This window comes from Micromys minutus (assembly GCF_963924665.1).
Source record: "Micromys minutus genome assembly, chromosome: 12".
Taxonomy (NCBI): domain Eukaryota; kingdom Metazoa; phylum Chordata; class Mammalia; order Rodentia; family Muridae; genus Micromys; species Micromys minutus.
In genome coordinates, this window is record NC_137981.1 from 47,446,659 (window position 1) to 47,507,606 (window position 60,948).

Genomic DNA, 60,948 nt, shown 5'->3' on the forward strand with positions numbered 1-60,948 from the left:
AGCACCATGTCTGCCTGCATGCTGCCATACTTTCTGCCATAATGATAATGGGCTAAACCTCCAGCCCCAGTTAAATAATTTCCTTTATAAGAGTTGTCATGGTCATGGCTTCTTTTCACAGCAATAAAACCCTAAGACACAGGTGAAGCAAAAGTAATTGAAAGAACACCAAACCAAGGATGTAGTCAACCAAACCGATCATGTCGGGCTCCTCTCTCCAATAGCCACACAGCTTAGTGGGAAATCTTGTCTAGTTGAGTTTCTACTTCTCCCAAAGTGTTCTTGTAGTCAAGAGCAGCCTGACAGACAGGAACTTCACGTGCAAAGGAAATGTTTTAAAGTCTATCAGACATGAGGACTTCCCCTCCACAATTCTTTTGCTTTGTTTACTCCTTTGCTACTGATGTCACACGCAACTTCATTTTGATTACATTTCTTTTATAGTCTCTGCCACTGATTCCCACTGAGTCATCTTTGTATGTCCCAAATTACCAGGATGGACCTGTGCCAGTTGTTGATCTGATCTGGTCCCAAGGTGACAGAAAATGGTATATCATGGCTAGGCTGTGTTAGCCTCTTTTGGCTAATGTGTGGCTAACAGTAAGATGACAAAGAGGTTAAAATAGTCCTGGATAGCTGACCTGGAGTAACGCTATATACAAACTTCTGTGTAGTGGGCCAGTCAGCATTAGATACAGCTCTCAAAGAAAGCACTAAAAAACACAATAAAACATGCAAATTGTTGGGGTGGGTTATAGGAGGAGAAGTTGTTGTTGTTGTTGTTGTTATTGTTGTTGTTGTTGTTTGTAGTTTGATTTTTTAAGAAAGGTAAGTTGACACATATCCTTTGGACTTCCAAGCATTATCTGAAAACCCAAAGCTATTTCTAGACCATAGAAGCCAAAGTGACAAAAGCAAAGAAAAACAGCATGATGAGGTGGAGCATGCCATTGATCCCAGCATTCCGGAGGCAGAAGCAGGTGGATCTCTGAGTGCAAAGCCAGCCTGGTCTACAGAGTGAGTTCCAGGACAGCCAAGGCTACACACAGAGAAACAAAGGCTCAAAAAGGTAGATCAATAGATGGAGAGAGAGAGAGAGAGACAGAGAGAGACAGAGAGAGACAGAGGCAGACAGGCAGGCAAACAGACAGCAGGTAACCAGGCAGATTTCCAAGATTAAATACAGGAATCAGCTCCAATCTTGCATCCCTCTATCTTTACTGTCAATGTCCAATGTTCAGCCTCTGGAAAAGCCTGTGAATCGTTTTGTTCATTCATTCACAAATAAATCTTTTGCAAGACCTGCCTGAGCTTTTCCAAGGCCCTTTCATAGCTTTATCAAATTTTCTATGCTTTTCCAAACACTTAGTTTTGGTTATCTTCCTCCCAAGCCCCATAACACAACCTCACATTCTCTTAACTTCCCTTACAAAATACATTTCATTTTCTTCATAAGAAAGGGAACTCTCCCACAATGAATGAAGTCATCTGACTATGACTCCCTTGTGCTGTCAGGCAGTCTTCACATGAGCATTTTGTTGAGCAGAAAGCACAGCTCTGTTTATTAAACTGACAGTATTGGGTAAGTCTTACTTAAAAGCATTTGCAACTTCATTTAAAAGTCCTATTTATTCTAAGTCAATTGGGCACCACAAAGACATGAAGCAATATAGACAGATAAGTATATGTAAAAAAAAAAACATGGGCAAAACACAAATCATAGGGCTCTTAGATTCATTTGCTGCTTTTCAGATAAGCTTTCTTTTCTATTCTGTCAATATTCCAATTACTTCCTCTATCACTCTAAGCAATCTTTAACCACAAATGTATCTGAGTCCTAACCTAGCTCATTTCCTACTAAGATCACATAATTAAACCTAGCCTTCTTAGTTTGGGTTTTATTGCTGTGAGGAGACACCATGACCAAAGCAACTCTTACAAAAACAGCATTTAAACAGGGCTGGCTTACAGTTTCAGAGGTTCAGTTCATTATCATCATGGAAGGAAGCATGGCAGTATCCAAGCAGACATGATGTTGGAGAAGGAGGTGAGACTTCTGTCTCTTGCTCTGAAGGCAGCCAAAAGGAAACTTGCTCTTCTGCAGACCACCAGGAGGAGGGCCTCTTCCAAACCAGGCAGAGCTTCAAAGCCCACTAGCACAGTGATGCACACTTTCTCCACAAGGCCACACATCCTAATAGAGCTACTTCCTATGAGACAAGCATATTCAAACCACCACACCTTCCACAGGCATTTCCTATGCCCACTTGACTGAAGAGGGAGTATGTGGTAAAGCCTGTCTTAACACATCACAGTCTTCAGTCATTATAAAGCAAAGGTCTACTTGAAAGGGAGTCTAGTGTCTGTAGATCATAACAAAATCTAGTGTTCTGGCCATAGAGGTTGCTTGCTCTGGATTTCAACATATTTTCCCTCCTCAGTTTCTAAGCAATCTCTACTCAGAAGATGAGTTGGTATAGATGAAAGGTCAGAAAGGGGTAAAGGGTCTAGAAATCACCCTTGGAATCTTATGGGCTGGTGGAAGGGTGGTAAGAAAGCATCACTGTTTGAAGAGTTTCTGACCTCCAAAGATAAGCTAACATGGTAGCATTGAGAATGGAGAGGGTGGCTGTTAGTGTCCTCCACAATCATTGCATTTCAGGTCTTCCCACTAGTTAGCAAGGAGGCAATGAAAGGCCTGTGTTTGTTCAAAGCACTCTATGGGAGGCTTCCAGGTTGTTCTGATGAAGATACAGAGGTGATGGGAGCACAGGGAGACAGCCACAGCTTTCTATCTGGGTCACAAAATGTATCACTCCCTGACTGGTCACTGAAGCCAAGCCACAGCAGAGACACACAGGCCCTAAGCACTAGACCAGCTGGGGCTCAAGCTAGCTGCCAAGGAAATGGGGGTGGATGCTGGTGATTTTGAACAAGCCCTTATGTCTACTGACACTTTTATAAGAATTAGTCATTTATAACTCTGTGAAGACAGGAAACTATAGTTGCCAAGTCAAACAGGTCTCATGATAACTTTAAAAAAAAAAATAGAGAACATCGTTCCTACATTTTTCTTTTCCTGGTTTTAAATGGCTTTCAGAGTTAACAATTAGATGGTAACATTTTAGATATGAATTGTTAAAGTAAAAAAGTCTTCAAGTGAAAATCAACAGATTCCATATGGGCAGAGAGCTAAAAGGTCTCTTCCTGCTAATCCTGTAGCTGCAGTTTAGCAGTTTTCTGCTAGTTCTCACAAGAAACTTCTAAATCAAATATGTAAAGCATCCATTTACATATATAACTAACCAAAAGTGAATTTGGGGGGGAAAAATCCTGGGCTACAAAAGGCAGAGTGACTTAGGGTAACACTCCCTAGGACTTCCAAGGTCAGTTACCTTGGTAGATTTGGATTAAACCCTGTCCAGTGCTGTCTTCAGAATCCATTTCAGGATATTTCTTTCCTGGTTTCCAAGAACAATGGGGCTTACAAATAGCGGTAAGTCTATTGATATTTGACTCACCTTAACACCTGCTTCAGGAGGTAGACATTTTTGGCCAGAAGAATGCATGTTTGATACTTAGGCTACAGCCAAAACCAAATCTATGTATCTCAGGAACTGAACAAACCAAGAGAACTGTGAGCTGAGACTCCTGAGTGCTGGGGTTCAGCATGGCCCCAGAAGGGACAATGTGATACAGTTTCCATCCCTCGAGAACAGCCAGCAGGATGTGGGTCTCCTTGAATGTTGATGGGTATTATAGGTGTAAAGCTTGTTTGCATAATAATGTACATATATTACTCATATTCCTTCTTCTAGAAAATGTTCTCGATACCAAACTTATTGGGGAATGTTCTCCCTGACAAGGTTAATGACTCCATCATAATCAGAGACAGCACAGTTCTGGGAAGCAATAATGTGTCTGGTGATCTTCAGCAAGATGGCAACGCTGTGACCTTCAGCAGCATCTAAAGGAGCAAAGCCCTGGGGAAGGTCCCTTGGAAAGATGCTCAAGGCAGATGCTTAATTTATCCACAGGTAAAGTAGTTCTAGAACAGTAGTTCTCAACCTTCCCAATGCTTCAACCATTTAATGTAGTTCCTCCCCAACCCCACCATGAGCTGCCGACCATTAAATGTTTTTTGTTGCTAACTCATAACTGTAGTTTTGCTATTGTTATGAATTTTAATGTAAGTATATGATTTGCAGGATGGTCTTAGGCAACCTATGACAGGGTTTTTATACCACCAAAGGGGTCATGACCCAGAGGTTGAGAACATCTGGTCTAGTTGCTAGGTCAGCAAATCATCACTGAACCAAGGCTATTTGGGCCATTCTTCAGTGTTCCAAATGATAAAAATGAGGTGTCTTATAATAGAAGGCAGAAAATCCAAGTCTCAAATCCACTTCCTTGAGAAGGCTGAGGGAAGATTCTGGGAAGAGTGGAGGTAGTGATGGGTGTTTAGAGGGATCATTACCTCCATTGCAGTAGTGAATGTATTGTTCAAGGGAGTCTGTGCTACACAGACTGGCAAAATACAGCTTTGCATTAAGCCAACTCATGCCTTCCAAAATTTGTTTTCAAAGCAATACCCATAAGTTGTAGCCAGAGGCAGACAGGATGTGGCACACATTCCACAGCATGTGCCCTGGTGACATGCTTGCAGGGTGTGGAGACTTGAACTGAGGAATGTCAGCAGAAATGGAGAAAGCTGTGAAGGGAGCAAAAGACTTCTCACACCACAGAGGGTCTTCTGGTTCAAGAAAGAGCAGGAAAAAGTTTCTTCTTTCTCTTCATAAGAGGAAGAGCTGTTTTTAAAATCATTAATTTATGAAATCCTGAATAATCTCAAATGCACAACTTTAAAGGAAGAATGTATCACTCAGAATGAGCTGCTCCAGGGAACCCTTGTCAAGATGGTGTTTCCAGAAGACAAAGGCAATATTGTTTGGGTTGAACACAGTAGGCTGTGGATTTTTTTTAAGTATCATCTTAAGAAAAAGGGCCTAACACCTACAGACTACCTTTTGCTGGACGTCTTGACTTAGGACCCCAAGGGCTCACTGATTGCATCAGGATCTGCTGGAACCCTCCCTCTCTTCCTTTCATGCCTGACAGAAGATTCCATGTGTGTTACTAAGCCTCAGATCTTTTGTATCACTGTCTCGGTTTCTCTTTTCCCATAGGGTCTATCAGTGTTGCAATCCTCCTGCCTGAGCCTCCCAAGCTCACAGCCCCACACCGGGCTACAACACTCAGATGGAGAGTAGCAGCTTTCTGTGTGAACACTTACGAGCAACAACCTATGGGGAGCCAACATCTGATATGGAAAGATTGCTCTTCTGGAAATGAAAGGCTTATCTACAATCTAAAATGATTAGCCTACATTTTCCGGCGTTTTGAAAAGACTCGGGGCTTCTTTAAATTAAACCATTTTCATTTCCATCATGAAAAGCAGTGTGCTCATCTAAGAATCATAGAAACCATAGCTGGAGGGATTGGATATCTCAGTGGTTAAGAACACTGCCTGCCTAAGGACACTGTCAAGAAAACAAAATGACAGCCAGCAGATTGGGAAAGAAAGAAAGAAAGAAAACCTACATCTGATAGAGGCCTAATATCCAATATATACAAAGAACTCAAGAAGTTAAACTCCAGAGAATCAAACAATCCTATTTTTTAAAAAAATGGGGTACAGAGCTAAACAAAGAATTCTCAATTGAGGAATATCGAATGGCTGAGAAGCAGCTACGGAAATGATCAACATCCCTAGTCATCAGCGAAATGCAAATCAAAACAACCCTGAGATTCCACCTCACACCAGTCAGAATGGTTAAGATAAAAAACTCAGGTGACAGCACATGCTGGCAAGGATGTAGAAAAAGAGGAACACTCCTCCATTGTTGGTGGGGTTGTAAGCTGGTACAACCACTCTGGAAATCAGTCTGGCAGTTCCTCAGAAAATTGGACATAATCCTACCTGAAGACCCAGTTATTCCACTTCTGGGCATATACTCCAAAAATGCTCCAACATACAATAAGGACACATGCTCCACCATGTTCATAGCAGCCTTATTTATAATAGTCAGAAGCTGGAAAGAACCCAGATGTCCTTCAGTAGATGAATGGATACAAAAATTGTGGCACATTTACACAATGGAGTACTATTCAGCTATTAGGAACAATGACTTTATGAAATTCCTAGGCAAATGGATGGATCTAGAGAAAATCATCCTGAGTGAGGTAACCCAGTCACAGAAAAACAGATATAATATGCAGTCACTGATAATTAGATATTAGCCCCAGAAAGCTCTGAATACCCAAGAAATAACTCACAGACCATATGAAGCTCCAAAAAAAAAAAAAAAAAGCCAAAAAATGGAAGCTTCAGTCATTCTTAGAAAAATAAAATAAAATAACAATGTGTATAGCACCCTCTCAGAGTGGGAAACGCCTAGACCTTAAATCATTAATAACTCAAGAGCTAAGAAGATAGCCTTGTGGCAATTTTTGGTAGTTAAAAACCACTATGTTTAATCTTTACACACCAAGAAAACTTTGACTATTTCCATGTTATGTTTTGCTTTACATGTACTTTATGATCATTGTAAATAGTAAGATTCCAATGCATACTATCAAACCTTTAAAGAAAATCAAATACTGACAAAAATACATTCATATAGTTTTATGCTAAAATGCTTTTAATAATCTGTACATATGTTTCTGTTTTTTTAAATAAAGTTGTAAGGAATAAATAAATAACTAAATAAAACCATAGAACCACCCCCCCCACCCAAAAAAAGAACACTACCTGCTTTTTCAGGGCACCTGGGTTTAAATTCCATCGCTCACATGGTAGCTCACGGCAATCTATATTCCTAGAGAGTCCGATGCTCTTTTCTACCTTTGATGAGCACCATGCATGTAGTACACAAACACACAGACAAAACAGCCATACACATAACCAGAACCTTAGAAATCAGACTAACATACACACACACACACACACACACACACACACACACCTGTACCTCAGTCCTGTGAATGATCACCTACCAGTCCCTGCAGCCTTTCATTAGGTGACAGGAAATGACTCAGTAGCTCCTGAGCTTCTGGCCAGCACTTGCCTTATGTCTGTACCCGTTAGTACATACTTTGCTTATGAAGCAAATGGAACAAACCTGCCTGCCTTTTTAACAGCATGGCCCTTCACACATGACCATGGTCCTTATACCTGCTGTGCCTTCATTAGCAGAGGATAACTTTGGCCATACACCAAGAGATATCTTCTCCTAGCCCTCACAACACCTGTGCCTCTTCCTCCCTTCCAGAACCATCGCTCTTGCCATACCATGTTAGGAATGACCTGAATCCTGTGCAAACAATGGAGCACCTTCATCATTTAAGACCAAACCACACAAGCTGAGAATGGTGGCTTGAATAGGTTTGGCCCCAATAAATTCATGTATTTGAATGCTTGGCCATAGGGCGTGGCACTATTAGAAGGTATGGCCTTATTGGAGGAGATATGGCCTTGTTGGAAGAAGTATGTCACAATGGAGGTGGGCTTTGAGGTCTGCTATGCTCAGGCTTTGCCCAGTACACAAGAGACCCTTCTGGCTGCCTGTTAATGAAGATGTAGAAGTCTTGGCTCCTCCAGCACTATGCGTGCCTGCCCACTGCCATGCTTCCATGAAAATAGACTGAGCCTGTGAAACTGTAAGCCAGCCCCAATGAAATGTTTTCCTTTATAAGAGTTGCCTTGAATAGTGTCTTATCACAGCAATGGAAACCCTAACGAAGGCACTGCATATGGTGACATACTAGTAATCTTGGCAGCTGAGGTAACAGGCAAGAGGAGCAAGGCTGAGCTGCAAAAGATCCTGTCAGAGAGAAGGGGGATGTGGGGGAGGAGAGGAACATCCTATCTTTGGTTATTGCTTCAAAAACATCAGAAAATGGACTTTCTGTAACATAATATCTCACTCAAAATAACATATTATTTCTATTTTTTCTTGAAAGTTGGATGCCTTTATGTTTTGGCCAACACCAGCCTCAGAGGGGATTGATTATAAAGAGTTGATTGCTTCTGGTGGTCAGGAAATGATTCTTTTGTTGGCAACAAAGAGGTCACAAGAGGGCTTTTATGGGAGTAAACTAAAGAAAATGGCTTTTAAATTGGACATTTTCTTTGAGAAAGAGACTAAGAAATGTCGTTGGGGGTGGCAGCTTCCTATAGCGGAGAGAAAATAATGAGACAAGAAGAGGTAACATCACATAAAATCACATTTGTGTTAATTAGCGACAGTGGGCAGGGATCGAACAAGGGGAAAAAAGTGTTTTTCTCTTTTAACTGAAACAATAATTCTACGAGTTTGTAAGGTATGGTGTGAGAATTTGATCCATATCTGGAGCTATAACAATCAGAGAGACTAGTCTTTCCCCCTCTATCAACTAAAATAAATAAACCATGCCTGCTCTCCTCTGCTGACTTACAGGCCAGAGGCAGCCAATGAAATCCTAGTCAGAAAATTGCCTCAAAGAAAGTGGCTACATGGATGGATGCTTCTCTTTTATTCTAAACTTGAGTATATGGGGGCGGGAATGTGTGAGTGAACACGTGTGTGCACAAGGTCAAGGTGGGCAGTGTTCTTCTATTGCTCCCCTGCTTGTCTTTTGAAACAGGATGCCTTTCCTAAACTTGGGGCTCACCAGTTAGGTAAGAGCTATTCAGAAAGTTTCTGTCTCTGCCTCCCCAACGTTACAGATGTGCACTACCAGGCCCAGCTTTACAAAGATGTTGGGGATTCAAACTCAGATCCCAGTGCTTGTGTGGCAAGTGCTTTAACCACTGAGTTGTCCCCCCACCCAACTTGGAGTATATTGACTGTACAAAATGATGGGTTTCTTTGCAACATTGTAATTCACATATATAATATACAACCATATCACACACTTACACTGTAAAAGGATTGACTGAAATGTCCGTGAGAATATCTCTTCAATTTAAAACAAAATTTCAAAGTATTTTCATTCCTTTCCTTGTCTTTAACTACATCTCAGTTATAATTGAGGAAATTGCAGATGACTCACTGTGGGACTTTGGGCCAGGCTGGGTGCAGGAGGCCCCACACGGAAATCTCTGGTCAGGAACTGGAGTGGCTTCCGCCGCCTCAGCTTCCACCCCTGTCTTGAGACAGGGGCCGGGCTGCGCAGAGGCAGCGAAAGACGGCAGGGTGCAGGAAGCTTCAGGAGAGAAAAATCTCTTCCCAATCGGTGGTGTCACAGCTCTTATGACAGAAGCTCTCAGACGACGGAACGATTCTTGCACACCTTTACAGGTTCCACATATACAGTTTTTGGGATGGTTCAGAGTCTGACAACAGGTGCTACCTATTGGCTTGGCCTGAGGGCTTGGGACTACCTTGTCTACATATTTTGGGGCGGTCCTGCTTCTGTCCTGCGTGTAGTCCCATCCTCACCAGTAGAGGAGGGACCTGGGGTGTGACCTACGCCATTTTACATGGGGTGGGGTGTTGCATGAAGGGGCCTGATTTCTTGGAAGACTAGGAAGCACCTGCTGCGTCTCACTTTAAGTTCCCGGGGCTTCTCTTATCTCTATGGAAAACCAGGGTATCCTTTGTGGCCTAATTATCCCACAACTCATATTCATTGGTCAGGCATGTGGGTGTCCAGTGATGTTAACAGTGCTACAGAAAGTTCCAGAAGTGAACCCAGAGGCATGAATTCATGAATTCTCACCACACTCACATTGTTCAGAATTCTTGTATCATGAGAGCAACTTGTGGCTAGTATAATTTATGATGTATAGTGGATCCTGTTCTCATTTGGAAAATAACTTGCTCTCTGCTAACCTACATGCAAAAGTACATTATTAGCACAACAAATATTTGGAACTCAAGAAAGTCATGTGTGTACTGAATGATTTCAAGAAGTGGAGTGAAGCTACCTAGTTGGCAAACATCAGTCAGTGTGAAGATGGTACTCTGCCTCCTTGTGATAGAACAGAAAGACAGAGAAAACGGGCAGGAAGGGCAGCGAGCCCTCCCTCCCCCCGCCCCGCTGGCTGACCATTGAGAGAATCTCATCAACAGATTCGGAACCATGTTAGAGTGAGCACCCACACCTTTATCACCTTTTACATCTGTGCCAAGGATGCCTTTCATTAACTTGTGTTTGAAATCCTATCAGCCTGTTACTCTGCTAAGTATAGCCACCCCGTGAGCTTATTTACCTTTGAGAAGTTCCTTAAAAGAACACCAAAACATCTTACTCTGAATAGTGTAAGTTTCTAAGCTACCAATATACTGTAAATATATAGCTGACCCATAAATGTGCCCCTCCTCCTGCTTTACCTACAACTCGGGGGCATACACTACAGCCTTTTTTACCCTCTCCTACCCTGTGGTTTTTTTTTGTTTGTTTGTTTGTTTGTTTAGTTTTTTTTGTACTTTTTAATTATTTTTTTTAACTTATTCACTTTACATCCTGCTCACTGCCCCGTTCCCTGGCACCCCCTCTAACAATCCCCCCACCTCCTACTCCTCTAAGGGGTATCCTCCTCCTCCCCTGGGTATTCCCCCACCCCAGTACATCAAGTCTCAGTGAGGCTAGGCACTTTCTCTCCCACTAATGTCAGACAAGGCAGCCAAGGTAAAACAATCTATCCCACATACCAGCCATAGCTTTTTGGGGCAGCCTCCCAGCCTCGAGTTGTTCAAGACCCACATGAAGACCAAGCTGCACATCTGCTACACATGTGTGGCCTCCTCCCCTGTCTTAATACCTGTGGTTCAATCTCTACTAGACCCTTTCCTTAATGAACTCCAACTTTTCTTCCTATTGTCTCATCCTGGAATTCTTCCCTGGAGTCCAAGTCAAGAATCCACCAGGTCTCACCACCTGAGGTGGAAAAGGATTCCTTGGGCTCCTACCGGCAATGGTGTCCCTCACCCTCTCCTGCTACGGCTGGCAGTTTCGCTGTCATGATCACCCTCCCAACCATCATCACTTCTGATGGCCAGGCACGCCACCTCCACACACCACAGCCCACCACGTGAAATCCCTTGTATCTCTGCAGCTGCTGTAAGTAAAACAAAGATATTCCTGGTGGCAGATCTGACACTGGGATCTTTCAGCTCCACGGTATAATCACTTGGAGGACCACTGGAGATGCAAATGCCTGAGGCTCATGAACATCAAGAAAGAGTGGGTGGAAATATCATAAGAGCCAGAGTATGGGAGGGTTCCTACCAGCAGAGAAATGAACTGAGAAAAGCAAGAAGGAAACTCAGTTCAGCATGACTTAGCCAGGCTGGTTCAAACTTCTGGAATTTATTTTAGACATATTTAAGTACAATACCATTTTAGAAAAAGTTTCCTAACAATTATGTCCATTTCATGTGCAGAGAAAAGCTTTACGTGTGATTACATCAAAACTCTTTTGCAAAGTTCATGTGATCTCTACCATGAAGATGGGTTTTATGGCTTAAGGAGCTAGGATCTGGTGTGGTCTCTGACAAAGACAGTGTAAGGGTATCCAGACTATAAAGTAGATGCGCCATCTCCCCTAAGAATGGTTCTATTGCCTGAGAAACTAACCTAAAGCAAAAGATCTAGGGAGGGAGAGTCAGATATAAATATTCTAGGAATTTGGGTATGGCCAGGCCCTACAGAAAGCAGGTTATTAACTGCACCCACTTCCAGCCTTCTGGGTAGAAGGCAGGTATACACAACCCTTCTGTTGAAGAGACAAGCCTGTGGGCTTAATATTCATGGTCTTCCTAGTGCTTGTCTGTGAACACATGAACACAGTGCTCTCTAAACCACAGGACCAGGGGACTCTGGTGAGCAAATGTGTCTTCTAAATATGCTAGGGCAGCCACGCCTATGAAATCTCAACCAATATGACTGCCTAAGCAAGACCTGAGCATTACCGGTGCCAGTTGGGATGGGGAAATGTCATGGGGCCTCACTCTTAGACAAAGAACTACCAACAAAGAACAACTGCTGACAAGGAGAGAGTCAGCCCTCTCAGGATGGGCCCCTGACTGGTTCTCTAGTACCAAGTAGTCAGCCCTAAAACATCTGTACACATGAGCAACCCTGAATGGAGTCAGCAGGTCATACTAGATGTTTATTCATGTGTGTGTGTGTGTGTGTGTGTGTGTGTGTGTGTGTGTGTGTGTGTATGACAATGTAGTAATTAAAGGAGTTGGAGTACAGAGAAAATCTTTAGAAAACTGTAGAAGCCACTGCATCTCCCCACGAGAGTCGGATTTAATTCAGTCTTTCCTACAGTGAGAGTGTGGGCTAGGAACAGCTTCTCTGAGGTCCAAGTAACTTACAAAATGTGAGACACCTTTATCACCTGTATCACTGTGGCTATAGCACAGAGGAGACTGCAGTCTAGAGACCCAGAGTTTCCCAAACACCCTAGCCTCATACCCTCAGGGTTAACTACAATGAAGAATTAAATGATAAAGGTGATCCTGGGTAGAGGGCTTGCCTAGCATCCAGGAAGAGTCCCCAGTACCACACCGAACTGGCACACACCTATAGTGCCAGGACTAGAGAAGGAAAAGCTGGAGAATCGTAGGTTATCCTGGGTTACATAGCCAATTTGAACTCAGCCTGGGATACATGAAATCCTATCTTTAGATAGATAGATAGATAGATAGATAGATAGATAGATAGATAGATAGATAGATGATAAATAGATAGATAGGTAGGTAGATAGATGATAGATAGATAGATAGATAAATAGATAGATAGATAGATAGATAGATAGATAGATAGATAGATAGATAGATCAATAGATCAACCAGCAGGAGAGATGGCTTAGAGGTTAAGAATATTTACTGTTCTTCCAAAGGGCTTGTGTTTGACTACCAGCAACCACATGGTGGCTCATAAACATTGGTAACTCCAGTTCCTGGGCATCCAGCAACCTCCTGAGGCCTGTATAAGCTCCGGGCATACACTAGGTGCACAGACATATGTGCAGTTAAAATACCTATACAAATAAAATTTTAAATAAATAAAAATACACAAAATAAGTTCATTTTAAATAAATAAATAATAAATAAATACAATTTTAGATAGATAAAAAATACACAAAAATAAGTTTAAAAACATTAAAAGAGAAGCTCTGAGAACCAGTCCAAGCAAAGCACACTACAGAGTTGCTAGAACACTTAATAGACAACCAGATCACTACAGAAAAAGTAGAGTCCTAAAACAGAGCCATGGATACAGGAAGATGGCAATCCCATGATGCCAACTCAATGGGGCAAAGCTAGCATTTGTAATAAACAGTGCTGGGCCAACCAGTCTGAAAGAGGAGGAGGGAAAATGCAATCAATTTTTCACATAATAAAGCTCCTTTGAGCCTTGAGCCTTCCTGGCTGCCAAGAAGCTGAAGAAAGAATGAAGGACCATCGTCCCTCTACTTCCCTGACCCTAGTTCCAGCCTCCCTGCTTCATTCCTACGCCCTATGGCTACCATCTTCTGCACTTGGGATCTACCCACGTGCACCGAGGCCACTCCAGGCCAGGGATGTCTTCTTGCTTATCTAGCCCCAACGTCCTCCATTTCTCCTCCTCTTTCCAGATCTGGCTTTGAAAGCCTTCCCTTGACCTCTGGCATGTGCTCCACCCCTCAGTGCTTTTATGGCTGTAAAAAGCACAGTGTATTAAATGCAGATGGCTTCCCTCTTGCTTTTGGCTCTAAGCCCTTAACGGCAGAACTCTTGTCTCTGTCATCCTTATCTTCCCAGTGCCTTCTGGTGTTTAAGCGCTTTGTTCAACTAAAGTGATCAGCAACTGTTTTCTTGCAAGCCATAAAAGGACCTATTATTGAAAGAAAAGCCTTAAAAAAAAAATAAAAACTGAGCCTGCCTCACAGTGGTGGGAGGTGGTGGCTCTTTCCTCAGAAAGGACCACTCCATAGAGGGTCACAGCAGAAAACCAGAAAGGGACCTTAACTGATGATGAATACCACAGAGTGACATGGTGAAAATAAACCTCTGGTGCTGTCCTACAGGAGGCTGAGATTTGTATGTGAAAAGGCAGTTAATTATCAGATGCTTAATTGGAACACTGTCTTGTCTAGGAGTGGGGAATCGTGTCGAGCACTGACCCACTGCTCCAACTCACAGTAGCTGTCATATTCTGAGAGAGTCACGCCCCAGGCACATGCTCTTCACTGACGGCAGGCAGGCTGGATGGAGGTGAACTACTTGTCATCAGAGACAGGGCTATCTGACTTTGTCACCTCAAGGAAGTTGGCCACATTCATTCCTCTCCCTAAAGTCTATGCCTGTTCCTGTGCTATCTCGGCAGCCTTTCTGGAATGTAGTTTATAAATATGAAAACAAAAACCACCCTTTCATTAGAAATCTGGTGTCTGTGTCCTTATTGAAAGCTCTCACTTTTCTGCAATTTGCAAGGTAGTGTATTTCCTGTGTGGGCTTCTGCACCGCCTCCCAACCTAGGGCATCCAATCTTTCACTGGAGCAATGTACTTTTCCATCTGGATGCCTACCAGTCAGCGTTTTACTCCCTACTCCAACCTTGCAGACTCAGAGGCGCTTAGAGTCTAGCCTCTACTCCTGACAAGGACAGATCATGTGTCAGCACTGAGGCCACATCATCTCATCCCTCAGACTGAAGCCAATGAACTAGAAGGAGAAAGACGAGCAAACAGAGAAAACAAGGTGGAAGGACATAGACAAAGAACCAGGGTAGTGTGGATGTTGCCTGGAGAGGCCAACTGCTCTCCTTCTAACACTTAGGAAAAGAGCCTTCTGGATTGAGTTCAGGATTCTTTCAGCAGTGACTATCAACTACAGAAAAATATTTAAGCCTGACATCACTTCTCCATTAAAGCCAGAAAGTGATGGAAGAGCCCTGTAATGCTACAACGAAGGCAGCCAGGCGGGCTCAGGTCACAGCACTGAAGCCGAGTGAGTCATTTAACCTTCGCATCTCAGAGTCGTCTGTCAAGCCCTGCCCAAGAGGGCTGCTGTGACGACGCACATGAAACTGTAGGTTCATATTTCAACCGTGGGTGCAAAGAGCACTTCTTTGTGGGTGGAGTGTTCCCATGTCTGTACTAAAAGGGATTCTGAGAACGAACGCTTGAAGACACCCAACCAAAGCCAAGATGCCACTTCTTTATAAACACTCCTGTTCACACGTATTTCTACACCCGAAATGGTAAGGGTGGGGGGACTGAAAGGAACGAAAAATGTTTCTCTACTGTATGAAACAAGAATTCGCAATATCCAGAGTGAACTGAAGACAGAAAAACCTCAGTCAGTCTTTTGGATTAACACGACAGCAGAGGTTTGGGATCATATAACAGAAATCTTTAGTTTCTGTCTCTAATACCCAGTACAACAAACAGGGAAAGTCAATACTCAGATATAGCAAATCAGTACCCAAAAATCAAAGTAAATGGAGAGAAACTTGAAGCAATTCCACTAAAATTGGGAACTAGACAAGGATGCCCACTCTCTCCCTACCTACTCAATATAGTACTGGAAGTCCTAGCCAGAAAAACTGGACAACAAAAGGTCAAAGGGATACAAATTGGAAAGGAAGAAGTCAAAATATCACTATTTGCAGATGATATAATAATATATTAAAGTGACCCCAAAATTTCCACCAGAGAACTCCTAAACCTGATAAACAACTCCAGCAAAGTGGCTGGATATAAAATTAACTCAAACAAATCAACAGCCTTCCTCTACTCAAAGGATAAACAGGCTGAGAAAAACAACACCCTTCACGATAGTACCAAATAATATAAAATACTTTGATGTGACCAAGCAAGTTAAAGATCTGTATGACAAGAACTTCAAGTCTCTGAAGAAAGAAACTGAAGATCTCAGAAGATGGAGAAATCTCCCATGCTCATGGATTGGCAGGATTGATATAGTAAAAATGGCCATCTTGCCAAAAGCAATCTACAGATTCAATGCAGTCCCCACCAAAATTCCAACTCAATTCTTCATAGAGTTAGAAAGAGCAATTTGAAAATTCATTTGGAATTTAAAAAAAAAAAAAACCCAGGATAATGAAAACTATCCTCATCAATGAAAGAACTTCTGGGGGAATCACCATCGCTGATTGAAGCTGTATTACAGAGCAATAGTCATAAAAACTGTATGGTATTGGTACAGAGACAGAAAGTAGATCGATGGAACAGAACTGAAGACCAGAAATAAACCCACATAACTATGGTCACTTGATCTTTGACAAAGAAACTAAAACCATCCAGTGGAAAAAAAAGATGGCATTTTCAACAAATGGTGCTGGTCCAACTGGCAGTCAGCATGTAGAAGAATGCAAATCGATCCATTCTTATCACCCTGTACAAAGCTCAAGTACAAGTGGATCAAAGACCTCCACATAAAACCATACACACTCAAACTAACAGAAGAGAAAGTGGGGAAGAGTCTTGAACATATTGGCTCTGGGAAATTTTTCCTGAACAGAACACCAATGGCTTATGCTCTAAGATCAAGAAACGACAAATGGGACCTCACGATATTGCAAAGTTTTTGTAAGGCAAAGGACACTGACAAGAAAACAAAATGGCAACCAACAGATTGGGAAAAAATCTTTACCAATCCTACATCCAAAAGAGGGCTAATATCCAATATATACAAAGAAGTCAAGAAGTTAGATTCCAGAGAATCAAATAACCCTATTAAAAATGGGGTACTTAGTTAAACAAAGAATTCTCAATGAAGAAATATCGAATGGCTGAGAAGCACCTAAAGAAATGTTCAACATCCTTAGTCATCAGGGAAATGCAAATCTAAACAACCTTGAGATTACACCTCATACCAGTGATAATGGCTAAGATCAAAAACTCAGGTGACAGCAGATGCTGGTGAGGATGCAGAGAAAGAGGAACACTCCTCCATTGTTGGTGGGATTGCAAGCTGGTACAACTGCTCTGGAAATCAGTCTGTTGGTTCCTCAGAAAATTGTACATAGTACTACTTGAGGACCTAGCTATACCACTCCTGGGCATATACCCAAAAGATCCTTTAATATACAACAAGGACTCATGCTCCACTATGGTTATGTTTATAAATAGCCTTATTTAAAATAGCCAGAAGCTGGAAAGATCCAGATGTCCTTCAACAGAGGAATGGATACAGAAAATGTGGTGCATTTACACATGGAGTGCTACTCAGCGATTTAAAACAATGACTACATGAAATTCTTAGGCAAATTGATGGATCTAGAATATATAATCCTGAGTGAGGTAACTCAATCACAAAAAAACACCCATGATATACATTCACTGATAAGTAGATATTAGTGCAAAAAGCTCAGATTACCCAAGATACAATTCACAGACCACATGAAGCTCAAGAAGAAGGAAGACCAAAGTGCGGATACTTGAGTCCTTAAAAGGGGGAACACAAATATTCTTAGGAGGAAATATGAAGACAATGTTTAGAGTAGAGATTGAAGGAAAGGCCATCCAGAGACTGCTCCACCTGGGGATCCAGCCCATATACAGCCACCAAACCCAGACAATATTGTTGATGCCAAGATGTGCATGCTGACAGGAGCCTGATATAGCTGTCTCCTGAGAGACTCTGCCAGAGCCAGACTAATACAGAAGTGGATGCTCATAGCCAACCACTGAACTAAGAACGGGGTCCTTAATGAAAGAGTTAGAGAAAGGACTAAAGGAGTTGAAGGGCTTTGCAACCCCATAAGAACAACCATACCAACCAACCAGAGCTCCCAGGGACTAAACTACTACTATCCAAAGAGTACACATGGACAGACCCATGGCTCCAGATGTACATTTAGCAGAGGATGGCCTTGTTGGGCATCAATGGGAGGAAAAGCCCACGGTTCTGCCAATGCTCCATGCCCCAATGTAGGAGAATGTCAGGGTGGAGAGGCGGGAGGGGGTGGGTGTATGGGGGAACACCCTCATAGAAGCAGGGGAAGGGGGATGGGATGGGGGTATGGAAGGGAACCTGGGAAAACTGGGAAAGGGGATAACATTTGAACTGCAAATAAAATACATCCAATAAAATCAGTTAAAAAAGAAAAAAAGTCAATACTCAGAATGATGTGCTGCCCCCAACGATCATCGCTACTGTGCTCACACTAGCCACCCATGTCCCCTCAGCTCCAAAAAGGCAGGTGCAGTAGTGAACACTGAGCAGAGGGAGGAGGATGGCCACCAGCCCAACGCAACTGTAGAGTGACTCTGGATCTGACTGGCGTTGCCACCAGGGTCCCTTTTGAGCTCTCCCCTTGTGGTTTAAAAAAGGAAGAATTTTTTTTTTCACCTCAGCATTGTAAACTGGGGCCACTTCATCTATAATCCTGGTTCTTCCTGTCTTCGGGGCCGAAAGGTTGCAAGAGAAGCAGAAACAGCAGCAGCAGATGGTCAGGAGCCTGACTCAGGACTGCAGGGAAAGGCGGGCTCTGTCTTCTCTTCCTGCAAAGACCTGGATTGTTGCTGTTAGAGCTGAGCTATCTCGGTAGAACTCAGAAATTCAGGGGTCTTTTGAGTGCCTGGTTTTTTTATTTTTCCTCACCTTTTAAAAGAACTGGTTCGTTGATCTTTAAACCTGTTGGGGAGAACTCATCCCTCTTTATTTCATAGACTACCAACTGGCAACTGTCCTAACTATGCTGTCCCCACTTCTGAGTGCATTTGAACTGCAATCCCAGCTCCGCCTGTTTGAGTAAGCTGGTCCAAACTGGAAGTTCTCCCTTTCTCACCGTGGGTAGAAATACTAATGCCAATGGGAGGAAGCAAGCACAAATGACTATTAGCCACTTTTTTGAAAAAGAAATGTCTGGAAGACAGACATGCCTACCGTATAAAACTTGATACACTGCCTTAGATCTTTAATGTAAAGACCAGGCGCTCAGCTGTGTTTCAGATGAAGGAAGCTGGTTGCTGCTGCCGCTTTAAGATGGAAGCAAAGGGAAGCCCATTCCTTTGTACATTTTGCCTACTGTGTGTGTAGAACAAAAATACTCATTGTGTTTAAAAACAAGCATTTGCTGGGTTAGATCAGACTGAAATTCATACCTGAATTATCAGAGCACTTACCTTTCATCAGGGGTTCACAGCTCAGGGTTATTTATTTGCCACACGCTTTTCTGGATTTACCTACTTAAATGGGGGATCATGTGATCTGGCCCTGTGTGGTGCTTAGGAGATTCTTAATGTGGGCTGAGTGAGTTGAATGAATACTGGGAGTCGGTCCTTAACTGAATTCTAGAATCACAGACTTTCATTAGAAGAGACCTCTGTAGTCGTCTTGGTTATTATGATTGTCAAGTGTGAGTATTGGGGTGAACAGCTTAGGAACTGAGAATCTGATCTTGTGGGTAGATGCAGTAACTGTGAAAGGATGGTTCTGAACCACTGTCAAACGTGTAGGACATTACCATAACCTACCACCCTTCCCTTAATCCAGAGGCCTCAGGCTGATGAGTTTAGCCTCTTCTTCAAATACTCTAACTGCATTTTCCTTCCCTGACATTTCTACAGTTGAACAGGCTAGATTAAAAAGAAAGAAACCAAGTCAGGCTGTATGAATTCTAGCCGGTTATTATTAAGGCAAGCCAGGTAAGCAGAGCTGGTGTGTGGTGTCTAGTGTTGTTTCTTGTCCTTTTCCTATCCAGGGTCATGGAAGGTGTTCCTCCACCCAAAACTGCTCTATCTGAGCTCTATGGCTCAAATGTCAGTCAACGTGGTACCTGAATCTAGTTCCCAGTCTGCTTCCTCTACTGCTCAGTGACTGATATTCTGGTAAAAAGACTTACCCTGGTTACATATGAGGGGCATGTGGCCTTAGACTGACACTTTCAATGGCATCATGCTATATTGCTATACGACCTAAAATGGTGACTTCCATTGTCTAAATTTTAAAGGACAATGAGGGGGCTGGAGAGATGGCTTAATGGTTAAGAGCACTACTTGAGAGGACTACAGTGTAGTTCCCAAGACAGCTCGGGATCCAATACAGTCTCCAGGGTACCCACAGTTGTGGTATGCACTCAAGAAGACATACACATAAGTAACAGTAGTGAGCCTCATTCCCTAAATTTGAGTTCATATGCATATGCAAAACACCGTGTCTGGAGCAGAGGCACACAATATTTGAGAACTGGGAGGAACCCACCAAAATGAGATCATTCGTGATTGTGAATGATCGTTAGAATATACCAATTCATTTCTCTTCTACCCTTTGTCTTAATCGTGTCTCAAGTGACCGCCTGTATTAGACTCACCTACAGAATGTGTTACGTACATGTGTTGCCCACCTAGCTAAATCAGAATCTCTGGGTAATGGCTAAAGGAAGTGCATGCTTGCAAGGAATCCGAAGATAAACATCTATCTAACTCAGCACCTGAGCCTGTCTTTCTGTCTCATAGCAGTCCGTACTGCTGTATGCACTTGGACTCAACATCACCTAGATCAGTTTCCTAATTCCTAAGCAAAAGTCTTGCTGTAAGGCAAGTGGCTCAGGTCTGTAACCCTGTACTTAAGTGAGACTGGAAAAGAAAGATCTCAAACTTGAGGCTAGTCTGTGCTCATAACCAAGTTTAAGGCCAATCTGGGGTATATGGTAAAGCCTGGACTCATAAAAGCAAACATTATAGTCCCTTTGAAATGTTTCAGCCACACCCAAGAACACACATGATTTGGTCAAAAATGCAAAATGTAAATGATTGGTGTCTGGGTAACTACATATGAGAAACAAGATCTGTATACATAGCCCAAATTCAGATCTTGTGTCAGAACAAATTAAGACCTTAGATATTTACATGTCATGCAAGACAAAAATCAGAGTGGCACATTTGAGAGATATTAACTGATATGCAGCAAACATGCTTCTATGGTTTAATTCATCAAATTTTGCCCAAAGGCTTATGTGCTACAGTTGGCTGCCAGCAACTGTAGCACATAAGCTTTAGGATTAACCAGATTATAGGTGCTCTAATGTCAAGAGTGAATTAATCCACTTATGAATTCACAGCGGTGGAATCTAGATGGGGAATTGGAGGAAGTAGGCCAATGGCAAGGTACCTCTCATCCCAGCCTCTTCCTCTCCTGCTTTCCAGCAAATAGAACCGTCAGGTAAACCACTTTCCTTTGCCATGGCCCATCTATCATAATGTGCAGCCTCTTCATGCAGCCAATCCAGGAGCAAGAGGGCCAACTGACCATGAACTGAACCCCTGAAACTGAAACTGACTATGCGCCACAATGGAACTCTCCCACTTTACTTCAAGGTACAAACGTGTGCCTGAAACAGACAAATGGATTATCTCAAATACAAAAAAATTTCTTAACATCAGTAAGGATGGTCAACAGAAAAAGTTAAAAAATATAAAGTCACACCAAAGCACACACCCAACTTTTACACATACTCAGTAAACAGACGTGTGTGAATGTGTGTGTGTGTTTTGTAGGTAGACCCAGCAGCACTCACAAAGACCATGGCTCTAAAGGCCCGAGGATAGCCTTGTATAGCAGTGTGCTTCTACAGAGACCAGAAAGTCTGCTGGCAGCACAGGTGACTTTAATTTGTCCTTGTGCTGATTTTCTAGTTTTCTAGTTTTTGTTGTTGTTTGTTTCATAGTGTTAGTTTTACCAGAACAGCTCTTTTTCTAAGATGATGCTTGCTTCATCCAGTACTATATAAAACCAATTAAAAAAAAAAAAATGCTTGTCTGCTTTGGGAACTAATCCAAATAGTCATGCTCTGCTTTGGGTCTCCTTCTCACATGCTCATCCTGACGTCCCGGAATCATCACCCTCAATTATCTGACTATCTTAACTAGTGAGTAACCAGTTCCTACCTGACATTTGTCACCTGATTTCCCAGGGATGGGGGGAAAGCCATACTCACACTAAAGATTCTAAAAGGCTGACTGACTGATAGAACCTCATGATTGTGGAGCTGAAATGTTGCCAGATCCACAGCCAGACTGTCTTTATTTTAAGCCCCTTAATAGTCCTTCACTGCTCACCTCTAAGTGTGACATAACGTTCTTAGGTCTACCAAGTAAATTCTCTTTGGAATGCGTATTAAACACCTCCCCCCCTTCCACCAACTCAAAAGCTACAAATACCATCAGACAGTAACTAAAATAGCAAGATTTCCTTATTTTCTGTAACCCAACCACTCCCACTTGAGAAGTGCCTTGTGACTCTTTTATTCTGTAACTATCTGATGAAATTGCATCCACACTGGAACATGGAACAAACTCCATCTGTGGCCTATGGTCACTCATATTGGCCCCAAAATAAACCATCTATCTCGTTCCCCTCTGAGGGAATGGACACAGGAATGAATGTGTTCACTGACAACCAGAGCCACAAGCACATCTTCCACCTCACGCTCGCTGACTTCTGCTACTGTACTGGGGGTGACTAGACTCTGGGGCTCCAGAGATTGACAACCCCAAGTGTGGTAAGGTTAAGCATGCGCCTCTCCTGAGTGTTTACTTACAGCTGACTTGCATTTCCAGTGCTGACATGGTGGAGCTATTCTTGGCTCTACTGAAAACATGATCAGTGAACTGATGATAGTCCATGAATAGCTAAGCATTTGGAAACCTTTATAACAATTTTATAAGACATTTTTATATGGTGTTAGATTAAAATTAAGTTGGGACTGATGGTGTCTAAAATTTTATTTTCTGGCAATGACTTTTGCTATATTCTATCAAAGTCAAGATTAAAATTTTAAGTTCTAAATTTTTTTGACCAAGCTATCAAACTGGTTTACAAAGTGTACACAGAGCACCACTGGGTATGATAGCGATGTTTCATATAAAAATGCCAGACTGCTTTTCAGCTTGAAACATTAAAGACCTCATGGATGTTGTATGACAAAATTCCTGGAAAGACCCAAAGTCTACTCACCCCAGATCACACCCAAATTCAACTTAGTGAACCAATGGGTTTTACAATGAGGTTACTTACAGGAGCAAAAATGACTCAAAAAACAAAAGCCCACCACAGCACAGGTGATGGCTCACACAAAGTGCAAATCTGGAGCCCATCACACAGCCTGAGGCAGCTCACAGCTGGGGTATCCTTGCCAGGCAGCTCAGTGACTCCCAGCCTCTGTAGCCGGCCTGACTGCTTACTCATGCTTGGGCAGGAAAGGGGAGCCTAGACAATCTGCTCAGTTTCAGGGGCTTCTGAAGTCTCTAGAAGCTTCCATGAAAGATGGGCAACTTCCCCAATGCCACGACCCTTTAATACAATTCCTCATGGTACGGTGACCCACAACCATATAATTACTTCCGTTGCTTTCTATAACTATAATTTCGCTACTATAAATAACTAAGATACAGGACATATGATAAACAAGGACATTTAACTTCCAAGAGGGTTGTGACCCACAGGTTGAAAACCCCTGTCTTAGCACATCCTGTGTCTTAGCAAACTTCCAAGATGAAAGGTTTTTATATCACAAGGAAACTGCTACACAAATTGGCTGGGTTTGGCTTGTTTCTCTTCTCATAGTCTCATCCACTAGCTATGCTTTCATCAGGACACTGACAATTCCAACAAAGAAATAGAAATACTAAAACATGAGTTGCAATGCTAGGGTGGAGGGGGGATAATCTAAAAAGAAGAAAACTCCCATGGAAAGTCTCAGCAATAGGATGGGACCAAGAAAAGCAGATTATCCAAGCTTTTAAATAAGGTAGAGGTAGACACCAGCAAGAACTTCAAGATACACGTGATACTCTAGGAGACTTAATTTAATGTTGGGGGCAGAGAGAAAGAACATCCTAAAGGACACATTCATTCTAATGAAGACTACAGAATTCTAATCGAAAGTTTCCCAGTTAGGAGGAGGTGCCAACCCACGACTAGGGACTAATAGGACACCCATCAGACCAGGCCTGAGTGGAGCCTCCCTTTGTTCTGTTATGGTCAAACAGTCATGTACAGAAGATCAACAGAAGCTCTGAGAGCTCTGAGTACTGAACACTGCAAGGGAGACTCCAGAACACAGGTAGGGTAGGACCATCAGAGCAACTGCACACTTCCCAACAGAAACTTTAAAAGCCAAAGGGCTTATGATGATGTAATTCCACCCAAAGAGACAACTCCGAGTTTCCAACCCAGACTGCTATACCCTGCAGTTACATGCCATAACTGACTCAAAAATCAAAAACTTTCATGATAAAATCAGACTGTACTGGCTGGTTTGGTGGTCAACTTGACTATGAAACAATCCACAAGAGAATGTTACAGACCATCAGCATGTTGACTGAGCCAATTTGGAGATTAAGAGTTCTTTGGTTTTGGATGTGACAGAGTGCAGGCTAGTGCCTGAGAGACTCTTAGTGCCAAGGTCAAGGTGATAGCATTTCTAAAGCCAAAACCACACAAACCACACAACGTAAATGGTGGATGAGGGGCAGAGAGTCTTTGCAGTATTAGTTTCAGTAGAACATAGCAGTTACTCACACACATGACAATTTTGGTTTCTATCTTTATCAGTTACTTCAGTTTATGTTTAGTTGATACAAATATTGGTCAATAGTTCTGGACCTTGGTCAAGGTCATGGAGATTCTAAATATGTTGTCTCGGTGGATATGGCTCTGGGTGGGTAGAAGGCTAAGAAATGGAATCAAAGCCTTAGTGAGTATAGTCCCTTCAACTACACCTGGAATCAACTAAAGCACAAGTAACTGGGCACATCTATTGAGTATTTGAGAAAACTAACACAAAATTTTGGTTCTTAAAAATGAAAGCATTTGGGATTTTGCTTTCTGCCTGCTTGCCTTCATTCTTGCTGCAAACTCATCTATCCTCCTGCTGGGACATTCTTTGGCCTAATTAGAACCTAATTCTAGGACTCCAACATAGGCCAAAGACCACTGAGACACCCAGCCTCATGGACTAAACAACTACCAGATTCTTGACTTTTTGCTGGACTTGGTGGACCATAGCTTGTAAGCCACTCTAACAAATCCCAATATATTCATTTTACTAGTTCTGTTTCAACCTTCCTCATGGTGAGACCCTTTAATACAGCTCATCATGTTGTGGTGACCTCAGCCATAGAATTATTTTTATTGCTACTTCATAACTGTAACATTGCTATGGTTATGAATCATAAAATAAATGTTTTTTTCAATAGTCTTGGGCAACCCCTGTGAAAGGGTCTTTCAACATTCATAGTGGTCACAAATCATAGGTTGAGAACCTCTGAAATAGAGGAAAACTCAAAGCATTTTTACTAAAATCAGGAACAAAACAAAGTGCCTACTCTGCCCTCTTAATTCAATATAGTACTGAAGTCCCAGTTAGAGCAATGAGAAAAACTTAAACTAAATACAACAAATAGAAAATTAAAAACCAAAGTATCTCTATTTACAGACATGACTCTATACACAACACTACAGTCTACCAGAAAACTGTTAGAGCTGATAAACACATTCAGCAAGTTAGCAGCATAGAAAATTAACATACAGCTTTCCTATACACCAAGGGAAAGTATATACTAAGGGGAAAAAGATCAGGGAACAATTCTATTCAAAATTACTAAAACCAAACCCAATAAGCTTGGGAGAAAAACCTCTACAATTAACACTTTAAAAAGTGAAGAAACTGAGGAAGACACTAAAAGATAGAAAGACCTCTTACACTCATGAGTTGATGGGATTAATAATGTGATAATGGCCATCCTACCAAAAATTATCTAGATTCAAATCAACCCTAATAAAAACTCTATAGACATTCTCCACAGAAAAAATAATCTTATAATTCATGTGGAAGCAGAAAAGTTAAATAGCCAAGAAACAGTGGTAGATAGCATGGTCATCTGGTTACAGATCTACTACAGCTCTTTATAATCAGAACGTAAGTTTAGTACCACAAACTTCTAGACCTTAATTTAAAGACATGCATTCTAGAAATCTGACATGATTACCACACACTTCTCTCACTCCTATCCTCACAGGAAAGGCATGGTTCCCACTACAGTCCTTTACACTTGGCCCCCACTGTTGAACACTTTACTCCACATTTAAATTTCTCTCTAAATACAATTCTTTATCAGATGAGAACATCTCACCAATAAAAAGCATCAACAGTTTCAGTGTGCCTATTGAGCACTGCTTTGTTCTGGCTCTTCCTTCCCAACCATGTGCATCTGCTTAAAGTAATATAATCGAGATCTAGCATCTACCAAGTAGTAGTGTGTGCTTGCCTGGCACAGGAGGCCATAAACCCTATCCCCAAAGTCACCCATGCAAAACACTTCAAATGAGTTATATTCCCCATAAAAACTATAGTAGTACAATCTGACAGAGATTCTCCTGTATGAGAATAAATTTAGACAGTGAAACAATCCTGATTTTCAGGAACTCAAACATCATTATCTTAGCCCTTCTGTGTCACTGTAGACACTCTGAGTCTACAGGACTTGGCCTTAACTACAAAGGTGTTAAAAGGGGTTTTTAAGTAAGCAGTCCACAGAGCATCCAAACCCCACACTCCCAAGTACAAAGGTACAAATATGCGCATGAAAGAAGTAACAGTGTGTAGCAGACAATAGATCTGTGAACAGCAGACTTCTAAAGCTTTAGACTATGTACTGCCGTGCCCAGTTGTATGATTTATAAATTAGATCCTTAGACCAATTAATAAAATGAACATTTCCAACTGTTACTTCAAAAGGGAAAAAAAACATTACTCCAGATTACATTGGGAAACTTTTATTAACTTAAACTGGCATTCTTAATTCTGTCCAAGTTCTTAATAAGTGTGTTTTTTATCAACCTGCACACCACAGAATCATGAAGACTTGCAGTTATCATTGTCCTGTAATGATTAAAACAATGTTCAACTATTCTGAGGAGTGCTTCCAAGTTCTGTGTATAAATAATGATTGATACATTTAAGAGTCATTTGATGCTGAAGATAAATATTTCTTATATAAAATATTGTTATAACACACCATTGTCCTAATAAGGCTGTTATAAGATATATTTTCATACTAAAGAATAAAGCTTTATCTTTGTAGTAATTTTATTTATAGGACTCTTAGCAGTGAAGAAGTTTGTATCCAACACCAGAAAACAGGCATACTACAAGTGACATTCTGTTGAAGAAGCAAGAAAGATGACTGCAAGAAAAGAGACCTCTGTAAGTTTACATCAGACATTCTTTATATAAACAGTCCATTCTGAGCAGCAGAATCAAATGTAGAGCAAATGCTTTCAAAGGTATGTGTGCCTATGTGGTGATTACATTATCCACACATTTAAAAGAAGAGGGACACTAGGAGAGACCACAGTATAATAAAGAATTATAGCACATTAATACCGGCAGCCATCCACCAAGGTATTGCTCATATTGGCAGCTGAAACTTCACATCCACGTGGGCTTCTTTGGCTAAGGTCACTATTTCTGAAAGCTTTACAACCTGAAAGAGAAAACAGGGCATTTCTGTATGTTCCTTAAAAGGTGAGCCATTATAAAACAGGCAAAAGAAACAATCATTTCCATTCAAAACACAAGGGCTATTCTGAGTGTTACAAGGCACACTACAGTCTAGTAAGAACTGCCAGTTGCAAGGCTGTTAAGTTTGACATTCTTCATAACCTATAATTCAACTAAATATGTTCTGCTAAAAATACAGAACTAGATATGTCTTACTTAAATTTTACCTTGAAGATACAATGAGTATCCTTGCAAGACACCCCATAATTCAAAGCAAAAGTAAATAAAACCTACCTTAAAAAGTTTACAAACTTAATGTATTGAGGTAAAAATTTAGATACAAGAATTGCTGGCATATTTTTGTGAACTAACAATTACCAACAAAAACCCCAATGCTCAGTATAATATGAGAATATATCTGTTTCCATACAAAATGTAATACAAATTACACATGTCTAAAATGAAAATTCAGCTTCTCTCCAAGGAGAGTAGTTACAGAGGAAGAGAGAGAGAGAGATTTCTTCATCTATACATATAGAATCCTTGGGGGAAAGCACTGTTAAACAGTCAATACTACAGACTGAACTTCCAGCTTAGGAGACAATACAGAGGACAGAGAACATGCTAAATAGATGATACCCATGGTTGCAATCACCAAACCCAGACTGAGACTGTATAGGAGCATAACATAGTATTTGTCAAACACACTCCAGAGGAGGGCATTTTAAAACAGGAGGGCTATAGCTTAAGAACTACAGTTGCATATTACCCAACTGCAGTGCAGTTTGACCCCAAGGCTAACAAAGAACCTAGATGGTACAAAATAAACTGTTGAAGTTTCAAAACCAGAACAGCAGTATTTCACTTAAATAACAGTAATCTCTTTACATCGTCATACTAATTCACCTTCATATACATGACTGAGAAGTATAAGATGATACACGTGAGGAATTACTTGCTAACCACAGACAAGAGAAAAACATGCATTAGACCAGATTGGGTATGAATTGACCATTATTTAAGATGGATGTACAAGAGGCTCTGAAAAAGAATTCTTAAACTCCCACTGCCTCCAAACTCTTCTGCACTGTCCAATTTGAATCTTCCTCGGTTGTTTTCTTTAATAATTCCCACCTGCTGACTAGACATCTGGATCCTTCAACAGAAAGTCCTGCTTTTCCTTGTTGTATGAGACTGAGCACAGTTTATTCCCCACTGCAAAGCCCATCATAACTGTATGTGTGTCTGCTGCTGTCAACCCCAGAATTAAGCCTGCTATCCTGAAGCACTAATATTACTACTTGGCTGGCTTGTTTTAGAATCTAAAGGTATATAGATCCTCTCCACACTACAAACCTGTCTTTAGATCCTTAAAGCCCACTTACCATTTTAGCAGCTTCATCCAAATCATCACAAGCAAGAATTTTAAGACCACTGCCTGCTATTAGAGCCTTAGCATCATCAACTCGTGTACCTAGAAATGATTTATGAAAATATAGGCAAATAACTTAAATATATACAAAGCATTTAAAATCATTATAAGAATTTCAGCACAGGAATTTCTATTATTTAACATAAATACTTAATTTTTTAAAATATTCTAAGAGATTGGAACTAACTTGTGAAATATTTTGCTTTACCATATCCATAGTAATAAAAGCAAAGTCAAAATCTCAAATAAATCACAATAAAAAGCACATCACGTTACACAAACTAGAATTTCAAGCATTTTGCCCAAATTGGCAAATTCTTAAAAAAAACCACTTTGTGAACTGAGTGGTGGTGGCCTACACCTTTATCCCAGTTGGGGCAAGAGTGCATCAGTGAGTTCGAGGCTAGCCTGAGATAAAGTGATTTCCAAGGCAGTCAGGGTTATGACACAGAGAAACTCTCATCTTGAAAAACAAAACACCACCAACAAAATTACATTGTGGTGGTTCAAGTGAGTAATGTCCCCTCAGGCTCATGTATTTGAACATTGGTCCCAGTTGCTGGCACTATCTGAGGAGGTTATAGAACTTTCAGGACAGAGAGCCTTCCTGGAAGAAGTACACCACTAGAGACAGGCTATGACAGTATAGCCTCGTCTCCCTTTCCTGTGTGTGACTGAGATGTGAGCGTCAGCCCCCTGCTCCTCCCCAGTGCCTATCCTCTGCAACTGTAAGCAGAATAAACTGTTCCTGAAGGGCCTGTGATCAGGGCATTTTATCACAGCAACGGGAAAATAACATTTTTAAAGTTTTCTGTTTAATGCTTTCATTGAAAACATGTAGCTATTTGAAAGATCATTTTTTTAAAAAGATTTATTTATTATATACAAGTACACTGCAGCTGTCTTCAGAGAAATCAGAAGAGGGCATTAGATCCCATTACAGATGGCTGTGAGCCACCATGTGGTTGCTGGGATTTGAACTCAGGTCCTCTGGAAGAATAGTCAGTGCCATCTTTCCAGCCAGCAAGATCATTTTTTAAATTAACTTTGCACCTTATAACTGCATCATTTAGACAATTAGAAAGAACCAGTATCATTAGCACTCACCTTGTAACCGTACCACAACAGGTATTCTAATTTCTAAATCTTTTACTGCCATGACTATTCCTTGTGCGATAATATCACATCTCATGATTCCTCCAAAAATGTTGACCAGAATCGCCTGCACCTATTAATAAAGTATTAAAGAAATAAGTATTTATCCTCTTTTTCCCCAAACAGTGGAATATAAAAATCAATTTCTTGTAAACAATTTCAAACCATTACTTTCTTTTCTGTCTCCCAGTCCACTACCATCAGGATTTAGAACCACTAATTTCAATACCTGGCTTGTATTTGTTTTCTACTATATCCCATACAACAAAAACTTGTCAGTCTTCTTCCTACTGGTCAACACAATCATCTCAGATCATATCTTACAGCACCATCACAGCAGACATCTCCATTAATATTCATCCCCTACAATTCTCTTCACTCCACCCTATCAATACGACCAATTTTGACCCAAACCCTGGTCATAATACTCACAACTCTGTCTCCTCTGGCCACAGCCCCTTTGACTAATCACAGCTCAGTCCTCTACAAGCTGACCCTGTCTATCCTCCAAAGGTCTTCCAGTAGCTCATTCAGTCCTTGCTCTTCTTCCTCCTTAAACTGTCTGCCCTGGACATCAACCCACTCCTGATAGGCTCTTACCTCTGCCAGTTACTCTCTCTCTCATTCAGTGGCTTTTTTACGAAACTGAGGAGACAGGTTCTAGCTTCCTCATCTCCCCAGTTCCTAAGGCCCCAATTTCCTCAAATATGCTGAGGACTTTCAAATGTATCTCCAATCGTTATAAGAAGTGAAACATCCTGGGGCTGGAAAGCAGTTAAAAAAGTATGTGCACTCTTGCAGAGAACCAGAGTACAGTTTCCAACGCCCCCATTCAGTGGCTCACAAGCACCAAAAACTCCAGTTTCGGAGATCCTCTTCTGGCTTCTATGGGCACCCATATGCACATGTACACACAGACACTGACAAACACACACATACATGAGTGAAAAAAAATGATGCTTTTAAAACTATGCTTACAGCCAATTGTTTATAAGGTAGTTACCATGACTCAAACCCAGCACATCAATTCCAAAACTCTTAACCACTAGCTCTACAGTGCAATAGGAACCAACACCTACTGTGCCTCATTTTAGCTGAATTCATAATATAAGAAATATACATAATACATGTGGTAAACAACTCTATGGGATCCCAAGAGGAAAACAGTACAAATCCTTTTTAAATTCTCAACAGGAAGCAGTACTTTTCCATCTTCTAGCATCATCTATCATTTCCTTTTTCCTACAGTCCAATGCCAAAAGAACTAAATATTGTCAACAATGTCAGTAATATTTACTAATAAACTAAGTGTTCTTGGGTACATACATCTTTACAATCCCAAGCTTTTGCAGTCAATAATATCACCAAGACCATTTCCCATGCCAGTTCACCATAGGTTAATCGTATCTTTATCTAGTTTAATCAAATTTCTTCCATTTACTAAATTTCAACATTAATTCCGTCAAAGGTTCTCTAACTTGTTTTCACATAAGATTTCAATTCTTCTTTGCAAACTACTGCAGAACTTTGAATTTTAATGTTGAACTAGCATAATGACATGTACCAAATTAATCAAGTTATACTTCTCACAACCCAAATCCTACCACATAAACCCCACCCTTACCTTTTTATCTGAAGTGATAAGTTTAAATGCTTCTGTTACTTGCTGGACAGTGGCGCCTCCACCAACATCAAGAAAGTTGGCTGGAGTCCCTCCATGTAGTTTTATTATATCCATCGTGGCCATGGCCAAGCCAGCACCATTTACTATCAAGAGAGAATGGTGATTGTGTAAGGAACAAAGATAATAGATTACATTGTGCAAACCAAGGTGACATGAAAGCACACTGGGTACCTAGACATCCTATGTTCCCATCCAGGCCGATATAGTTGATATCTGCATTAGCTGCATCTTTGTCCCTTTCGTCTTCCTGGCTCCAGTCCTGAAGATCAAAGATCTTCTTCTGGCGATAGGCTGAATTTGAATCAAAATTGATCTTTGCATCCATGCACAACACTTAAAGGGGAAAATGAAGAAAATAACCTAAATTTTATGACAGATACAATAAACTATCAAATAAAAAATGGTTTAGTACAGGGCATTTTAATTTGTTATCTATTCAAAGTATTTCATATTCACAATGAATTCAAACTGTTCCTTACAGAAACTACAGAAATTTAAAATACCCTAAAGGAAGAAAGAAAGGAGGGAGGGAGAGAAGGAGGGAAAGAAAAGAAAAGATAAAAAGTTTCACAAAGACATTACACATGTTTTTAAGCTTTCCAAGAATGAATTGGCCATGTTCTTAGCTGAAATCCTTTCCCGTGGGCCTCAGACACTACTCCTTACCACTCAAGGAACTGTCTTCTGGTAAATCTTAAACCCACTCCCCCCATTTTTATAAGTCTACTTCCCACTGACTTACAAAATAGTACTAATACTGATGGAAATTTCCCTCCAGCCCACCTCCTCCTCACTCTTCTCTTCCCTAGCAGCAGAAATTCTAAAGACTTGAATTAGGAGAAGTAGAGGTCCAACCATGCTTTTGTTGGAAAATTGTGAAATTTTGGGACTTTGGATTAAAAAAAGCAATTGAATACTTTAAGTGGGTCTTAATGAGTCGTACTATTAGAAGCATAGAAGAACATAATGCTGAGGGTGATTTGAACTATGGGGCTCTGGCTCAAGAGGTTTTAGAGAAGAATTTTAGTGTATGGCTTAAAGACTGTTCTGTCATATTTTGATGAAGAATGTTTCTGCTTGTTGCCCTTGTCCAAAAAGTCTGCCTGAAAATAAAGAGCTTTGGATTAATTACATTGGCAGAAAAAAATCTCCAAACAGCATTACTAATTCAGTTGTGCTATTAGTGGTCACTCTTACACAGATCTATAAGAAAAAGGAGCAAGCTGAGCAAGAAAAAACACAAAATGTTTGAGTGAAAAAGGGGCACCAGGAAGTGGAAAGGGGCTAAATCCTGTGTTCAAGGAGATAACCATATTAAAGAAAAGCTTGATGTTACATGGAATAAAGGGAGTGGTGACATCCGGAAAATATACCACCCAGCTAAGAGTCTAATGAGTCTAACTTGTAAAATTTTTAAAACACTTAGGGCCAGGTGTGATGGCACATGTCTTTAGTCCCAGCACTCAGGAGACAGAGGCAGGCAGATCTTGAGTTTGAAGCCAGCCTGATCTACTGATCTACAAGATTCAGGACAGCCAACCTAAGGCAGTGAAGACAACCATAAAAAACAGAAAGTTGGTGAAGATGAAATTGAACAACAGGGCCATGTTCCAACCCTAGCTAGCAGCAGAACTTGACAGCTTCAGCCACATGGTTCTGACTTTAAAGTCAAGAAGAGAAGAAAGAGATTATGGAATCTCCCTCTAAGGAACAGCACTGAGGCCAAGCATGTGTCAGGGGTGTCCCTTGATTACACGGAATCCTTGAGGTCACTGTGTAAACTGTAGCCATGGTTATAGTGTCTCTTCACAGCAACAAAAGACAAGCAAGGTCCTTCTCCTCTAATGGCTGCAAATTCCAAAATGACTTCATGTCTGAGCACGAAAGGGTCCAAGCATGGAGGTGTGAATTCTTTCAGATCATAGCTAACTCTTGCCATAACCCTTATTTCTCCAAGCAAGTGCTGCCTCACAACACCTTCTGCCTGGGCAGAAATGCTCCATTTCTGTGCAGTCCAAAGTGATGACTACTGAAGCCCTGGAATGTGACTGGGTAACTGCTCACTTGGATTTTCAAGTTGTATCACTTTATTAATCCAATGACAACTGTGACTGAATGGCGCTCACTGTATAAGGCAGCATAACTCTTGTGTTTGAGAGGGTTTCTTTCACCCCTGCTCACATTCATCAGAAGATGAACTGACACACAAGAACAACAGATGACACACAGCACACATCATGTGATAAAAGAAGGCACCTTACCCTTTCCGTCAGAATCTTCTACCATTGGGTTTATCTCTACCATAGTTGCATCATACTTCAGAAAAAGGTTATAAAGCTTGATCATGTTTTCTGCTGCAGAATCCACAATGTTAGAAGGAAATCCCATCTTCTGTGCAAGCTGAAAGTAATTTGTCTTTTTCAGTAGTAATTTGTATATGTCTAATCAGCATTAAAATATTGCAAATGAAAACTGTTTTATTTAAAAAGATAGGTGAGAACTGTAGTTAAATCACCAAAAGAGCAGCTACTAAAGATTTAAACAAGAAAAACTTGCTGCTTAAAATCTTACAGGGGACGGTTTATATCTATTTTACATATCAGAAAATGATTCAGAGGTCAAGGCTTAGCCATCAGCCTGGATCACAGTCCTGGTGCTCACTTCATAGCTTCCTCACTGTGTCTATCCAAGCTTACAGTCAACCTAACTGAAAAAAAGACTGATGTGCTTGCTTCAGTGGCACATATACTAAAAGCTGGAACAGATTTAGTATACAGATAAGAAAAAGAGACATATTTTATTAAAACTGCATATAAAAGGTTGGTAATTTCAATGGTCCAAGCACTAATCAAAGTTAGTAAAGTACCCTACTCTCCCTTTAAGGTAACGCAGGGCATGTCTATTGGGCTAATAGGAGAGGCAGTCAAAGGACATGGTCTCATCCATTCAAAACTCAACTCTGACGGGCCCCAAAGACACATGCCTTTGAGCCTCTTGTCTAGAAGAGTTACAGAGTTGAGCAGAAATCTGAATCAGAGACATCTATGGAACATTTTAAACAACTAATTTCAAGGTCACAAGCCAGGAGTTGAAGGTCTTAACTCCCATGATGAAGCAAGCATACAGCGTCTTGCCACGTTGCTGCCGGGTCCCACAGGGTCCTATACCTAGGACCTCCTACACGTGCGTCAGCTGCTCTACCACCAAGCTACCTCCCTGGCTGGAACAGTTACCAACTTCAAAGTTCCCTGAGAAATTATGAAATGATGATACACAGGACAGGAGTCTTCTCAGAAACACTACAAAGAATTCTCTCCTGTATTTCAAATATCAAAGGCTACAATACACTACAGATTCTCAGGAACAGAAAATTCTTAAATCTTTTGAGGGTGAATATGATTCATGAATATATTCATGTCAAATAGTAAAAAAAAAAAAAGAAAGAAAGCTGCCTGTGTACCTATATGTCCTTTCTTCTTCCTGAGAGAACATTCGCATTATTTAGGGCCATTTTAAAGGCATAGTTACACCAACAAAGGCCTTATTCTTAATTACAGCCAGATTCTGAGTCTTAATATTTGGAATTTGGAGTATTGTAATTTAACTTATAACAAAGTGATTCAGATAAACATCCATACTGTAAATTTTTTTCTAAAATTAGTGATTGGGTAATAAGATATCAGTACTACTTAAAGAACATTGTATGACTTCAAAACACTCTTCTATTTCCAGAGTAATTAAAATAGATGTTAAGAATCTTGGTCAAATAATAAAGTACTAATTAATATTCAATTAAAATAATAATTGTTGAATAAAATCATTACAAATTAAAAATAATAATAAAATAAAGTCGCTGACCAAAAAAGTAAAATGTTGTTTAGATGAAAAGCTTTTATAAATAAAACAAAATAATACAATAATAAGTACCATTTCACCATAATATTTTCATTAGTTTCATAGTAAATATTTTATCATAGTAAATGATTTTCACCAACCTACTGCCAAGCACTGAGAGATGCATCCGTCCTGCTCTGTCTTAGCTCTTACGAATCTAATATTTGCTTCCTCATCTGAAATTCACTCTCATATGATAAATCCTATGTGCCTTCTGCATATCTGTTCCACTCATGTGTCTAAGCTGCGGGTCTCACTGGGGAAACCCTCTGCCCTGTGGGTCTTTACCAGTCACAGGCCTGCTGTTGCTGTACTTCAATAACAGCTTATTTTAACAATGTTTTCTCACAGCAGCTGATGAGCCTGTGTTTGTATCCACAGCAAATAATTTAGCTTACTTTTGTACACAAACCAAATAATTTAATTCAACAGCATCACTAAAAATAATATCAAGCAATACTCAAAGGCACAGTATTGAATTCTACCGTTTTGTTTGGAAGGAGCAAAAGCCAGGAAGAAGGGGAGGGAAGGGCAGTGCAGAAAGCCGGAAATTATAACAAATGTTAGTGTACATTGTAGGACAGCCTCTCTACCACTACACATAATTTACAGGGGGTCTGGGGAACATTTAAAATGACTTGATGAGGATTTAAAACTCAGACTATGAAAAGCAATGATTGATAATCACCCACAAAAGAACAAAATAAAAAGTGAGAAAAGGGGAACCTATACATTAGAAAAAATAGTGTGGCACATATTTTCTAGTTACAGGGAAAGACCTCCTGCAGATCTTCACTTAGACAACGTCTACAGTGAGACATGGCGGGCACTACTAAGAATGACTGGACATTTGCTGACTTTAGAATCACTGTTAATGGTTCTAGATCCAGCAATGGCACAGTGACCTACTTAAAAGCATTCCTGTCTTTTAAAGAAATCTTCAAGAAAACGATTATAGACACTTTCAAAATCTTAAAAATACTGTGAATACCTTCAAAAGCTGCAATTTTAAATAAAATAAACTGTCTTGTTTAGTGTTTAACAAAGTTATCTTAAGTATTATAATCATCTAATTAAAAACAAAGGATGTTTCAGAACATAACGTACTGTTACAGCTTGTTCCTTCTTAATGCCTTCCATTATATCAATAGGCTCCTTTATAATGGCTTCAGGATTCTCAGCAGCAACATCTTCAATGTTAACACCGCCTTGCGCACTCCCTATCAATACAGGACCCTACAAGGGAAGGAGGAGACAAAGCATCGAATTTTATTTTAGACTCAATAGAATTTTAAAACTAATCTGCACACTGTCAGATTGAGCATCTACAACTCCCACATCATATTTTCAATTTTCTTTGACAATGTAACGTATCTCCAATAAGTATCCATTATAAATGTTTAACTGAAAAATAGAAAAAAAGCAGAAACAGAAAATAAAAATGACATCTTGCCTGCAAGAGAGAAAGATATTTGCGTATCTATACCAAGTAAGTAAATATAATCAAATATATACAATATAACCGACGAATTTTTACACATAAAACTAAAGAGACATTAAAGTATTGGTTAAAGTGAAAACAAGAAACCATCTAAGGAAAAATTTGTAGGTTTTCTGAACTGCAAATAAACAAAACAAACCACCTTGCAAAAACAGCCCTGACTACTGCCACACACACTGTAAGAAAATAAGGCATGTGTACAAAAAGTTAAATTATGAACTTTTAGTTCCTCTAAAATCAGTAATATTATAAAACAAACATCTAGTAGATTTGCTAATCTGGTATGACTAGAACTAATCTAGTAGCATGTAAAAACAGTAAAATCATATTACGGATAATCTAATGTGTGTGTTTTATAAAATGGTGGTGTAATGCAGCAGGAAAGAAAACAGCACAGCGGCCGGCAAAGGTGCCTGGTTCCTGGCTTTTACCTAGTGGGTGGAGATGCTAGCTGTCACTATGTAACTGTTGGGCAGAGCCTAGAGGAAATGCTAATATAATGAATAAGAAAATACAGATCAGAGCTAGAGAGCTGACTCAGTGCTTAAGACGGCTGCTCTTCCAGAGGACCCGGGTCACTGTATTTTTATATTATTATACTATTTCAGTAACAAACATAAAATGTAATTTCAAATGATGGTTTAGTCCTCACTGGAAAATATACTTTTTAAAATTCTTAAAGCAATAACTAAAGAAAATCTATATTTTAAGAGTTAACTCATACTTAAGTAAAAAAAATTCATTTCTACCATGTGGTTAGATTTTAACATACGTGGTAATAAAATATCTAGCTGGACTTTGCTCCAGTGTGATAAGTAACCTAAGTCGTCAGTCATCTGAATCAAGGAAGGACTCAGAGGTCCTGGACCCTACTTTATGCTGAGTGTGGTGGTTTGGACAGGAATGGTCACAGGCTCATGTGTTTGCATGCCTGACCCATAGACACTATCGAGAGTAAGCATGGCCTTGTTGGAGGAAGTGTGTCACACTGGGAGGGTAGACTTTGAGGTCTCCTCTGTTCAAGTTTATGTCCAGTGTGGCTCATAGTCTCTTCTACGTTGCTGGCAGATCAAAATGTAGGACTTCCTGCTTCTTCTACAGCACCATGTCTCCCACCATGATGATAAAGGACCAAACCTCTGAAACTGTAAGCCAGCCCCAGTTAAATATTTTTATTCATAAGAGTTGCCAAGGTCATGGCGTCTGAGTCCATTGGCCAATAGCCATGGTGCATCACTCAAGCAAGTAAGCAGAGGGCCACAGCTCTGAGCTGAATAACACCATGTGGGGGACAAAGAGTTTAAAATTTAGCCAATGCAGAGATAATAATTTAATCATTCCTGCAATAATAAAACCACTAAAACCTCTTAATGGTAGGTTATCAAGATTAGTAAAGTAGGAAACCAAACTCTCGCCAGCCACCTCCCACAAGCATCAAGTTCTAGCACCAATGTGCAGTTGAAAAGACCTGACAATTCAAGAAGCCAGCCAGAGTCACTGCACCCAGAAGCAGTGAACATTAATAACACGTTACTAACTGCTAAGAAAAGCCATTGCACTTCTACATCAGCCACCCACCCCCACCCCAACTCAGTTTGGAACTAAGAGGGAAACAGCCTTTGCCCCAAAGAGTAAGAAGGTGACACCTATGTCAATATTCTGGCTTTTCAAGGTGTTGTCCAGAGTGATAGTTTCTTTCTCTAACTCCAAGTACAGCTAGAAAACCAGCAGACTAGCTACCTGTGGCCAGAGACAAGAAATGAGCTGGAAGAGTGTGGATGCACCAGAAAAGTAGTGTTCTAGTAAAAGTTAGATGACCTAAAACAAGAATAATGATGCTGCTGCTGCTGCTGATGATGATGATGATGATGCTGATTGATGATGATGATGATGATGATGATGATAATGATGATGATGATGATGATGATGATGATGATGATGACTGCAGTTGAAGAAAGGCTTTTTATTGAAGGCAAGAAAACACACAGTAGGCACAGCAAAAAAAGGCCCTTGGCAAAGCAGTTTCTTTTCTAAGGCTGGAAGGTTTTTAAGTATCTGTAGGCTCTGCCTCCTCCAAATTAAGGCTGGTCAGTTTAAAGACAGGATGGCTGAGCCACCACTGTTGTATAATCTGGCCTTGAACTTGAACCAGTCCATCAGCCGGGGCCCTACTGGCAGGAGAGAAGCACACATGACCTTAGTTTTAAGCTGCTAGGCTTTTGTCTCTGTTCAGGAGAACAAGGAGGGAGCCATCTTGGAAATTCACCATCTTTATTTTACCTGGCCACAGCCTGCCTCCCCATCTTCCTGCCTCTCAGAGGTCACCTGACCTGCTGTTAGGGATTCTGAGGTGCAGACTGCTTTGAACTGCTTCCAGCTGAGGGGAAGGGGCAGCAGTCAGAATGCCTCAGACAGGGGCTGCTCTAAGTATCCACGATGAAACAACAGCAACATTCTAAAACATAAGATGGCCATTGGGTGACAGTGCGACGGTGATTTTAGAACAATGGGTAAGATTAACAAAACTAAGAAGTGGACAGTTAAAAACAAGTATATTAAATGGGAGGGTAGAACAATTCAAATAACAACATCAGCAGGAACAGAAAACCTAGCAAGTGATGGCAGAAATGACAAAACCCAGGAAACGTAGACAGAAGGTGAAGAAACCAGCAAGCCAAAGGTAAAGGAGGATGGAAAAGACAGAAACTGGGCCCAGGCACCAGAGCCATCCCAGGAAGCTGCTAGGCTGTCAGGGTTAAGAATCAGGACACACTAAATCCATGAACACTGGCTACTATAGAAAAAGAGGGTCACAACTCCGCCCCTTCAGGAGCTTAACAATAGTAGGCGTGCCCGCTGTGCTGCCACACCCCTTACTGTAGCTGGGAGCCTAGAACTACAGCAGCCACCAAGGACTGAGGTAGTGAAAGCACAAAGCAATAAGCGCCCAACCTAAATAGAGCCCTAAGTTTCTGGCTTCTAAAGCCTGATGCAACCCAAGTGATAACCCTCTAGGGTGTAAAATATAGCTCTAAGACCTTGAATACTCAAGGACTAGGGACCACCATCTCTAAAAAAGCTTCTCCAAGCCTACTCAAAATTTCTATACCGGTATAAAGGAAGGACTCCAATCAAACAACTAACTGGTAACCATTTGGTTTTCTAGTGTTTGAGTCAGCAATAAGGCACAAGTCAAGGACAAGAGAAAATTATTGATAGACAACAATACCAAATTATTTTTAAATGATCATGTCTAACGTAAAGAACTGCTTAAGAGGCCAGTGAGATGACTCAGCTGGTAAAAGTGCTTGCTGCCAAAGCCTGTCAACAAGACTTCAATTCCCAGAACCCATATGATCTAAGGAAAGAAATAATTCCCTAAAAGTTGTCCTCTGACCTCTGTATGTATAGCCTGGCCTGGAGTGCACTAGGACATGCGTAGACACATACATGCATCTGCACACAGGCATTCGAGCACACACCACCCAAATACATATGAATGCTGTGGTGGTGGTTTGATTACGTATGGCCCCCCAAAATGCAAGTGTATGAATGCTTGGCCCATAGAAAGTGGCACTATTAGGAGGTGTGGCCCTGTGGAGGAAGTGTGTCACTGTGGGGGCAGGCTGTGAGGTCTCCTATGCTCAAGCTACACGCAGTGTAATACAGTCTCCTTCTGCTGCATGAGCTCGCAGCTCCAGCATCATGTCTGCCCGCATGATAATAATGAACTGCTCATCTGTGTGGCCTCCAGATTTAGTGACTTTTAGACCACTACAAGTAAATGCTTTTCTTTTAACAGACTTCTTTGGCAGGTGAGGTGACACTGCAGGTTACTGAAGGCCTTTTTTTTTTCTTTAAGAAATTTTTCTTGGTAACAACTCCCTCTTATCTTTGCCATTCTTTTTTCTTCTTCTCTTTTTAAGATTGATTTATTTTATTTATATGAGTACACTGTAGCTGTCTTCAGACACACCAGAAGAGGGCAGGGGATCTCATGACAGATGGTTGTGAGCCACCATGTGGTTGCTGGGAACTAAACTCAGGACCCCTGGAAGAGCGGTCAGTACTCTTAACCACCTAGCCATCTCTCCAGCTCCCTTTCTTGTCATTCTTGAACCTCAGTAGTTTTTAACTTAGAGTGGTAATAAGGAGCTCCTAGGTGGTACACATTTCTGACTTTGAATTAATCTGACATTTATTGAAAAGCTGTTGAAGACATGTTTTTATTGGGCAAAACTTTAAGGAGTATCTGCCTATAGTCCTTATCTGTCTTATAGTCAGGTAAGAAAAAGAGAAGGGAGGAAAAACACCCAAAGATAAAAAGTAAAAAGTTAAATCACCTCTGTAGGGATAAGATAATCTTACAGAAAACCTAAGAACTACACATACATACAAAATTAGAATAAATTCCATATAAAATTAGCAGGAAAAATTTTGTTGGTCATATTCCAGAAAGCACAACCAATTCTATATTAATCTACGGAGATAACACCAAAGACCTTGTAATTTTCCAGCCTGGAATGTAGAGGGAGGCTTTGCCTCAAACAAACGAATTTCATGGTTTGGGCCAAATGATTTAATTATTAATAGTATTTTCAATCTGAATCATTACGAATACATTACCTTTATAACTGAAATAAAAACATGTTTCCACTAGTAAGGAAGACCCAAATGCTTAACTGAATACTCACATTCCTAAAAAGAATTCACATTTGATCTTTCTCCCAAATGCTGTGCCATATCTTAAATAACATATATTCAGTTTGCTACATTCACTACAATCAAGATGAGTTCTTCTAGGCAGAAGCTGCAATCCCAGCGCCAGGAGGCTGAGGCAAAAGGACCCTGCAAGTCTGAGGCCAGCATGGGCTACCGATGAGACTGTCTCAAAACACCTTCTTAAAAAGGAAAGAAGTCTGGACACACAAGGAGCCCCATAACCCAGTGCAGGAGAAGACAGGTGAGTCCTGGGAGCTTGCTGATCTCCATATAGCCCCATGGACATGTGTCCCATGAGAAAAGAATGTGTAAAAAAAGCAAGTGAATACATGAAACACGACTTCTGCAAATCTTTATGTTTAGACAACTGTGGTATAATTTCTGAAGTAACTTTCAAAGCTAAACTATACCATACAGGAAAAAAAATGCTTTTAAAAATCATACTGAGTGGAGTTTTGCTACCACCTAGTGTCATACCTCAAGAAATACTTCTTAATAAAAATTCAAAATTTTAAGATACTTTTATTAACTGAATATTACTGAAAATTTTAACTGTAGGAGAAAAAGTATCACAATATAAAAATTACTGCTTTTTAAAAGCTGCTATATAGAAAACTACTTTATGATCCTTAATTTTTTTTGTAAAAGTACAGACATTTATTCATTGCAACTGATCCTTGCCACTGACATATTCTAACTAAACAATTGAGATATATCATGAAGAAGCAGAAAATATAAATTTAAAATTGTCTATCTGGAAAACTAGCATCAAAAGTGTAGAATAAAGCACAATACAAAAATACCATATAATTGGAAAAATTATGTTAAAAAAGGAAACACTATTGGTAATATGATCCTTAAATTTTGTTACTCTAAAGCACACAATAATAATTTTCTGTATCAATCTTTACTAGGACTTGCAAACACCCCAAGCAGCCCTCTATGCACTTTATCTTCAGTACATCGGGTTGGACTGAGTGGATGCCTATGTTCGATACTAAAACCCTGGTTCCACAGAGAGGAAAGCAGGACTAAAGCTCCTGTGTTGTTCCTTTATTACATCATATTCTTAACATCGCCTTCCACTCACACCAATAACCTAGTAAAACATAAAAGCATAAACAAGAACAGTAAAATAAAACAACCCACAAATAGAAAAAGAACAAGATACCATTTTTAGTTTATTCTTTCTTCTTTGGTAAGACTATTTTGCAATGCAAGAAACTAATTTTTCTGTCCATTAACCCAAACATGATCTCCAGAGATTTAAGGTGCATCTAAAGAGTTAGTTACTTAAAAACTTCATGAAATGTATTACAGTGGAATTCCCTATAGCTTTTTAAAACTATTACATGTCAAATTTTACCATATTATTTTTCAAAACTGACAAATTCTCTCTGTGAGTAGTGGATAATACTTCTTAGTCCTCAAGTACATAATGTTCAATCTCTGAAATCAAAAGTCATATATAAATCCTGATGTGCCCTGTCTACAAGTACTCACTTGAAACGACCTCTCCATTGTTATTGCAAAGTAGTATTCTCTCCTGGGATATTTTCGCTCACAGACCAAAACTTGATTGCATATTCTGCCCTTTGCTCCAGTTTGCTTGGTAATCAATTTTTGCCCAATCATCTGTGAGGAAACAGCCTTTGCTTCTTCTGGACTATAATAAGAAAAAGAATTCAAATTCTTCTGTTCTCCAATTGATAAAAATCTAAACCACAGTTAAAGCTGTGTTTTCAACAATCTGATAATTTAAATTTTTTTTCTTTAAGAAACTATGACTTACGAAAAAACAATCTTCACTCCTCCTTTGAGGCCACTTGTAAACGTTCCTTTTCCTCTGCCACCAGCTAAAACCTGTGCCTTTATCACAACATCCTTTGACCCTAGAAGAAAAATACTTTTATTATACAGAAAGCAGGGAGTCACATGCAAGACAATATTTTATTTAACATGCATACTAATAAGTGTTATTAGGTGAAGTCCCATTACCACAACGTCCAAGACTGGGGCATTCCACATACATAGGTTTTCTAGATTTGAAAAGTAAAACATTCACAATATAAAAGGTCTATCCTTTTAAAAGATAAGCACTTACTTTAAATCATTTCTGGAATGGCATACTGAAATATTTTAGCAATTCCCAGACTAGTGCTTTGGAAGATATTAAAAGCACAATATTAAGATTAAAATGTTTTCTTAAAACTTCCCAGGGCTAGAGAGATGGCTCAGTGGTTAAGATCTCTTATTGCTCTTCCAGTGGAACCAGGCTCAGTTCCCAGCCCCCACATGACGACTCACAACCATCTATAACTTCAATTCCAGGTGATCCGATGCCCTCTGCTGATCTACACAGGCACTAGACACAAATGTGATATAGAGATAAAAAACACCCATATACATACATACACACACACACACACACACACACACACACACACACACGTATATATGGAAAGAAACACTTCTCAGTCACTTGTATCATGTGACCGTTGAGTCACAAATACTACTTCAAGCAGGACCTGAGACTTGGGATAAGGCTATGACTTGAAATCATTCCAGAAGCTGGGCTGACAGGACTGATAATGCCTTATTCCCTCCAGGAACAACAAATGTTGCTAGCGCACACCACTGAGCAGTGATGTCATAAAGAGTACTTAGCAAGAGTCGTCAGGAAGATAGACATATAAAAGGATTCCCAAATGCTATGTTTAAGTCACTCATATAGTTTATAAATCAGCATAGTATATAATATATCTTTCCCTCCCCTTTCTAATTTACTGTACAAAAGTAGCAAACTTAGGGCAGGGGAGATGTTCAGTGAGTAAAATGTTTCATTTGTAAGCATGAAGACCTGAGTTCAGAGCCCCAGCACCACATGAAAAAGTCAGGAACACATGTTCAACTACAGACATAGGTAAAACCCTGGAGCTTGCTGACCAGCCAACCTTGCTGAAACTGAGTTCTGTGTTCAGTAGACGACCCTGTCTCAAAAACAGTGTGCAGGCTGACAAGATGCTCAGTAGGCAACATTTGTCACACAAACCAAGAGACCTAAGTCAATTTCTGGGACCCACAGGAGAAAACTAAAAGGTTTTCCTCTGGTGTACATACATGTGTACACACACACACACACACACACACACACACACACACACACACACACACACAAAGCAATATTTTTTTAAGTGGAGAACAATAAAGGAAGACATCCAAAAAGACTAAGCCAGAGCTTGATCCTAAAGTTAGTCAAGATGGTACTTAAGAACAAAGAGAGCCCTCCACTCCCACAACTATAGAACTGGCCACCCCTTCCTGCCTCCAGCAGGGCACCTACCCTGACCACCATCCCTCTCGCCTGGATGATGGAATGGTTGAAGTAGTCAATGAGATGATACTCTATTAAAACTACTTCAAACACCCTTCAGTCAGAGAAAGACCACAGTATTTACAATGTCTACAAAGCCAGAGCCTCGTCAATGTCCTTTAGCTCCTGCTCTCCAGCCACACTCCTTCCATCGGGCCATCTGGGCTCACCCTCACCTACAGCTGTCCAGTCATGTTTCTAAGACCCATGTGTCCCCTTAGGCTTACTTAGGTTAACAGGCCTAGCTAAGAATGCAATCTGCACACCTCTGACCCACTTCCCTTCTTTGACCAACTTTTCTACCACAGATTCCCCAACTTCTAACATTCTTTTCTTCTGCGTGTCACTTGTAGCTTGATTTCTCCACTAGAATGAAGCTCCAGGCAGCCGAACCTTAGCTATATCCATGGATATTTATAAGCTGCTGCAAGAGTTCCCAAGATACATCTTGATGAATGTTGAAAAAGAAACATGTTTTAAAAAATCTTAAATTCTCATTAAAAAAATCAGAATTCTCATAAATCTGGATTATTTTCCATTGCTCTTGAAAGACTGAGATCTGAAAATACTAGAAGCTCAGAAGTAGCAGCTCACAATCACCTGTAGTTCCAATCGCAGTGGACCCCCAGCCTCTTCTGGGCCCTGTGGGCACCTGCATACATGTGTCCACATGTACTCACACAGGCCAATACACTACATACAAATAACTTTAAAAAAATTTTCTTTTAAAAAGTCAGAGCCCTGCTGCCCTTTATAGACCAAGTTCTAATCCACAGACATTTTCAGAATACAAAATAACAAAATAATTATCTCATTTTTTAAAAAGCTTTTCAATTATTTTTTCAAGGAAAAAACTAAATGAAAAAAATAGGTGCTTTTAAAGGCGCCTGCCGGAACACTCTGGAACGTGATTGCAACCTCTTTTGAGCTCGCCCGCGCTTTCGACCTCCAGGTCACCTCGCCAGTATGTCTCAGGCTGAATTTTTTTTTTTTAAACGACTTTATTTTACAAAACAAAGATAAATGTGCAGATTTTAAACATTTTTTGCTTGAAATTATACTTTTTTGCCAGTACTGTTTTTTCAGACATTAAAATAATTTTTCACATAAAACCATGTGAACATATTTTTTTTAGTCAGTACTTGATTTTTTTCAAGGGCCCGACAGTATGCATTGAAAACCTAATAGTTACAATAAGCGTAAAGTACATGCAAAACAAAACGAAACATGGAAACAGTCAAAGTCTTCTTGTTTGTAAATATATGTATATTTTTTTTGTTTTCTTTATTTCTTGAACTTCATACAGTCTGTGAGTTGTTTCTGGGGGAGTGCAAGCCTCTGGGGTTAGCATCCCACTATCAGTGACTGCATATTATGTCTGTTCTTTTGTGACTGGGTTATCTCACTCAGGATGATATTCTCTAGATGCAGCCATTTTCTTAAGAATTTGGTTAAGTCATTGTTTCTGGTGGCTGAGTAGTACTCCATTGTGTAAATGTACCACAATTTTTGTATCCATTCGTCTTCTGAAGGACATCTGGGTTCCTTCCAGCTTCTGGCTATTATAAATAGAGCTGCAGTGAACATTGACAAAGCTGCTGAGGAAGTGAAGCACCTCAAGACCCAGCCAACTGAAGAAGAGATGTTGTTTCTCTACACTCATTTCAAACAAGCTACTGTGGGGGATGTAAATACAGATCAGTTGGGAATGTTGGACTTCAAGTGGGATGCGTGAAACAAGCTGAAAGGGACTTCCAAGGAAAGTGCCATGAAGATCTATGTGGAAAAGGTAGAAGAGCTAAAGAAGAAATACAGAATGTAAATGACCAGATTTGGTGGCCAACCACAAGTGTGACATAATGCCTTGGTTTTTTTCTAATGTAGATGATATGGCTCTGATACATTAGTGCCATAGTTAACCACTGCTCCTCCTCCCTGTGGAGTTTTTACCTGCAATCAATTAAAAGTACATTTGTTTAAAAGAAAGAAAGAAAGAAAGAAAGAAAGAAAGAAAGAAAGAAAGAAAGAAAGAAAGAAAGAAAGAAAGAAAGACAGAAAGAAAGAAAGAAAGAAAGAATTTGGAAATAGTTTTTCTGACCTCGTTAATAGGTAAATTAGGACTTGCTACCATATACAAACTGAAATCCCATTGCATTGAATTAACAAGCATTTCACTTAAATTAGTATTCCACAAAACTTTTGTTGAATAATTCTGAAATTTTTTTATTATAACAATAAAAACTATAAATAAAGTCCAGTCAAGAAAACAAAGACCATCTCATTCAAAATAGTTTACCTAGGAATATTCTCAATTTTAAAGAAAAACTCCTATTTACAGCTAAGGTAAAAGAAATTTTAAACATTTCCTAAATTTTGGTGAACACAAGGTTCACCAAAACATATTTAAGTCAGTAACAAAAACTGCATCCAAGATGGCTGCCTATGTCCTTACATGAAACAGGCAGGACTTCTAACACTGCCATAGAGAAAACAGCGGGCAGCCACTACATCAGTGCACTGTTAGCACACTACATCTTTTAAAATGTAAGTTTGTTGATTTCCTAAAATCAAAAACTGCTTAATTACTCCTATAAACTCAAATTAATGAAAATTATTAAGAAGTCTTTCAATAAAAAAAAAAATGTACTAGTGTAGTTGGAAAGATGGCTCAGCAGTTAAGAGCACTGGCTGATCTTCCAAGGGACCTGGGTTTAATTCCCAGCACCATGGCAACTCACAACTGTCTATTCCTGTTCGGGGCCTCTGACACAAAATGAACATAAAATTGTTAAAAATTTTAAATTAAAAAGCTGAGGTAATGTACCAGCAAATTTTTGCAACTCCTGAACTCATTTAGTGTGCACTGTCAGGGTCTTCCTAAGCCTTTGGGGGGTAAGAGTGAGCAATAAAGACACAGCAGGGAACTTATTCTCCTGCATCCATTGGGAGCAAGGAAGTAAGTCCCACCCCTTCCACACCACACAGAAACAACTAAGATTTCCCTTCCGGAATTTTTCTAAAACAAAACAAAAAGCAAACAAACAAATCCATCCCAGCTGCCATCCTTCAAGCTACAAAGTAAAGAGAATAACTTTCTCCTTAAGTCTGTTCTGACTAATAGGACTCCAGCATCCTACCACCAATATAAATGATTCCTAAGTCACTAATAGCACCACTCAATGTCATCTTATAATAACTGTAAAGTCCCAACAATTACAAAATTCTACCTTCTCAAAAAACAAACCAAATCAAACATGGTTGCCCATGTCTAATCCAAGTATTCTAGGGGGTAAAGACAGAGAAATCTGAGTTCAAAATCATCTCTGGCAAAGTGAGAACCTACCTCCCAAAATATATAAATGTCAAAAGTCATCATACCAAAAGTAAAGTTCACATCTTACAGAAGTTTCTGTGTCAAGGTGAATATGATGTTTTTAAAGTACCTAATTTTTTGGCAATTGCATAAGCTTCATCCGATGACTTTGCCACGAAGCCTCTGGGAACAGAGACGCCCGCTTCCTGCAGTAACTCCATGCTCAAGTACTCGTGCAGGGAAAGACTCCGCTGCTGCTGTTGCTGCACTTGGAGTCCATGCTGCTTAAACAACCCAGAGTTTCCCAGAACCTAAAAGAATTGGAGACACATTTAAGTATGACAGTGGCAGGTTTTTGTTTTTTTGTTGTTATGGGGGGGGCTGCACAGAAGGAGGGAGAGAGGGAAGGAAGGGAGGAAGAGAAGGAGGGAGGAAGGGAGGGAGGGGAAGGAGAGAAGACAGAACTATTCATATTTGGTTACAGAGTGCTCAGTTCTCCATAACTACAACAAAATTACTACATTAAATCATTCAAACACAGTAGAGTAGCTCGATTATAATATAAAGCTAAAAGCTGGCCTACAGTTAAACATCAAATGTAACTGTTTCCTCCTCATCCATCCCTAGTCCTTATCTTACACCTGGGTTTTACTAGCATATCTCCACTAGCCTAAATGGTGACTTCAGAGGCTCGAAGGCCAATCTCATCTCCACCAAACTGAAACTGGCTCCCATTTTTTTTTCTATCTTCCTCTGGGATCTATCTGGCATTTGATATGTGATAGCTGAATTTTTGGTACCCATCCACACTTCTTCCAAGATAAGATGGCAACTATAAACTCCTGCCCTGTTCAACTTATATTGAATATTCATTCATTCTACTAAACGCTTAAAGCACATAGGCACTAGACATAGAATGATGAAATTATCCTCTAAGGATGAATTCGTGTGTATATTTGCACACAAGGTCAGTCAGTACCCAAACATGCCAGATGGCAATAAGAATGAGAAAGACTGCTCATACAAAGAGAAAACTAAAACATTATAAGAATTATAACCAAAAAAGCCAAAGGGGTGGCTTCAAGGCCAAGTGTTTACAGTCTAAGTCTGGCAAAAGTCAAGTTGCCCGCTGGCCTCCACACATGCACAGTGGGTAATACTCACATACATCCCAACGCATAAGACATTTCAAACACACACATATACACATTGTTTTTCTTATTCAACAAAATGTCAAGAAGAAATCCTAACATGACTTAATGCTGAAAGAAAAGTATGCAGCTAACTTTTCAGCTTCCTGTTCCAAGGCCACATCTCAGAAAGCATTCACATCAGTTACATCTCTAGCATTCATCAGAGTCTAAACTGAACTAATAAAATGTTGAAATGCCTGAGAGTTTTTAAAGACTCTCAATCCTTTCAATCTCAAGGCAATATACAGAACAAATAAGCCAGAAACCTTCCAAGGCCAAACTGAAGCCGGACTCTTAAGCTTTAGCTATACACACCGTTACTTCCACAGGAAATCCAACACACCCAAACATGATTTGCATCAAAACACAGAGTATCATAAGAGTTCAATTTAAAGAGCAATATAGAAAGTCTGTTTCCTGAAATGAGTTTTTGATCTATAGGATCAAAATTAAAGCTGTTTCTTAATACGTAGATGCATGGACTCCATTGTCTACAAAACCAGAATCTCTGAAGTGGACTCAAAAACTCTGAACTAGTAACAACCACTTAGTTGAATCTTAAGGATGCTAGTTTAAGAACCTCTACCTAAAGCCAACCAATTTAACAACAATTTGTTGCTAATCTATCTAGTTAAATCTGGCTAGGGTGACAGTGTGAACATGGTTCTGTGTTAAATTGGCTTGCCATGAAAGCCTAGCGACTAGAGTTCAAACCCCAAAACCACAAAAGGCAAAAGGAAAAAACTCCACAAAGTTGACCTCTGAACCCCATGAGCACATAGTTTACACACATGCAAGCGTACGCACGCACACTGTGAGAGATGAAACAGGAGGAGGAGGAAGATGAGGAGGGGGAGGAAGATGAGGAGGGGGAGGAAGATGAGGAGGAGGAAAAGGAACAATAAGAACACGAGCAAGAACAAATAATAAAAGCCTGGCTAACATTTCATTTAACTAACTCAATACTTTAATTCAGTGTCACTCCAATATTAAAAGCCAGCAACTTCCCACTGTTCTGGACGTCCATCTGCTAACCTATCCCTAGATATTAGCAACTGAAAATAAGTCTAATAGCTACCCAAAGGCAAAAATAATAACATTCACAGGAGGCTTAGTCATCAAGACAGAAAGGTAAATGCCCCAAGTGTTTACCAACGGGTTAAACTATAATAAGTATTTATATAATCCAGAGGGGGTTAAAAAAAGTTGTTCGTACATCAGTGAATTAAAGTCACAAATGTAATACTGAAGTAAAGATGACAAGGAAAAATAACTTCTATGAAATTGTTTTTTTTTGTGACATTCATTTATGTATGTGGGCGCACATGTCATGGCACATATGAAGAGGTCAAAGTCAATTTGTGTGAGTCAGTTCTCTCTACGATGTGAGTACCTGGATCCAACTCAAGTTCAGGCTTGGGGCCACATACCTCTACCCACTGAGCCATCCTGCTGGCCCCTGTGTTCTCTTTTTACATAGTTCAAACTGGTAGAAATTAGCCTGTGGTGGCAGAAGTCAGAGTCAGCGGTTACTTTTCAAGGAAGCATTGATAAAGAAAAAGGCACAGGGCTCTCTGTGAGCTGAAAACTCTACCTGCCTTATCTGAGTGGTGTCCTAAAAGTTGTACAAACATAAAAATCAATCTAGTCATTAAATTAAATCATGTACTTTATTGTACATAAACTATACCTCAAAATAATAATAAATACAGGTGAAGAAAGTACCTAGATAATCCTAGCTCAGCAGTTAGAGCACATACTGTTGTTCTTCCAGAGGGCCCAGGTTCTGTTCCAGCACCCACACTGAAAAGCTCACAACTGCATATAACTCCAGCCCTTGGGAATCTGATACTTTCTTCTTGATTCTATGGGCATCCACACACATGTGCATGTACCCATGCAAAGTCACATGCATATACACACAATTAGAAACAAAATAAATCTTTTAAAAAAAAAGAGTCAATCAGTAGTCTATGCCAGTAGATGGTACCTCCATAGCTTGCATGTATCAGAAAGAAAGAACCACAGAAACAGAGCCCCATTCCTAAAACAAAATCTGAAGATTATTGTAGGGACATCAGAATCTGAACTACACATTAGTTATTCACTTTCAATCAGTGATAAAGTTCCTCTATGTGACTGTACTTTGGTTATTTGGGAAAAGATCCTATTCCTTGGGAGGCTGTTGTCTTGGTTTAGTTTGAGATGGTCTCGGCTGGTCTACAACTCTAGGAATCAAGTGATCCTGCTATCTCGGACTCCAAACTGCTGGTACTACACATATTATGGGTGCCAAAATTTTTATTCTTAAACATACATGTATAAGTACACCGTGGTATCTTCAACTTACTCTCAGGAAGTTCAGCAAAAAGAAATGGTATGATTTCATAGATATATAAATATATGCATAAGATTTTGAGATTATAATTTAGTTACAGGATTTATCCCTTGCCTTGCCTTCCTCCCTCCAAACTCTCCCATACACCTCTTCAATCTCCTTCAAATTCAGTCTTTTTTACTAGTTATTCCATTTAGAGATGTACTCACATACACATATGTATGCTCAGTCCATCTAAAGCTCCCGTATGTATGTGTTCGGTGCTCCTCCTCGAGGAGAGCCACCCCTCCCATTCCCAGCTCTTCTTAGTTGCCTAGAGTCCTCCGAGCAGGGCCCCTGTGGCCTTTTCCTCGTTCACGTTGGCATGCACATGGTGTCATCCTTGCTCAGCTCACACTGGGCAGTCATGTTGGGGAGGCTTTATGAGTGTGGCTCCCGACATTACTAAAAGACACGGTCTCACAGCAAACTCTCTCACCCTGACCCTCTGGCTCTTACAATCAGTGTTCCCTGAGGCTGAGCTATGGGAATGTTCTGTAGCCACTGTGGGTGTACCCACTGGGACTAGGCTCCACAAGTGTGCATTTTCACTGACTGTGGTTTGCTGTGGTAGTCTCCATCTGTTGCAAAGGGAAGTTTCCACGATGACAGCTGAGGACTGCCCTTATCTGAGGGTATGGATTGTGCTGGTTTAATAAATCCGTGGTTTGTTGGAATGAACCACCTGGGAAGGGAACCGAGTGGAAAGGGTGGCTCTCAGACTGAATGACAGAGTCCGTGAGCTCGGATCCACACTAGAGTGGTATCCGTGGTGTAAGACCGCAGGGGCCCATAAAAAGTTAAGCCATCCATTTAATATTTACCGCAGTGGTTGTAGATTCTCCTCCGATAACCAGACTTCACTAGCACTAAGTGGTAGCTAGGTTTCCAGTATCAGGCATGTCGTCCCTGTTACTGAGCTGATTACTGTCATGGTATGTGTGGAACTACTGCACCCTTAGGGTCATCATGCCATGGTGGTCACCGATACAGGAGGACTGCTGTGGGCTTCTCATGCCTCTTACTGGGAATTTTTGTAAAGGTGGTCTCTGGGTGTTAGACACACGCATGTAATTTTTTAAGATAAAACATATGGAGCCAGGTGATTGTGGTACATGCCTTTAATTCCAGCACTCAGGAAGTAGAGGCAGCCCAATCTCTTTAGAAAAAACAAAAAAAAAAACATATATTGCAAAATGTTAAATCAGGTGAAAACACTACAGTACTACTGTTAGAACATTTTCATTAGTTTGAGTTTAGTTTTTTGTTTGTTTATTTGTTTTGGGTTCTTTCTAGTTAAGACAGGGTAGGGTTTCTCTGTGTAGCCCTGGCTATCCTGAAACTCATTCTATAGACCAGGTTGGTCTTGAACTCATAGATCAATGCCCACCTCTTTAAAGAATTTTACTGTCTGGATTATTTAGATAAATTGTTTCTTTGCAGTGCTAACTGTTATCACTCCAAATTCCATTGGCCTTAAAGTTGTTAGTAATCGGAAGTCCTGCCTAATCCCAAGGACTGGGCAGCATCAGAAGTTGCAATCAGACCAGAGGAGGGAGTTTTGGTGTTCTATTGCAGTGGCTGTGAGTAACAACAATGTGTTGTGTGTTTTGAAGCAAGTGGAAGCCACAGTTATACATGGTGTCATCATAAAGAAATGACAACTGAAGCTGGGCATGGTGATACACAACTGTGGTCCCCTGGGAGGCCAACCTGGACTACAACATTCCAGGACAGCCAAGGCTACACAAAAGTCTCAAAATAGGAGGGAGGAGAGGTACGTAAGGAAAAGGAACATTCCTGACCCAAAAAAAGTGGCCAGTTCCTGGACAAACCCATGAATACCTGTCATTACCAGGGTGAATCTCCACACAAAGAATAGAAAAGCTGGCTGTCCTAGAACTCACTCTGTATACCAGGCTGACTTTGAACAGAGATCCAAGTGCTACGACTAAAAGGCTGAGCCTCCATCACCCTGCTCAGAGAAATCATTTTGTAAGTGAACTGAATTACTAAATGTAATGTGTGACCTTGAACATGTTTCCTCCTAAGACACTGTGTCCTCATCTACAAGAGCAAGATTTCAGACTGCTAGCAAACTCCAAAGACACATTCTTAATGCCAGGGTAAAAAAGGAAAAGAGCTGAAATAAAGGATGTATTAAATATCCCATAGGGAGCTACAGAGGCACTTTGAAAGGAATTTTCAAATAGATTAAAAACTATTAGAATAAAAAGCTATTTGTTCACCAAATCCTTATCCTCTAAAAACTTGGCAGCATTATTTAAGGAAGGGGAGGGGCCATATCTATCCAACTATGGTGTGTACAGCTACTTCAAAACATAGCCAAAACTCTGTAACTATCTTAGAAAGCTAACCTTGCTCTTGAAGTTTTAAGATACTCACACTGGGGGCCAATTTTTTAAGGGGTTTATTATTTAATTGGTTTGTTTTGTACTTTTGTGACAGGGTCACCTGTAGCCTTGGCTGGTCTTGAACTCTCTATGTAAAAGATGACCTCAAATGCCTGATCCTCTTGCCTCCACCTTGAGTAGTAGGATTACAAGGATGCTGGGGATGGAACCCATAACTTCCTACGTGCTAGGCAGGCACTCCACCCAATAAACTGCATCCCCGGAGCCCAGTTTTTATCTCCTCAAAGCTGTAGGACAGACATGCAGCTTCAGAAATGGACAGTTGTGGAATTAACCCTTAGCCTTGTCTCTTAGGCCAAAGTACTTCTCTAAGCTACCAGAACGTCATCAATGGTAACTGGCCTTAATGACAACCCCAGTGCTGTTGACAAGCCTAATGACCTTAGGACAAAATCTGACACACTTTAAATATCGAGAAACAAAGCAACAAAAAGTAGGCACTAGACTCAGTCCAGAAATGAAGTCCTCTAAAAGACTCGTACCTTACTCTTCCATCTAGTCAGCTGGGAAACTTAAAACTCGTTACCAGTATTCACTACCAGGACTGACTGATCAACACACAATTTGGGGAAGGCAGGTAGGCGACTCTGCTGGTGTTCCGAGGTCCTTCCCACCCACGACAGTTCTCCGGACCTCAAAGTACACCTGAAGGGCATCCCCCTTACCCAAAAGGGGCTCAGAAGCGTTGCGGCAGGCTCCCACAAACGAGGCCGACAGCCAGGACGTCCTGCCGGGCCTCCTGAGGACGGGGGCCGGAGCGGAGCCGAGCTGCCCGAGCGCCAGCTTGCAGCCCTGGCCCGTAGCCTCTGAGCATCGCAAGGAGCCCCGGCCGTGCCAGCGCCGCGGAGAGGCCCGCAGCCAGGTCGCGCCTCGGCGCCTTGTCCGCCGACCCCCGAGGCTAACGCGAACAGGGCGAACTTACCTGGACGGCGGCTCGCAGCGTAGTCTGCGGCCTGTGGCTCCGCAGGGCGGCCGCGGCCAACTGCCGGCCATAGAACATGGACGCCGCCATTTCTGAGTCCGACCCGTCCCCTCGGCACCGCGCAGGCGCAGAGACAGCTGCTCCAGGGACGCACCGGGCCGAGACAAGGACAATCCTCGGGGCGGGGCCTCGGGTTAACTCTGACGCTGCCGGACTGGCCTGGTTTGACAGGCACAGAGCAAACTTTGGCCCTCAGAACTTTCACCTCAGTGACTTGGGACCACAGGGCCACCAGAACACTTCCTAGAGAACTGTGATGCCGCTCCTTCGGTCTTCTTACCTTCCCTGAGTTCTGTTAGTCTCACCTGTGAAATGGGGCTAGAGAGAATGTATGCAATGAGCCTTTAGGATACATTAGATTCTAAAATAAAACGTAATAAAATAAAATAATAAAGACAGCGCCACTGATACTTGAAAGAGTATTAGTCACTAGTTACTGAAGCCGACCACACTCTGAAAACACTAGCAAAGTATCTTTGAGGGAACTAGAGAGATGACTTGGTAGTTAAGAGCTGGTTCGGCTGTTGCACTCAGCTAAATTCCCAGAACCCATGTCAGACAGCTCGCTATGGCCCATGGGATCTGAAACCCTCTTCTTGCCTTCTTGGGCGCCTGCACACACGTGCACATACATACAACAACACGTGCATATAATTAAAATACTTTCACATTTGAATGGAAAAAGATATTAGACGGGGTAACCCAGGACCCAGAAAGACCTATTGCATGTTCTCATTTAAATATGCTGCCTTTAAATTTCTTATATGTATGTATTTATGTGTGAGCTAGGGTTAGAGGCCAGAAAACTATAGAGGACCCCACGAGAGGACAAAATAGTATGTTTGAGCTGAAGGCACAGTAGTTGATAGGACACGTGAGAAGGGGCAGGGAGGTAAGGGAAATGGTGGGGGGGGGGGGTCAACCAAGACTACATATAAAAAGGTTGTAAGGAAACCTATTTTATGCTAATTTTAAAAATATACTCACTCCAAGGCATGTCTGGTAGTATATGCCTGCAATCATAGTTTCCTAATGAAAGACTTCAAGAACTCCAGACTACCCCACAAACCCACAGTGAGACACTGTCATAAAAAGGAAGGAGCTGAAAGGGTTTGCAACCCCATAGGAAGAACAACAATATCAATCAACCAGACTTCCCAGAGCTCCCAGAGACTAAACCACCAACCAAAGAGTACACATGGAGGGACCCATGGCTCCAGCTGCATATGTAGCAGAGGATGGCCTTGTCGGACATCAACAAAAAGAGAGGCCCTTGGCCCTCTGAAGGTTCAATGCCCCAGTGTAGGAGAATGCCAGGGTATGGGGGACAGGGAGGCAGGGAGGGGGGAACACTCTCATAGAGGCAGAGGGAGAAGGGACGGGATAGGGGTATTCCAGAGGGGAAACCAGGAAAGGGGATAACATTTGAAATGTAAGTAAAGAAAATATCTAATAAAGGGTGGGGGGGAATACCCAACTATCAGTGGGACCCACCAGCATCCTGTCAGAGACTGGGTAATGCTCTCATGAGGTCTCATCCCTCCTTGAAGGCCGATTGAAAGTTAATGGAGGGCCAGTTTATTCAGAGGAGTAGCCAACATTCCTTTAAGCAAGCCCAATGAAACTTGTTCAGTCATCAAAGACATGAAAGTAAAACCTGAAGAACTGGGAGAGAAACAAAAGATGAAAATGAGTGAGTATGATCGAAAGGAGAATATACTGGAGCTAGAGAGATGGTTCCACAGTTAAGAGCAGTAGCTGCTCTTCCAGAACATTCCAGGATGATTCCCAGCACCCATATGACAGCTCACATCATCTGATGCCTTCGTCTGCCCTTCAAGGGTACCAGACATGAGACTGATACATAGACATACATACACGAAAAACACTTGTACACATAAAGTGAAATTTTAAAATGCATTAGATACATGGGTGAAATGCTATAATGAAACACATTATGTGTAGTTAAGATGTGCTAATAAAAATATTTCTAAATAAAACAAAACAAAACAAAAACAAGAAAACCACCCCAGGCCCCATCCAGAGGAAACTGGGGAATTTTTATTATAGTCGCTGGGTGGAACAGACACATACATCATCTTTATTTCATTTCCTGGCACTGTAAGAAAACACTCCTACAAAAGCAACTTAAGATAGCAAAGGTTTATTTGGCTCACAAATGCAGGTTACAGTGGATCGTTGTGGGAGATCAGGATGTCAGGGACTTGAAACAACTTCGCACATCCCACACACCGTGAGCAGTGGCTTATTGCCCGCACACAGTGCTCACTGCTCATCTTTACTCCCATACAGACCAGATCCCTCAGCAGGGAACACTGGCTTTTCCTACTAGCCGGGAGTCCCCCACAGAGATGCCACTGGCCTGCCTAATCTAAGCAGTCCTTTGCCGAGATTCCATTCCCAATCGATTCTAAATTGTACCAGATTCATAATTAAAGCCAACCATCACAAAGGCATGTACTGGGCCGTAAAAATCCCCCACTAGACTGATGACTGAGCTCCTGCCCCCACTCTCAGAGTCCCTGAGTTTTTAACTATGTGGGAGAAAGAGCGAAGATGTGACTCAGTTGGCAGAGTACTTAACTAGCATACATGAAGCCATGGTTTCATTCCCCAGCACCACGGAAATTGGAAACAGGGTCACACATCTGTAATGTCAGCATGTCAAGTGTTGAAGGTAGGAGGATCAGAAGTCCAAAGGTAATCTTTGGCCACGTAGTAAGTGCCAGGCTGTGGTAGTAACATTTTCGGGTGGAGGGGAAGCCTGCCAGCAGACTGAACTTTTTATAAACTTAGAAGCCGAGTTAATAATATTCCTTGAGAACATTTTAAACTACATACTCAACCTGCTATCCTACTCTGTGCTCTGCCTGTTTGAGTTTAACCTGTCTTTAAGTGTAGAATATACCAACTTTACTATGTCTTGGATGTCCAGCATAATCAAGTTTTACAACCTGAGTTAAATGCTTAGCTTCACTCTTAAACTATATGCTTTTCTATGCTCTGAACTAGAATAATGTACATGTATATTATTATGATTATCGTTTTCTGAAAGTAGCCAAAAGGCTGAAAGCAACCTTAAAACAAAATCCTTATAAATGTTGGAAGCAACAGTGAATCTAAATTGATAACAACCATTTGCAGGGTTTTAGTTGGGTGGTTGGTTTTGTGAGAAAGGATTTCTATGTGTAGCCCTGGCTGTCCTGGAACTAGCTCTGTAGACCAGGCTGGCCTGGAACTCAGAGGTCAATCTGCCTTAAAGAATTAAAGTCATACATCACCATGCCCCACTTCCCAATCTCCATTTTTAACCTCCTACCTTTAATTTCACTTAATTAGTCAATCAATTGACTTTATTGATCTCTAAAGTAATACCTGTTAGCAAAGGACCAGTTTTAAGCTGCAAATAAATGCATGGGCTTTGAACTGAAAGAAGCTGTACTTTTGGTTTTTGAAAACCAAAAGCTCAGAAAAACTTATGAAAATGTCACACACCAGAAAAAAATAATTGAAAGTCCCACAGAGACAAAAAGGTCAAAAATAAAAAACAGAATTCCCCATTCTGTTTCAATCAGACCTTGGCGACTTGGAATCCTACCCAGTGACCTGTGTTGCCTGATGGCACAGAGTTACAGCCCTACCCCAAATGGTCACCCTCAGAAAAAGCAAAAGACATTATGAAATTGGTAAGAGCTGGGCATGAAGTGGCGGCACACACCTTCAATCTCAACATTCCTGAAGCAGGGACAGGAGGATGTCTGTGAGTTCCAGGACAGTCAATGCTACACAGAGAAACCTTGTGTCAAAATAAAATAAAATGTATAAGATCGTGAACTGTTCATGTTACTTCTCTTAGCTCTTAAGCACCACAGCCCCAGAGAGGGATTGATTTTCTGAGAATTCTCATCACCCTTCTATCCACAGCACCCTTGCTCTTCTCCTCATTTCCTCCTCCCTACCACCACTTCTCCCTGCCCCACCTCCATGTGGTTGTGCATTTGTGTGTGTGTGTGTGTGTGTGTGTGTGAAGGCCACAGGCTGATATTAGTGTTTTCCTTAATCACGCTCTACCTCTTTGTGGTTGTTTTTGAGACAGGGTCTCTCACTGAACTTGGGAGCTTGCAGATTTGGCTGGGCTGGATAACCAACAAACCCCAATGGTTCTGTCTCAGCACTGGGATTGTAGGTGTGCAAGACTGTACCTGGCTTTTTACATGGGTGCTGGGGGTCTGACTTCAGTCTTATGTTTGTACAGTAAGCATTTTACCAACTGGGCTACTGTCCCAGCCCCCCACACACCCCTCATATATGCTTTTCGTTTTTCAAAAACGTATTATTTTATTTGTACAAATATTTTGTCCTCATGTACGTCTGTGTACCACGTATGTGCATGCCAGGTGCTCCCAGAGGTCAGAAGAACACATCAGATCCTCTGGAACTGGAGTTATGAGGATGGTTGTGAGCCACTAGGTGGGTGCTGAGAATCGAATACAAGTCCTCTGTAAGAGCAACAAGTGCTTCTGACTGCTGAGCCATCTCTCCAACAAGTATATTCTTTCTGACCTAGTGAATACTTGTATCTCCATACTTGGAGCTTCTTGTTCCTAGCATGACATTTTGGTGGCCTGCCTGGGAAGTCTCCTTGCAGCTCTTGGCTTCTTCATTCTGGTGCTATGTGGGTGGCCAACTGGCACAAATGCAACTAACAGTCTCTGGCTGGGGCTGCCCTCCAGTAAGGTCTGAAGGCCTCTGAGCTGGAATTCCAGGCTACTTTTTCCAACAGGTTCAAGCCAAGCAATGCCTTTCAACATACTGTAGAAGGCTTTACTTGCCCTTTGTGTCTGCAAGGACCCTGGCCAGGGCTGAACACTTCAGCGGTACTTGAAGACAAGAGAAAAATGAAGTTAGTCTACAAAGATAAGAGGCCACTTTCTTCCTTCAGGGAGCCTCCTCACTCAACATTCGGGAGTGTTGACAGGAGCAGCTTGTCCAGGGTCCCTCATCCCTGCCTCCTGTCATTGCTTTTCCCTTCTGTGCTTTCATGAGGGACGAAACAAGACATATGGCTACGGTGCCCGTGTGTGGCTTCGATGTTCACATTTGCCATTTTCTTCCCCCACCAGATTCCCTGATCCAAGATGCCCACATGTTTTGACTTTCCCCAGGGTAGGAGGGTCTCCTATCCCTCACAGCAGCTCTGTGGCCAGTTTCAGTTTGAGGCTGGTCGGGTCTGGCCAGTTGGACCAGTTTAGCTCCAGCGTGAAACCAAGTTTTACCATCACAGGCTGGGAGGTGGCTGCTTCTCTTGGGAATGTCCCCAAAGAGAGCACTGCTCAGGAGTCAGTCCAATGAG

At 41.0% G+C, this 60,948-nt stretch overlaps 1 protein-coding gene across 1 annotated transcript; it reads right to left on the reverse strand.

Moving 5' to 3' along the window:
• Positions 1 to 26,770: 26,770 nt before the first annotated feature.
• Positions 26,771 to 55,637, reverse strand: SUCLA2 (succinate-CoA ligase ADP-forming subunit beta). The gene is made up of 11 exons (XM_080926217.1): positions 55,515 to 55,637; positions 48,718 to 48,898; positions 43,694 to 43,793; positions 43,405 to 43,567; positions 36,786 to 36,914; positions 34,046 to 34,184; positions 31,956 to 32,117; positions 31,725 to 31,867; positions 30,053 to 30,173; positions 28,899 to 28,987; positions 26,771 to 27,496 (listed from the first exon to the last, which is right to left on the reverse strand). The coding sequence occupies exons 1-11, from the start codon at positions 55,602 to 55,604 to the stop codon at positions 27,422 to 27,424; spliced, it is 1,392 nt and encodes a 463-aa protein (XP_080782343.1). The 5' UTR covers positions 55,605 to 55,637; the 3' UTR covers positions 26,771 to 27,421.
• Between the last annotated feature and the right edge of the window lie 5,311 nt (positions 55,638 to 60,948).

Excerpts from the sequence above, each read along its gene's own strand:
- SUCLA2 (XM_080926217.1), bottom strand. The coding sequence starts at position 55,604 with ATGGCGGCGTCCATGTTCTATGGCCGGCAGTTGGCCGCGGCCGCCCTG. Across the intron at positions 48,899-55,514 it reads CGCTGCGAGCCGCCGTCCAG|GTTCTGGGAAACTCTGGGTT; the intron begins GTAAGTTCGCCC and ends CAATTCTTTTAG. Across the intron at positions 32,118-34,045 it reads AGAAGATTCTGACGGAAAGG|TGTTGTGCATGGATGCAAAG; the intron begins GTAAGGTGCCTT and ends TTCCCCTTTAAG.